General features: G+C 51.2%; 5 non-coding genes across 5 annotated transcripts; 3 read left to right on the plus strand and 2 right to left on the minus strand.

The window, feature by feature from the left end:
- Window positions 1-20987: 20987 nt before the first annotated feature.
- On the plus strand, window positions 20988-21059 carry TRNAE-UUC (transfer RNA glutamic acid (anticodon UUC)). Its single transcript has one exon. It is a non-coding gene; the product is annotated as a tRNA-Glu (tRNA).
- Window positions 21060-29242: 8183 nt separating this feature from the next.
- Window positions 29243-29315, minus strand: TRNAR-UCG (transfer RNA arginine (anticodon UCG)). The gene has a single exon. It is a non-coding gene; the product is annotated as a tRNA-Arg (tRNA).
- Window positions 29316-34002: 4687 nt separating this feature from the next.
- Window positions 34003-34074, plus strand: TRNAE-UUC (transfer RNA glutamic acid (anticodon UUC)). Its single transcript has one exon. It is a non-coding gene; the product is annotated as a tRNA-Glu (tRNA).
- A 14028-nt stretch (window positions 34075-48102) lies between these two features.
- Window positions 48103-48175, minus strand: TRNAR-UCG (transfer RNA arginine (anticodon UCG)). Its single transcript has one exon. It is a non-coding gene; the product is annotated as a tRNA-Arg (tRNA).
- Window positions 48176-48596: 421 nt separating this feature from the next.
- TRNAF-GAA (transfer RNA phenylalanine (anticodon GAA)) lies at window positions 48597-48669 on the plus strand. Its single transcript has one exon. It is a non-coding gene; the product is annotated as a tRNA-Phe (tRNA).
- Window positions 48670-71609: the final 22940 nt, after the last annotated feature.

Raw genomic sequence — 71609 nt, forward strand, 5'->3', positions numbered from 1 at the left:
TCCTTGCACCAGGGCTCAGTGTCAGTGCCACACCGCTGTGCTCTGCTTAGCACCACACACACGGACAGTGAGCACTCCTTGCACCTGGGCTCAGTGTCAGTGCCACACTGCTGTGCTCTGCTTAGCCCCACACACACCGACAGTGAGCACTCCTTGCAATGGGGCTCATTGTCAGTGCACACTGCTGCGCTGTGCTTAGCCCCACACACACCAACAGTGAGCACTCCTTGCACCGGGGCTCAGTGTCAGTGCCACACCGCTGCACTCTTGTTAGCTCCACAGACACTGACAGTGAGCACACCTTGCACCAGGGCTCAGTGTCAGTGCCACACTGCTGCGCTCTGCTTAGCCCCACACACCAACAGTGAGCACTCCTTGCACCGGGGCTCAGTGTCAGTGCACACCGCTGCGCTCTGCTTAGCCCCACACACACTGACAGTGAGGACTCCTCGCACCAGAGCTCAGTGTCAGTGCCACACCGCTGTGCTCTGGTTAGACCCACACACACCGACAGTGAGGACTCCTCGCACCGGGGCTCATTGTCAGTGCCACACTGCTGCACTCTGCTTAGCCCCACACATACTGACAGTGAACACTCCTCGCACCAGGGCTCAGTGTCAGTGCCACACCGCCGCGCTCTGCTTAGCCCCACACGCACTGACAGTGAGCACTCCTTGCATCGGGGCTCAGTCCCACACTGCTGCACTCTGCTTAGCCCCACACACACTAACAGTGAGCACTCCTTGCTCCGGGGCTCAGTGTCAGTGCCACACAGCTGCGCTCTTGGTAGCTCCACAGACACTGACAGTGAGCACACCTTTCACCAGGGCTCAGTGTCAGTGCACACTGCTGTGCTCTGCTTAGCCCCACACACATAGACAGTGAGCACTCCTTGCACCAGGGCTCAGTGTCAGTGCCACACTGCTGCGCTCTGCTTAGCCCCTCACACACTGACAGTGAGCACTCCTGGCACCGGGGCTCAGTGTCAGTGCTACACCGCTACACTCTGCTTATCCCCACACCCATAGACAGTGAGCACTCCTTGCTCCGGGGCTCAGTGTCAATGCCACACTGCTGCACTCTGCTTAGCCCCACACATACTGACAGTGAACACTCCTCGCACCAGGGCTCAGTGTCAGTGCCACACCGCCGTGCTCTGCTTAGCCCCACACGCACTGACAGTGAGCACTCCTTGCATCGAGGCTCAGTCCCACACTGCTGCACTCTGCTTAGCCCCACACACACTAACAGTGAGCACTCCTTGCTCCGGGGCTCAGTGTCAGTGCCACACCGCTGCGCTCTTGGTAGCTCCACAGACACTGACAGTGAGCTCACCTTGCACCAGGGCTCAGTGTCAGTGCCACACTGCTGTGCTCTGCTTAGCCCCACACACCAACAGTGAGCACTACTTGCACCGGGGCTCAGTGTCAGTGCACACCGCTGTGCTCTGCTTAGCCCCACACACATAGACAGTGAGCACTCCTTGCACCAGGGCTCAGTGTCAGTGCCACACTGCTGCGCTCTGCTTAGCCCCACACACACTGACAGTGAGCACTCCTGGCACCGGGGCTCAGTGTCAGTGCTACACCGCTACACTCTGCTTATCCCCACACCCATAGACAGTGAGCACTACTTGCTCCGGGGCTCAGTGTCAGTGCCACACTGCTGTGCTCTTGTTAGCCCCACACACTCTTACAGTGAGCACTCCTTGCTCCGGGGCTCAGTGTCAGTGCCACACCACTGCGCTCTTGTTAGCTCCACAGACACTGACAGTGAGCACACCTTGCACCAGGGCTCAGTGTCAGTGCCACACTGCTGCACTCTTGTTAGCCCCACACACACCGACAGTGAGCTCTCCTTGCACCAGGGCTCAGTGTCAGTGCCACACCGCTGCGCTCTGCTTAGCCCCACACACACTGACAGTGAGCACTCCTTGCACCGGGGCTCAGTGTCAGTGCCACACTGCTGTGCTCTTGTTAGCCCCACACACACTGACAGTGAGCACTCCTTGCACCAGGGCTCAGTGTCAGTGCCACACTGCTGCGCTCTTGTTAGCCCCACACACACTGACAGTGAGCACCCGTGGCACCAGGGCTCAGTGTCAGTGCCACATCGCTGCGCTCTGCTTAGCCCCACACATATTGACAGTGGGCACTCCTTGCACCAGGGCTCAGTGTCGGTGCCACACTGCTGCACTCTTGTTAGCCCCACCCACACTGACAGTGAGCACTCCTTGCTCCGGGGCTCAGTGTCAGTGCCACACCGCTGCGCTCTTGTTAGCTCCATAGACACTGCAGTGAGCACACCTTGCACCAGGGCTCAGTGTCAGTGCCACACTGCTGCTCTCTGCTTAGCCCCACACACCAACATTGAGCACTCCTGGCACCAGGGCTCAGTGTCAGTGCTACACCGCTGCACTCTGCTTATCCCCACACACACTGACAGTGAGCACTCCTTGCAGCAGGGCTCTGTGTCAGTGCCATACCGCTGCACTCTGCTTAGCCCCACACACACTGGCCGTGAGCACTCTTGGCACCGGGGCTCAGTGTCAGTGCTACATCGCTGCACTTTGCTTAGCCCCACACACACTGACAGTGAGCACTCGTGGCACCAGGGCTTAGTGTCAGTGCCACACCACTGCGCTCTGCTTAGCCCCACACATACTGACAGTGGGCACTCCTTACACTGGGGGTCAGTGTCAGTGCCACACTGCTGCGCTTTTGTTAGCCCCACACACACTGACAGTGGGCACTCCTCGCACCAGGGCTCAGTGTCAGTGCCACACTGCTGCGCTCTGCTTAGCCCCACACACACTGACAGTGGGCACTCCTTGCACCAGGGCTCAGTGTCAGTGCCACACCGCTGTGCTCTGCTTAGCCCCACACACATAGACAGTGAGCACTCCTTGCCCCAGGGCTCAGTGTCAGTGCCACACTGCTGCGCTCTGCTTAGCCCCACACACACTGACAGTGAGCACTCCTGGCACCGGGGCTCAGTGTCAGTGCTACACCGCTACACTCTGCTTATCCCCACACCCATAGACAGTGAGCACTCCTTGCTCCGGGGCTCAGTGTCAGTGCCACACTGCTGTGCTCTTGTTAGCCCCACACACTCTGACAGTGAGCACTCCTTGCTCCGGGGCTCAGTGTCAGTGCCACACCACTGCGCTCTTGTTAGCTCCACAGACACTGACAGTGAGCACACCTTGCACCAGGGCTCAGTGTCAGTGCCACACTGCTGCACTCTTGTTAGCCCCACACACACCGACAGTGAGCACTCCTTGCACCAGGGCTCAGTGTCAGTGCCACACCGCTGCACTCTGCTTAGCCCCACACACACTGACAGTGAGCACTCCTTGCACCGGGGCTCAGTGTCAGTGCCACACTGCTGTGCTCTTGTTAGCCCCACACACACTGACAGTGAGCACTCCTTGCACCAGGGCTCAGTGTCAGTGCCACACTGCTGCGCTCTTGTTAGCCCCACACACACTGACAGTGAGCACCCCTTGCACTGGGGCTCAGTGTCAGTGCCACCCCGCTGCACTCTGCTTAGCCACACACACACTGACAGTGAGCACCCGTGGCACCAGGGCTCAGTGTCAGTGCCACATCGCTGCGCTCTGCTTAGCCCCACACACACTGACAGTGGGCACTCCTTGCACCAGGGCTCAGTGTCGGTGCCACACTGCTGCACTCTTGTTAGCCCCACCCACACTGACAGTGAGCACTCCTTGCTCCGGGGCTCAGTGTCAGTGCGACACCGCTGCGCTCTTGTTAGCTCCATAGACACTGACAGTGAGCACACCTTGCACCAGGGCTCAGTGTCAGTGCCACACTGCTGCTCTCTGCTTAGCCCCACACACCAACATTGAGCACTCCTGGCACCAGGGCTCAGTGTCAGTGCTACACCGCTGCACTCTGCTTATCCCCACACACACTGGCCGTGAGCACTCTTGGCACCGGGGCTCAGTGTCAGTGCTACATCGCTGCACTTTGCTTAGCCCCACACACACTGACAGTGAGCACTCGTGGCACCAGGGCTCAGTGTCAGTGCCACACCGCTGCGCTCTGCTTAGCCCCACACACACTGACAGTGGGCACTCCTTACACCAGGGGTCAGTGTCAGTGCCACACTGCTGCGCTTTTGTTAGCCCCACACACACTGACAGTGGGCACTCCTCGCACCAGGGCTCAGTGTCAGTGCCACACCGCTGTGCTCTGCTTAGCACCACACACACGGACAGTCAGCACTCCTTGCACTGGGGCTCAGTGTCAGTGCCACACTGCTGTGCTCTGCTTAGCCCCACACACACGGACAGTGAGCACTCCTTGCACCTGGGCTCAGTGTCAGTGCCACACTGCTGTGCTCTGCTTAGCCCCACACACACCGACAGTGAGCACTCCTTGCAATGGGGCTCATTGTCAGTGCACACTGCTGCGCTGTGCTTAGCCCCACACACACCAACAGTGAGCACTCCTTGCACCGGGGCTCAGTGTCAGTGCCACACCGCTGCACTCTTGTTAGCTCCACAGACACTGACAGTGAGCACACCTTGCACCAGGGCTCAGTGTCAGTGCCACACTGCTGCGCTCTGCTTAGCCCCACACACCAACAGTGAGCACTCCTTGCACCGGGGCTCAGTGTCAGTGCACACCGCTGCGCTCTGCTTAGCCCCACACACACTGACAGTGAGGACTCCTCGCACCAGAGCTCAGTGTCAGTGCCACACCGCTGTGCTCTGCTTAGCCCCACACACATAGACAGTGAGCACTCCTTGCCCCAGGGCTCAGTGTCAGTGCCACACTGCTGCGCTCTGCTTAGCCCCACACACACTGACAGTGAGCACTCCTGGCACCGGGGCTCAGTGTCAGTGCTACACCGCTACACTCTGCTTATCCCCACACCCATAGACAGTGAGCACTCCTTGCTCCGGGGCTCAGTGTCAGTGCCACACTGCTGTGCTCTTGTTAGCCCCACACACTCTGACAGTGAGCACTCCTTGCTCCGGGGCTCAGTGTCAGTGCCACACCACTGCGCTCTTGTTAGCTCCACAGACACTGACAGTGAGCACACCTTGCACCAGGGCTCAGTGTCAGTGCCACACTGCTGCACTCTTGTTAGCCCCACACACACCGACAGTGAGCACTCCTTGCACCAGGGCTCAGTGTCAGTGCCACACCGCTGCACTCTGCTTAGCCCCACACACACTGACAGTGAGCACTCCTTGCACCGGGGCTCAGTGTCAGTGCCACACTGCTGTGCTCTTGTTAGCCCCACACACACTGACAGTGAGCACTCCTTGCACCAGGGCTCAGTGTCAGTGCCACACTGCTGCGCTCTTGTTAGCCCCACACACACTGACAGTGAGCACCCCTTGCACTGGGGCTCAGTGTCAGTGCCACCCCGCTGCACTCTGCTTAGCCACACACACACTGACAGTGAGCACCCGTGGCACCAGGGCTCAGTGTCAGTGCCACATCGCTGCGCTCTGCTTAGCCCCACACACACTGACAGTGGGCACTCCTTGCACCAGGGCTCAGTGTCGGTGCCACACTGCTGCACTCTTGTTAGCCCCACCCACACTGACAGTGAGCACTCCTTGCTCCGGGGCTCAGTGTCAGTGCGACACCGCTGCGCTCTTGTTAGCTCCATAGACACTGACAGTGAGCACACCTTGCACCAGGGCTCAGTGTCAGTGCCACACTGCTGCTCTCTGCTTAGCCCCACACACCAACATTGAGCACTCCTGGCACCAGGGCTCAGTGTCAGTGCTACACCGCTGCACTCTGCTTATCCCCACACACACTGGCCGTGAGCACTCTTGGCACCGGGGCTCAGTGTCAGTGCTACATCGCTGCACTTTGCTTAGCCCCACACACACTGACAGTGAGCACTCGTGGCACCAGGGCTCAGTGCCAGTGCCACACCGCTGCGCTCTGCTTAGCCCCACACACACTGACAGTGGGCACTCCTTACACCAGGGGTCAGTGTCAGTGCCACACTGCTGCGCTTTTGTTAGCCCCACACACACTGACAGTGGGCACTCCTCGCACCAGGGCTCAGTGTCAGTGCCACACCGCTGTGCTCTGCTTAGCACCACACACACGGACAGTCAGCACTCCTTGCACTGGGGCTCAGTGTCAGTGCCACACTGCTGTGCTCTGCTTAGCCCCACACACACGGACAGTGAGCACTCCTTGCACCTGGGCTCAGTGTCAGTGCCACACTGCTGTGCTCTGCTTAGCCCCACACACACCGACAGTGAGCACTCCTTGCAATGGGGCTCATTGTCAGTGCACACTGCTGCGCTGTGCTTAGCCCCACACACACCAACAGTGAGCACTCCTTGCACCGGGGCTCAGTGTCAGTGCCACACCGCTGCACTCTTGTTAGCTCCACAGACACTGACAGTGAGCACACCTTGCACCAGGGCTCAGTGTCAGTGCCACACTGCTGCGCTCTGCTTAGCCCCACACACCAACAGTGAGCACTCCTTGCACCGGGGCTCAGTGTCAGTGCACACCGCTGCGCTCTGCTTAGCCCCACACACACTGACAGTGAGGACTCCTCGCACCAGAGCTCAGTGTCAGTGCCACACCACTGTGCTCTGGTTAGCCCCACACACACCGACAGTGAGGACTCCTCGCACCGGGGCTCACTGTCAGTGCCACACTGCTGCACTCTGCTTAGCCCCACACATACTGACAGTGAACACTCCTCGCACCAGGGCTCAGTGTCAGTGCCACACCGCCGCGCTCTGCTTAGCCCCACACGCACTGACAGTGAGCACTCCTTGCATCGGGGCTCAGTCCCACACTGCTGCACTCTGCTTAGCCCCACACACACTAACAGTGAGCACTCCTTGCTCCGGGGCTCAGTGTCAGTGCCACACAGCTGCGCTCTTGGTAGCTCCACAGACACTGACAGTGAGCACACCTTTCACCAGGGCTCAGTGTCAGTGCACACTGCTGTGCTCTGCTTAGCCCCACACACATAGACAGTGAGCACTCCTTGCACCAGGGCTCAGTGTCAGTGCCACACTGCTGCGCTCTGCTTAGCCCCACACACACTGACAGTGAGCACTCCTGGCACCGGGGCTCAGTGTCAGTGCTACACCGCTACACTCTGCTTATCCCCACACCCATAGACAGTGAGCACTCCTTGCTCCGGGGCTCAGTGTCAATGCCACACTGCTGCACTCTGCTTAGCCCCACACATACTGACAGTGAACACTCCTCGCACCAGGGCTCAGTGTCAGTGCCACACCGCCGTGCTCTGCTTAGCCCCACACGCACTGACAGTGAGCACTCCTTGCATCGGGCTCAGTCCCACACTGCTGCACTCTGCTTAGCCCCACACACACTAACAGTGAGCACTCCTTGCTCCGGGGCTCAGTGTCAGTGCCACACCGCTGCGCTCTTGGTAGCTCCACAGACACTGACAGTGAGCTCACCTTGCACCAGGGCTCAGTGTCAGTGCCACACTGCTGTGCTCTGCTTAGCCCCACACACCAACAGTGAGCACTACTTGCACCGGGGCTCAGTGTCAGTGCACACCGCTGTGCTCTGCTTAGCCCCACACACATAGACAGTGAGCACTCCTTGCACCAGGGCTCAGTGTCAGTGCCACACTGCTGCGCTCTGCTTAGCCCCACACACACTGACAGTGAGCACTCCTGGCACCGGGGCTCAGTGTCAGTGCTACACCGCTACACTCTGCTTATCCCCACACCCATAGACAGTGAGCACTCCTTGCTCCGGGGCTCAGTGTCAGTGCCACACTGCTGTGCTCTTGTTAGCCCCACACACTCTTACAGTGAGCACTCCTTGCTCCGGGGCTCAGTGTCAGTGCCACACCACTGCGCTCTTGTTAGCTCCACAGACACTGACAGTGAGCACGCCTTGCACCAGGGCTCAGTGTCAGTGCCACACTGCTGCACTCTTGTTAGCCCCACACACACCGACAGTGAGCTCTCCTTGCACCAGGGCTCAGTGTCAGTGCCACACCGCTGCGCTCTGCTTAGCCCCACACACACTGACAGTGAGCACTCCTTGCACCGGGGCTCAGTGTCAGTGCCACACTGCTGTGCTCTTGTTAGCCCCACACACACTGACAGTGAGCACTCCTTGCACCAGGGCTCAGTGTCAGTGCCACACTGCTGCGCTCTTGTTAGCCCCACACACACTGACAGTGAGCACCCGTGGCACCAGGGCTCAGTGTCAGTGCCACATCGCTGCGCTCTGCTTAGCCCCACACATACTGACAGTGGGCACTCCTTGCACCAGGGCTCAGTGTCGGTGCCACACTGCTGCACTCTTGTTAGCCCCACCCACACTGACAGTGAGCACTCCTTGCTCCGGGGCTCAGTGTCAGTGCCACACCGCTGCGCTCTTGTTAGCTCCATAGACACTGCAGTGAGCACACCTTGCACCAGGGCTCAGTGTCAGTGCCACACTGCTGCTCTCTGCTTAGCCCCACACACCAACATTGAGCACTCCTGGCACCAGGGCTCAGTGTCAGTGCTACTCCGCTGCACTCTGCTTATCCCCACACACACTGACAGTGAGCACTCCTTGCAGCAGGGCTCTGTGTCAGTGCCACACCGCTGCACTCTGCTTAGCCCCACACACACTGGCCGTGAGCACTCTTGGCACCGGGGCTCAGTGTCAGTGCTACATCGCTGCACTTTGCTTAGCCCCACACACACTGACAGTGAGCACTCGTGGCACCAGGGCTCAGTGTCAGTGCCACACCGCTGCGCTCTGCTTAGCCCCACACACACTGACAGTGGGCACTCCTTTCACCGGGGGTCAGTGTCAGTGCCACACTGCTGCGCTTTTGTTAGCCCCACACACACTGACAGTGGGCACTCCTCGCACCAGGGCTCAGTGTCAGTGCCACACTGCTGCGCTCTGCTTAGCCCCACACACACTGACAGTGGGCACTCCTTGCACCAGGGCTCAGTGTCAGTGCCACACCGCTGTGCTCTGCTTAGCCCCACACACATAGACAGTGAGCACTCCTTGCACCAGGGCTCAGTGTCAGTGCCTCACTGCTGCGCTCTGCTTAGCCCCACACACACTGACAGTGAGCACTCCTGGCACCGGGGCTCAGTGTCAGTGCTACACCGCTACACTATGCTTATCCCCACACCCATAGACAGTGAGCACTCCTTGCTCCGGGGCTCAGTGTCAGTGCCACACTGCTGTGCTCTTGTTAGCCCCACACACTCTGACAGTGAGCACTCCTTGCTCCGGGGCTCAGTGTCAGTGCCACACCACTGCGCTCTTGTTAGCTCCACAGACACTGACAGTGAGCACACCTTTCACCAGGGCTCAGTGTCAGTGCCACACTGCTGCACTCTTGTTAGCCCCACACACACCGACAGTGAGCACTCCTTGCACCAGGGCTCAGTGTCAGTGCCACACCGCTGCGCTCTGCTTAGCCCCACACACACTGACAGTGAGCACTCCTTGCACCGGGGCTCAGTGTCAGTGCCACACTTCTGTGCTCTTGTTAGCCCCACACACACTGACAGTGAGCACTCCTTGCACCAGGGCTCAGTGTCAGTGCCACACTGCTGCGCTCTTGTTAGCCCCACACACACTGACAGTGAGCACCCCTTGCACTGGGGCTCAGTGTCAGTGCCACCCCGCTGCACTCTGCTTAGCCACACACACACTGACAGTGAGCACCCGTGGCACCAGGGCTCAGTGTCAGTGCCACATCGCTGCGCTCTGCTTAGCCCCACACACACTGACAGTGGGCACTCCTTGCACCAGGGCTCAGTGTCGGTGCCACACTGCTGCACTCTTGTTAGCCCCACCCACACTGACAGTGAGCACTCCTTGCTCCGGGGCTCAGTGTCAGTGCCACACCGCTGCGCTCTTGTTAGCTCCATAGACACTGACAGTGAGCACACCTTGCACCAGGGCTCAGTGTCAGTGCCACACTGCTGCTCTCTGCTTAGCCCCACACACCAACATTGAGCACTCCTGGCACCAGGGCTCAGTGTCAGTGCCACACCGCTGCACTCTGCTTATCCCCACACACACTGGCCGTGAGCACTCTTGGCACCGGGGCTCAGTGTCAGTGCTACATCGCTGCACTTTGCTTAGCCCCACACACACTGACAGTGAGCACTCGTGGCACCAGGGCTCAGTGTCAGTGCCACACCGCTGCGCTCTGCTTAGCCCCACACACACTGACAGTGGGCACTCCTTACACCAGGGGTCAGTGTCAGTGCCACACTGCTGCGCTTTTGTTAGCCCCACACACACTGATAGTGGGCACTCCTCGCACCAGGGCTCAGTGTCAGTGCCACACCGCTGTGCTCTGCTTAGCACCACACACACGGACAGTGAGCACTCCTTGCACTGGGGCTCAGTGTCAGTGCCACACTGCTGTGCTCTGCTTAGCCCCACACTACCGACAGTGAGCACTCCTTGCAATGGGGCTCAGTGTCAGTGCACACTGCTGCGTTGTGCTTAGCCCCACACGCACCGACAGTGAGCACTCCTTGCACCGGGGCTCAGTGTCAGTGCCACACCGCTGCACTCTTGTTAGCTCCACAGACACTGACAGTGAGCACACCTTGCACCCGGGCTCAGTGTCAGTGCCACACTGCTGCGCTCTGCTTAGCCCCACACACCAACAGTGAGCACTCCTTGCACCAGGGCTCAGTGTCAGTGCACACCGCTGCGCTCTGCTTAGCCCCACACACACTGACAGTGAGCACTCCTTGCACCGGGGCTCAGTGTCAGTGTACACCGCTGAGCTCTGCTTAGCCCCACACACAGACAGTGAGCACTCCTAGCACCAGGGCTCAGTGTCAGTGCTACACCGCTGCACTCTGCTTAGCCCCACACACACTGACAGTGAGCACTCCTCTCACCATGGCTCAGTGTCACTGCCAAACTGCTGCACTCTGCTTAGCCCCACACACACTGACAGTGAGCACTCCTTGCACCGGGGCTCAGTGTCAGTGCACACCGCTGCGCTCTGCTTAGCCCCACACGCCCTGACAGTGAGCACTCCTTGCACCGAGGCTCAGTGTCAGTGCCCACCGCTGCACTCTGCTTAGCCCCACACACACTGACAGTGAGCACTCCTCGCACCAGGGCTCAGTGTCAGTTCCACACCGCTGCGCTCTGCTTAGCCCCACACACACTGACAGTGAACACTCCTTGCACCGGGGCTCAGTGTCAGTGCACACCACTGCAACCTGCTTAGCCCCTGCAAATCCTTTACAAGGAAACATTAATTAACACTGTTTAATATTGTTTCCTTGTATAGGGCTGGGACCACGGAGGTAACGATTGTCCCCCTCAGAGCGCATGGGTGTTTGGCCGGCCGTCTTGGGCTGGCCAAACACACATGCACACAGGGCTCTGTTGCCGGGCTGGAGAGAGCCTGCACAGGCTCCCAGTCTATCTGGAAGCGCCGTGGCTTGGTGCTCCCAGCCAAGCCAGGATTGGTGCAGGGCAGGCTTGGAGTCTGTGCCTGCCAGCAGAGGAGAGGGATGCTGCACAGCTAGCGCAGCTTTATGGTAAGCTTCTTTTCTTCTCTTTTTTAAAACATTTTATTAATATTCCCCCCTCCTGTCTGTTCTCCCCCGCGCGCATGCCACCCCCCTGTAACATCGCGAGTCGCGACTGGTAGAGACAGGTCCCAGGGAGAAGGTAGGATGTTGTACAGGGACCAGGGATAAGTCGGATGCAGTGCTGACCCCAGGGAGAAGGTAGGATGCTGTGCAAAGTCCAGGGACTAGGGAGAAGGTAGGATGCTGTGCAGAGGTCAGGGACCAGGGAGAAGGTAGAATGGTGTGCAGGGCCCAGGGACTAGGGAGAAGGTAGGATGCAGCACAGAGCCCAGAAATAAGGGAGGAATGCCAGCATGCTGTGCAGAGCCCAGGGAGAAGGGGACACGTGGGACGCTGTGCAGAGCCCAGGAACTAGGGAGAAGGTAGGATGCTGTGCAGAGCCAGGGACAGGGGAGGGACGGCCAATATAGGTCACTGCACAGAGCGCAGGAGAAAAGGAGGGCAGGCCAGGACTCTGTACAGAGCCGAGGGACAAGTAAGAGGGGACGAGGATGCTGCGTGGAGCCCAGGGAGAAGGAAGAAGGGAGGGACACAATGGCCTTGGGGAGAAGAGAGAGACAGAAGGGAGGCTCGGTTAGAAGCACGTTGTAATGAGAGAGGGAAGTGCATTCGGTAGAATCATATAGCACATCTGTAGCTTATTAAATGGTGAGCAGTGTCGGTGATTTTACCACTTTTCTGGTTCCTTCTGTGTCTGAAGCCTCACGGTGGAGGCTTCAAAATTGTGCTTTTTACCTCCCGACACATAGGCAGCAAGAATCCTGTGTAAGAAATTCTACATCATTTTTATTCTTGACTTTTTTAAACGCCTCTAGAGTCATTACTATTTTTCTGCCATGCATGCAGATTCCTAGATTTACTCAAACTTTAAAACATCCCTTTCAAACACACCACGAGTAATACTTTAAATACTACACCAAGCTCAGTATATCAGTTCTGTCCTCCTGTATGGTCTAATGGTTAGGGTTTTTGGTTTTCACCCAGATGGCCTGGGTTCGACTCCCAGTGAGAAAAGTTTTTTTTTGTTTTTTTGTATTTAATATTCATACTTTTCTCTTCTTTTTTTCCAAAGCTTGCACTAACATCTACTTAGGTTCCCCTGCGATGCTGCATGTGCTCTCACTTGCAATAGATATTGCATACAACAAGGGGCTTGTAGTCCTCCCATTGCTTAACATTCATTGGCTTCATTGTCATTCATATTTGCTTTCAACTGCTGGAGCATGGACCAAGTACTGCCTGCTTCAGGTTGATTGATGTCCTACCACTGATCATGCTGTGATCAGTGCTATAAATGGAAGTATAGAATTGCAGGTACTCACTCTTCAGAGTACCTGTTTGCTCCTGAGAAGTGCTGGTAGTCACTCCTACAAAATGTACACATCTAATATATGGCCTATTTCAGTGATTCCCAACCTTTTGACTTCTGTGGACCCCCACTTTATTATTAACGGAACCCAGGGCCCCCCACTAAATCATTACTGGAATCCAGGGACCTTCATGCTGAGTCATTAGTTTTAGCTGGGGACCTAATCTGTTAATATTAATTTCTAAGCAGTCGCGGACCCCCTGAGGAGGGTACGCGGACCCCTATTGGTCTCCGGACTACATGTTGGGAACCAGTGGCCTATTTCACAAAGAAGAGTAAGCTGCACTCTTATACAGGTATCGTCCCGAAGAAGGCTCCTGTTTCATTTCCTGTCCGGCCTACAGTACTTGAAAAGTTACAGTTTCTGTGTTTTTTCACTTTTGATTATGGGAGGTTAGCACATGGGTTTTTAGGAGTTATTTGCGGACCTGTTAAACTAATGGTGCTGCTTGCAAAGCTCTTGGTTGGCAAACACTCTGGTTTAAGTCTGACTGCTGATCTGCTAAAGGTAAGTTCCCCTTTAGCAGCTGTAGCAACACGGTTTTATCCATCTTTTATACCCATCTTCTAGCTTTGTTCATCAACATGCTGCAGTTTTTAGTTTTAAAATAACATTGTGGAGGAAATTGGCCTTTTCTGTATCGTTACCCTAGATTTTTTTCTTTTTGCTGGAGCCTATATTTTTTTCAACTTTGTGCACTTTAGTCCTGCTAACCAGAAGTAAAGTGCCTGTGACCTCCTTTATACAGAGTTAAGTTGGCTTATTTCTAATTGGAACATTCAACTTATCTATAGGTCGCCAGTATATGGTGTAGAAAGTGAACCCTGGCCTGGAATTTAAAATTCCACTTGTGGACTTCAGCACCCATGGTGCCATCTCCTACAGTTGCAGTGAAAACATTTGATATATTCATAAGTCACCCCTGTGTAAATATTGTAGCCGACGTGGTAGGATGCAGGTCACTGATGTCATTTCGGGGTGAGTAGGGATGGCAGCTTCGACCCTAGGTTTGCCTCTTTCGACCTGTGGCTCTGTTTTTCTGACTGCAGGCCTCAGAGCTGGCAAAAGCAGTACCAAGCACAGAAGATAAACAGTTTTCTGAAAAAACACTGCCCACCTGCTGCAGACCCCACTGGGAGACTATTTTTAAGCTAGAAAAATATAAATACATAGGTGTAATATGCACTACTGATATAAAAAATAAAATTAAATAATGAAAAAAATGAAACACATAAAAAATACATTCAAAAAATTGTTGCCACGTTCCATTAGAGTGAAAACTTGAAAAAAATGTTTTTGGACAGAATCGTCACTTCTGTGTTCCACATCAGTTTGTGTCCAATATGTAGTCCCTACGAATTAGTACTGGTGGGCCTGACCACTGCATCACCTTGTGAATTAGCAATACTTTTCCCCTTGGAAATATATACCGGCTTCAGTGATGTCAGTTATTATGATGTCAGCAGGATTAAGGTCTTGTGCATTATTTCCTAGAATGCAGTGTCAAAGGTGATATGTCCCTTCCTGTGAAGTTGAGTTGTGAGGTCACTTCTGCTACCCCTAGCGTTTTAGCGAATCAACGTTCATGTGCATGGTATTTAAAAGTGGGAAATGTAGACAATTAATTTTACAGTGTACCTACAGTGTCAAACAAAAAACTTATTTTTTCCACGTGACAACCCTAACTGTGCTAAGTAGAAAACAATTAAAATACTGATAGGGTCTCAGGGAATGGACTAGCTAGATAAATTATTAATCAACTCTTTTTAATAGTTATTAAAAATGCAATTCAAAAGAAGTGGGAATATTAAGGAAAAGTATATTTTAGAAAGTTACCCTTTACCTGCCTGAACTGTCAGAAGACTAATTAGCTTAAGCTTCTGCCTGCTAACAGCCAGTGATTAGCCTTAAATAGGTGTGACGTGCCAGCACACAAGGAGGCAAACAGCAGGACCATATGTAGTGCTGCAGTGACGTCCTTTAATTCAGCTAAATGGAGCCTCGCAATAATAAGAGCCACAGGAATTATACAATTTTGCGGCCACGGCTGTTTTTGCATAATTATGGATTTGCCACATATGCCACTTAATCCGTCACCTCCTGCATTATCTGTAGATTTTTAAAGAATATATTTTCTAGCTCAAACGGCTCAAAGTTACTAAAACAAGGCAACACATTTTCACGCACAGTGGAAGGTCCTTCTCAAAGGTTAACCGGTTTTCTTTCAGTTGCTTAATTCTGCAATTGGTTGGAAACACTAGTAGTAATGAGGTGAAATCTTTGCCTAGACTGTAGCACTGTGTGTAAAAATCACAAAATAACAAAGTAATGCACAAAAAATGTGCTTCATTATGCTGCATATTTTGTCTTTTCTTGCTGCACAATGTAGTCAACCTTGTTGCACAATTTTGTGCTTCCCTGCCGCATAATTCCAGTAGCCCTGACTATAATTAGTGCAACACAAAGAGTGGTACCAAGGCCCAGAAGTTTAAGGGGCCCGCTGCAAAAACAATGATGGCCCTGATTTACGAAAAGTGGCACTGCACCTAGTGCACTCAGTGCAGCGCCACTTTTCCTGCGCCCCTTAGCGCCCCCCCAACACCATCATGCGTGCGCCGTATCTATAATACGGCGCACCATGGCGGTAGTTACGGGAACTAGTGTCAAAAATGTGGACGCTAGTTCAGAGCTTTGCAGGATTAGCATCAAAACGTTTGATGCTAATCCTGCAAAGCCCATTGAGGCGTATTGAAAACAATGGCATGCCTCCTTTTAACGCCTGCTTTGGGCAGGAGTTAAAGGTGCCAAAATACTTTGATTTCTTTGCAGCCGTTTTTTGCCCCCCATAGTGGGGTAACGCCCCCTTTGCACACATTATGCCTGGCGCAGCCATAATGTAGCGTAAAGGGTTACAAAGTGGAGCAATGCATGAATTGCGCCACTTTAAAAAATTTGGCGTGGCGATTTTGGCCTTGTTGGGCCACATTAGCATAAAAAAATGACACTAATGTGATGCAAGGAGGCGCTAGGGGCTCTTAAATCAGCCCCTATGTTTTTCATTTACTATCCAAACATGGCCTTGGGATCCCCTATTTCCTGGTTCCATTTGCATCCATTGAACTGTTACATCAGCCCCACAGTGAGAGAATTACTGTCACTGCAGTGCATCAGTGACATCACACTGTGTTCAACCTAAAACGTATAAAATAAAATAAAGTATATGCTAAGACTGGTAGGTTTGGTCAGGGTTTTCTTCCACTCCATGTTTGATATTCGTAGATAAATACCTCTTTCCATTTCTTATTTTGTTTTTCATCACAATTTCTTTCATATGTGTCTTTTCTAAAGGGCCAGGAGCAGAATGGGGGTGTTGATGCAGTGTCTGCCACTAAATACTGCTCAATCAATCAATCAGTCATTCCTAAAGCACGGCTAATAACCTGTAGGGTCTCTAGGCGCTGTTTGTGGGCGTGCTGCCCAATCAGAAGAGCCAGGACTTGAGGTCCTTCCTGAACTGCTTGCGTGATGCTGTTTGCCTGAGCTTCAGATGTAGCGTGTTCCATGTCCAGCCTCTTGCTGTGCTTTTCCAGATCTTGGGAATGGCCACGAGGGCGAGCTGGAAACGGAGTTGTCTGTTGGGTACGTAGAAGGCGAGGTGGTGGTTGAGGTATGCTGGTCCTATGTTGTGCAGTGCCTAGTAGGGGTGGATCAGGAGTTTGTATGTGATGCGCTTGTTGCCTGGGAGCCAGCGTAGGTCTCTGAGGTGGGAGGAGATGTGACTGTGTCGGGGGATGTCCAGGATGAGTCTGGCTGCTGCATTATTGTTTCTGCAGCGACTACAACAATATCACAGGAAGCAAAGCAGTGTAGTTGTTGGTGTCACTCGTTTCTTGATTATTTTATGCTTCAGATTAAAATTAACACCAGTGATCTGTGTAAATGCACTTACAATACAATGTGCGGACTCATGAAAAAGCACTTTCTCATCAGCTGATAAAACACCCAACTCACAGGGACTCAAACCTTCAATCGTCTTATCCGAAGTCAGACTCCTTATCCATTAAGCCATGAAGTACCTAGTGTAGTGCTGTTCACCCCGGCTCAGAGCATCCCTGGCTGCTGACAGCCCACACAGGCGCTGTACTGGAAAGAAAGGGGCTGCAGGCGCTATATATCTCATTGCCCTTACTTCCCTGCGCCTCCTAGAGGACTGAGATGTTACGTGTTGGAGAAACGTCCTTAGTACCTGAAGGTTTGTGTGCCTTCAAAATTTGGCTCCTCCTTGCGGTTTAACAAGATCACAAGTGCAGTTTGGAATCCTCCGCCCACCTGTGTTTACCTGATTTGTCTCTGTTCTTTCACTCTGAGCCTGTATTATTCTCATCCGTTTCTCTCTCAGTCTTTATTCCTCTTTCCAGTCTTGGTGGTTTATTTTCTCTTTGCCTCTGTTTGTATTCCTCTCTCCCTAACTCTCTGTGGAGTCTTTGTTGGGCTGTTTCCTTCCCACTAATGCATGTTACTGTGGGTCTGTGTGTGTTACCACTGCACAGAGCGGTAATCACCAGCCTCACCCCACAAACTGGGATTCATGCAAGAGTTGTTTGTAGCTTGTTCTTCTTTTCTTCATAGTTTGATCAATACTGACAAACACATGTCCAGACCGGTCAGTGAGGGCAGCTCTGGAAGAACCTGATCCCAGATTCTATATAGATGTCTCCCATATGGTCTAGCGGTCAGGATTCCTGTTTTTTACCCAAGCGGCCCGGGTTTGACTCCTGGTATGGGAAGCTCTATTTAATTTACTTTTCCATTTTTAAATGTGAAGGGTTTTCCGTGTGTGCTTATTCCCTCAGCATATTACCCAGAAACCCTGGTGTGTAAACAAACCTAACTGACCACCCCATCACCCCCTCCGTGCACTTGTAAGTTATAAAGTGATGGACACTTGTCCTCTGACCACATATTGATACCAGGGGATCCCTGAGGTTTGTCTTTTAGGGGCCAATCACCATCCAAGCACTGTGTAGCTCCTCCCACAACAATGGTGAAGCGTCACCTTTAGTTGGTTTGTAGTATTTACACACAGGGCACTGTTTTGTGTCCTGTCTGAAACAACATCCCTCTTGTTGGATCTGACACTGATTTCTGTTACAAGTGCAGTGAATCCTTCATTTTGCAGAAAGTGCACAGAGCACAGAATTGTATCATTCCAGGGGCCCTGCTTGGCGCATTGTCAGATACACACCGGAGCCAGGTCCTGAGTTTCTCCTGTTTTTGGAGACAATTGAGGGTCAGAAAGTGAAGAGACTGAGGGCAGAGATGGCCCTTCAGGGACTGATGCAGCGTCACTCACTGGTAATTAGCGCTCATTAAGATTTCTGAAACACAAAGGTGCAGAGTGAAGACTTTATTGCCCAATAATAAGAGCCGAGGTGGGGCATTAACTTGAGCAGCAGTTGGAGGAGGGTGGAAAGGAAAGCAGTGGGTTGGGTCCTCTGGCCGGGGTCATATATGGTTATCTGTTCAGTACAGCGCCTGCAGCCCCTCAGTGCAGCGCCTGCAGCCCCTCAGTGCAGCGCCTGCAGCCCCTCAGTGCAGCACTTACAGTCCCTCACTGCAGCGCCTTCAGCCCCTTAGTGCAGCACCTGCAGCTCCTCACTGCAGCGCCTCCACCCTTCAGTGTAGCGCCTGTAGCCCCTCAGTGCAGCGACTGCAGCTCCTCAGTGCAGCGCCTGCTGAGATCAGAAGCACTTGCTGCAGGTGATGCCGGTGAGGGCCTCAAGTTAATACAGCGCTGAAGCGAGAGACGCTCTGTGCAGTGCATTAGTGAGGGACAAAGTGCAGTGCTGGATGAGGGGTACAGTGAGTGCTTTAGTGCAGCCCTGCCAAGTGTCACGCATATCGCGTTTCCGGTCATTTTCCCGCATTACTACAATGCTTGAGATTGTCACACAAGTCTTGAAGTGGGGTGAAACCTTGTTCCAGTTTCACACTTTGCTAGGTAAGCTCCAAGTAGTGTTTATCTAAGGCCACAAGGTGGCGCTGGTGTACAACGGGAGGTACAGGATTGTGCGGCACACATGTGGCAGCCTTTGTAAAAGAGGGTTTGTGTGACTTTGTTTCAATCAGCGACCCCTCTGCAGCATCCTCTCCTTTAAAGGTAAAGGCACTGTGAGGTGTGCGCCCTGATTGTAGGTTTCATAACCATTTATTCTCTGGAGCTGCTAAAGAAGTCCAACCACGAAGGGACTCGAACTCTCAATCTTGGGATCAGAAGTCAGACGCTTTATCCATTAGGCCACGCGGTAATCAGTGATGAATGTCCATCCAGGGGTAATTCCTGTCACTCCCAAACTCAGAGTGGCCTCGGCTGCTGGTGGGATAGGTTGGGGGGCACGGAGGGGTCCACCAAGCTTCTATCCCAGCCCCTCATCACTCCTCTTAATCCCCCCTCAGTCTCATGCTCTGCTGCGGAAGGAATCACTTGTGTCTGTAAAGCGCCTCGAGCTGCACCTCACTCCTGTGGTATTAGGGGGCTGTCACATGACACAACCACAACAATGTGGGAGGAGTCACCTCATCTGGACACAGCAGCCCCTGGGGTCTCCCCCACCCCCTCTGCGTCTTCACTGTTTGTTGTCTCACTCTGGGTCTCTTTACCTCCAGTTTATTGTAGTATTTTTACCCCTCAGTCCCTCGCTGTCTGACTGTCTCACTGTGGGTATCTTTACCTCCAGTTTACTGGAGTATTTTTACCCCTCTCTTCTCAGTCACTCGCTGTCTGATTGTCTCACTGTTTGAAGTTATTTTTGCTCCTTGTTTCCTTCTTCATTAGTGTAGGTATCTGGTGCAGTCTCCCAGCTGTGGTGCATGCTCCCTGGTGCAGTCTCCCAGCTGTGGTGCATGGTCCCTGGTGCAGTCTCCCAGCTGTGGTGCATGCTCCCTGGTGCAGTCTCCCAGCTGTGGTGCATGGTCCCTGGTGCAGTCTCCCAGCTGTGGTGCATGCTCCCTGGTGCAGTCTCCCAGCTGTGGTGCATAGTCCCTGGTGCGGTCTCCCAGCTGTGGTGCATGGTCCCTGGTGCACTGGTGCGGTCTCCCAGCTGTGGTGCATGGTCCCTGGTGCAGTCTCCCAGCTGTGGTGCATGGTCCCTGGTGCAGTCTCTCAGCTGTGGTGCATGCTTCCTGGTGCACTGGAGCAGTATCCCAGCTGTGGTGCATGGTCCCTGGTGCACTGGTGCAGTCTCTCAGCTGTGGTGCATGGTCCCTGGTGCAGTCTCCCAGCTTTGGTGCATGCTCACTGGTGCAGTCTCCCAGCTGTGGTGCATGCTCCCTGGTGCAGTCTTCCAGCTGTGGTGCACTGCCCCTGGTGCAGTCTCCCAGCTGTGGTGCATGGTCCCTGGTGCAGTCTCCCAGCTGTGGTGTATGGTCTCTGGTGCACTGGTGCAGTCTCTCAGCTGTGGTGCACGCTCACTGGTGCAGTCTCCCAGCTGTGGTGCATGCTCACTGGTGCAGTCTCCCAGCTGTGGTGCATGGTCCCTGGTGATGTCTCCCAGCTGTGGTGCATGGTCCCTGGTGCACTGGTGCAGTCTCCCAGCTGTGGTGCATGCTCCCTGGCACACTCTCCCAGCTGTGGTGCATGCTTCCTGGTGCACTGGTGCAGTCTCCCAGCTGTGGTGCATGCTCACTGGTGCAGTCTCCCAGCTGTGGTGCATGCTCACTGGTGCAGTCTCCCAGCTGTGGTGCATGGTCCCTGGTGCAGTCTCCCAGCTGTGGTGCATGGTCCCTAGGTGCAGTCTCCCAGCTGTGGTGCATGCTCCCTGGTGCAGAAAGGTGGGAAGATCCGTGCGGGGAGGAATCCTGCCTTGGGTTCATGCTTTACTATGTGTTTGTGCACATATTGGGGTCATGGTTCTTTGGTGTTTTTGTCTCTCACACAGATACCATCTTCAGCAGCACTCACTACACACAGGTTGGTTCTCAGAGATATTGTGCAGCTCGCGCTCAGGAATACACGCTCCCATATGGTCTAGCGGTTAGGATTCCTGGTTTTCACCCAGGCGGCCCGGGTTCGACTCCCGGTATGGGAAGGTGTCTTTTTTTTCTCATGTATTTGGTTTTTCCTGTGTTTTTTGTTCTATACATTTGTGATAATTATTCATTTTTTGCGATCCTACTTTCTGTCACATCGTGAGGGATTAAAGCCGGACGATGTCCCCTAAGTGTCCATAACATTTTGCTGATACAAAGACGGTGATAAAATCCTCACTGAGATGAGTTTCATTTTAAAGGAACCTTCGCACGTGACCCCGCTGCTGCCACGAGGCTGTGATTTGGGGGGGCCGCCCCAGTTTGTCACAAAACCTATAACTTTCACTCTCTGTGCGAAACGGCTATGCTCAACGTTTTCTTTTCTTTATATTTCCAAAGGTTGATAAAATAAGTGTTTTAAAACCCCTTGCTTGATGTTTGTGGATAGGAGCGCGGTTTGTGCCTTTTACGCTGGTTTACACATACAGTCTCTCATCCTTGAGTGAGTAAATCGTCCATCACTATGTAGGGTGCGCATTTTATCCGGCTTTATTTCCCAGGATTTCTCAATTACATTACATCAGACAGAGTCAATGTCTGAACTGAGAAAATGTGTTTGTCAAAGAGAGAGACATCTTTGTGTAAAAATTTGTCTTTTGCAGCTTTAGATTCTGGGCCTAGTTATCATCGTGTCACGCGGAGCCGCCAGTCACCTTGCTGTGCTGCGTGATGGGGAAGGGCGCGAATGCGCCGTTCTTAATATTGGAGGCGCATTTCTGGCTTTTCCCAGCGCACAATGTGCTGCCGAGCGCCAGGTGCCTGCGCTGTAAGCAGGATTGTTTTTGTGCAGGAAGGGACACCGTACTGGGCAAAACAGTCATCTGAGGCATTTCCTCTTTCCGCGTGTGCTGCAGAAATACACGCCTCACCTGCGGCCTACGTGTCGCTTAATGAAAAAAGTGCTTTTTTCAGCAGTTGATAAAACACCCAATCACAAAAGGACTCAAACCCTCAACTTTCCGATCCACAGTCAGACTCCTTGTCCAGTAGGTCAGGTGGGCACCATTTGGCAGGTGCTGCAGTGCTGTTCACCCCGGCTCAGAGCATCCCTGGCCACTGCTGACAGCCCACGCAAGCGCTGTACTAGAAAGAAAAGGGCTGCAGGCGCTATATGCCCTCATTGCCTCCCCACACAATCCCTTACTTTCCCACGCCTCCTAGAGGACTGAGAGGTTAAGGTTTGGAAAAATGTCCTTAGTACCTGAAGGTTTGTGACCTTTCAAAATTGGGCTCCTCGTTGCATTTGAACAAATCACACGTGCAGTTTGGCGTCCTCCACATACCTCTGTTTACCTGTGTTGTCTCTATTCTTTCATACTGAGCCTGTATTACTCTCATCCTTTTCTCTGTCGGTCTTTATTCTTCTTTTCAGTCTCAGTGGTTTATTTTCTTTTTGCCTCTTGTATTTCTTTCTCCCTAACTCTCTGTTGTATCTTTTTTGGGATGTTTCCTTCCCACTAATGCATGTTACTGATGCTTCTGTGTGTTTTACCACTGCACAGACATGGCTAGCCCCCCATTTTTTGCCTGGTATGTAATTCTTTCCTACTGACCCTGTATTATTCTCATTCTTTTCTCTGTCAGTCTTTATTCTTCTTTTCAGTCTCGGTGGTTTATATTCTCTTTGTCCCTTTTTGTATTTCTCTCTCCCTAACTCTCTGTTGTATCTTTTTTGGGCTGTTTCCTTCCCACTCATGCATGTTACTGATGCTTCTGTGTGTTTTACCACTGCACAGACATGGCTAGACCCCATTTTTTGCCTGGTATGTGATGTAGCCAAAAGGTTGTTAGTGCCCAGAGCCCCTGCTAACCAGGTTCCCTGGGTCAGATCTCTTTCCCTGAGCTGTTGTGAGGCATTGGCACAACTGGCAACACCTTTAGCTGCCACTATAAGTCCCTAATAAATGCTACTTAGGTACCCAGGGCATGTGGTACTAAGGGTAGGCCCCTGAGGGCAGCAGCAGTCGTTGAGCCACCCTCTAGGGCCAGGCATCCAGATCTACCCATCTCTATCATTGTAGGCTGAGTGCTTTGACGCAAACCTAAAACAAAAACTCGACATGGCACACTGCCTGTGTGCCCTGTCCAATATACACTGCATACGCTATAGGTAAGACACCCCTTTGGCAGGCCTTCCAGCCCTAAGGCAGGGTGCACTATGATGTATGTGAGGGCATAGCTGCATGAGCGATATGCCCCCACTGTGTCCTTTCCAAACCTGGGACACAGTGAGTGAACGGAGCAGCCATTTTAAATGCATGTGCTGGACACTGGTCAATATGAGTTTCACAGCTACATGATGGTCACTCTGAACCCTGGGTTGTTTGATATCAAACAATGCAGAATGATAAATCCAAACTGGTGCCAGTATTGGATTTATTACCCAGATGTACCAAGTGGTAACCTTAGAGGTGCCCCCTGTAAAAGCTAACTACCCTGGCATGGTTGCTGGCCGGTCCTATCCAGCCTGCCACCTCCAGACTCAAATCTTCATCCCTGGGGTGAGAGATCCTTCTCTCTGGGATTCAGAACAGAGCCCTTCCTGGGTGGAGATGCTAAAACCCTCTCCCTCAGGAATGTACACTGCTGGCGAGCTACAAAGGACTTACCACCTTTGAAACTTGACCTCCAGGCCTGCTGCAAGCAGCAGATGGCTGCCCCTTTTGCAAACTCCCACTTTTGGCAGCAGCAATGGTGGAAAATCAAACAAAGGACAGGAGGAGCGGCCCTACCTAGCATCCAATCACCCCTAAGGTGTTGCATGGGAGGTGGACTCTCTATTTCATTTTCCTCCATCTTGCATGGAAGGAAAATAGCCAATCAGGTGTATGGAAGTGACCTCTGCCCACAGGAAGTGGTCACTTAGTGGGTGTAGCCACCCAAAGGTAGGTGACCCACTGGTCACTGCCGGGTTCTCCCTAACACGCCCACTAAATACAGTATTTAGTGAGCATCCCTAGACCAAGAAATCATACTCTAAGGACTCAAGAAGACCAGCAACAAAGAAGACTCAAGGCATGAGAACTGAAGACCTGCTGCACAAAGAAAAGGCACCAAACCCTGCCTGCTGCACCCAGGACTTGACAATCACTGCTGAGTGGTTGCGTGGACACAGAACGGACTCTAAAAACACCCAGAGGACCTCCACTCTTCAAAACTCACCAACGATCTCCCTTCAGAGTTAAGGCATCACTCTGCAACCTCAAGAAACCACCAAGCCAGTGAGGTTCACTTCACTGACTAGCTACTGACCGTGGAACCAGATGCCACAGCCAGACCAAACTTCACACCATGGACGGCGAAGACACACCCTGCCACTGTGCTAAGTATGGTGGTACTGCGCACTCCAGCGGACAAGCCATACCATTACCCGGGGTAATGGTCATTTCACATCGGACACCTAGAAAGACAGTCCACTCTGGACTGTAAAAGGACCAGGAGGAAGCCCCAGTCGATGGACTTCGGAAACCACCAGGACCTCCCACCAGAGTGTCCCTGCTGACCTGTAAGCGGCCCTCAAACTAAACTGCCTCCTGCTTTTGAGGGCATCTTTGCTCACAGCTCCAGGCTCACTGATTCGCTCTGCACCTGGCCTCTCTGTGCCCTGCATCAAAGTTCTAGCTGTGCTCTAAGGGTCCCCCACCCCTTGCAACCTCAACACTCCAAGGGGACCCCCAGGAGTCAACTTTAAACTTACCTGTGCAGGTCTTTTCCAAGTGGTACCCAGCAGTGCCCAGCACCAGCTCCAGAGACCTTTTCCTGCTGCTCCTACCGGAACCACGAGTCGCCTGAACTTCTCCAGCTGGCACAGTGTGCCCACTGATGGCCTCGACCAACCTGCAAAAGAAGAACTCTGTAAACCTACTGTCTGATTTTATATGCATTTTAAAGGTTATCCTCCTTTGATTCCTATGGTGCGGAATTCATCACAAAAAAACTATTTTTTATTAAAACTTAAAAAATGCATTACTTAAAAAGTACTTACCCGATTGTGGTGATCTTGGTCATAAAAATTGTATGTAATTCTGAAAGTATTTCTTTTAATTGGTCTTGAGTTATTCTTTTGAGTGTGTCTTGCGTTATTGATACTGTGAGTACAACAAATGCTTTGCACTTCTCCAAGATTAGCGTAACTGCTCGACAAAGCTACCTTAAAAATGAGAGCATTAGGTGGTCTAGTTTTTAGCTCTGTGAACCAATGTGTGGTTTCCTGGATCCTCTGCACAGGGTGCCTAGCTTTGCACACTACATAGAGGGCCGGCCTCCTACAGGCGCAATCACCATCCAAGCACTGTGTAGCTCCCTCAACAACAATGGTGAACAGTGAGAGCCACTGCATGCAGTGCTTTAGTGACGTGCACAGTGCAGTGCTTTAGTGAGGGACATAGCGTAGTGATTTAGTGAGAGACACAGTGCAGTGCTTTAGTGAGAGACGTGTGCAGTGCTTTAGTGAGGGACATTGTGCAGTGCTTTAGTGAGAGACATGTGCAGCACTTTAGTGAGGGACTGTGCAGTGCTTTAGTGAGGTACATTGTGCAGTGCTTTAGTGAGGGACTGTGCAGTGCTTTAGTGAGGTACATTGTGCAGTGCTTTAGTGAGGGACCGTGTGCAGCCCTTTATTAAGGATACAGTGCAGTGCTTTAGGGTGGGACGCTGTGCAGTGCTTTATTGCGGGACACAGTATAGTGCTTTACAGAGGGACATGTGGAGTGCTTTAGTGAGGGAGACTGCAGTGCTTTACTGGGGGATGCTGTGCAGTGCTTTAGTGAGTGACACCATGCAGTGCTTTGGTGAGTGACACTGCTGTACTGTAGTGAGCGACACAGTGCAGTGCTTTATTGAGCTGCACTGTGCAGCACCTTAGTGAGGGACCGTGAGCAGCACTTTATTGAGGGATACAGTGCAGTGCTTTATTGAGCTGCACTGTGCAGTGCTTTAAAACAAAGTCACAATGTGGAATTTTGCAGCAAGTTTGTGCATTGGAACCTGTGGCAGGATTTCTAAGGGAAGTTTTGTGCTCATTTCTTGGAATCACCAAGTCCTCAGCAGCATCTTGACTACTATAAAACAAAGAGGTTGAAATGTGCGTCATGACTGTAGGTTTCATAAAGATTTATTCTCTGATGTGCTGTTCACTCGTCCCAACTCTGACATGTTTCTGGAGGCCAGAACACAGCTTGGATTAAAGACAGTGAATTGTGCTCATTTTTACAGAAACTGCCTCAGAGCAGCTCTCTCGCCCAGCCTCGGTAAACCAATGTAACAAGCGCCTCGACAGTCTGACGAGGCACTTCATCCGGGTACAGACTCCCTTATCAAGGTTCTGTTTTTTATTTTTAAACGCAATAGTGTCTGTTTTGACGCCCAACTTCCTGTGAATATGCATCACCGAGAGGTTCTAGTCACATTACTGCTCCAATATAGATTTGTATCTAATTTTATGGAGGAAGATGGAGGACCTTCCTGGGTGGGGTAGCATGAATTGTATGTGCCACACGCCACCAATGGGTGCTCAGTTGGGAGAGCGTTAGACTGAAGATCTAAAGGTCCCTGGTTCGATCCCGGCAAAGGTTTTGTGGTTTTCTGTCTTTCCAGCTCATCTAGTGCGGGGCAGAAAATAAAATGGATGAAGATATATAGAACTGGGGTGCACTCAGGCGGAAGTGACTGACCCCCACCCCCCAAGCAGAATTAAGCCACAGAAAGAAAGGAGGGTGCGCTGAGCCCACTACATGTAAGACTTTCTCGTACCCCAGGGTTTAAAGGCTTGGATGTCAAATGGGACATAGTAAATTAAGCGCTGACAAAGCCAATAGGCTTGGCTTCGTTATAATGCTCTTCAAACACCGTGTACTTTTTCTGTTTTGCCGCATAATCTTTGCTGCCTTTATTGAGTGATGGCTGCCGTGTGATTTGTCTCTTCAGTACACGCCGGTGCCACAGTCTTTTTTGCCTCTTTCCCGGACAGTTTAAGGATTTTGGGGGGCCCTGGGCCAAACGTATTCTGGGGGCCCCTTTCGGAACAGCGTTGAATTCTTGGCCCAGTTTCATCTCTTCATGCTCTCCTTGGCCAGGTCGCAGACAGGCCCATTCCTCCAACTTCAATGTGTGTTTAAATCTAATATTCAGGGACAGTGACGTGTTTTCAATATTGTAACACAGCAGCTGCTCACTACTGTTGCTGCAAAGCATCTCTGGACACCCTCCCGTTTCTGTATGAGAGGTCCTGTTTGGTCTCAAAGAAACTTTTTTATGGATGTTGCAGGAAGTATAAACACATTTCTCAGCAAAATATTTGCAATTGACTCTCACACATCACCCACATTAAAACTAAATTAAAGGGAAACAGTATTTAAAGCAATGTGATTAAGAATTCTTCAAGGTCATCAGGGTAAGCCTCTCTGCAGAAGAGCTGGCTGTATCAGGGGGGCCCTGGAAGGCTGGGGCCCTGGACCAGCGCCCACTTTGCCCGCCCTGTCTCTGCCTTGGCCAGGAGTTCCCTCACTACCACTCTCCAGCAGCGCCCCTCATCTCTCCTTATCTCTCCCCCACACACATTTCATTTTTGTAAAGCGCTACTCATAGTTCACTCACACTCAGTCGTGTGATCTGCATGTGCACGTTCTTTGCAACAGGCACGTTAACCCGCTGCGCTACTCTATGATGAGTCAAAACTGACACAAGACAAAATTCTCTTTCTCACCAACATGAACATTAACCATCAAAGTTATCTTGGCGTTTTTATTGTTGCCTGAAAATTGTCCATGGTCGAGGAAGTTCTCATACTTTTAATCACAGCGCCCCTGCCTTTCCCCAGAATCAGCACCAGGTGCAGCTGCACCGGTCGCACCGCCCTAAGCCGGTCCTGCTTCCACACCTCATCCTCCAGGGGCCCTGGAGTCAGTCCAGCCTTGATTGAAGGAGCCGCCCACATACATGATGCGTACAAGTAACCTCTCCAGTGACCCCTCGTGGCACATGGGATACAGCACACGGAGAGAAGCTCAGGACAGCTCGAGGTGAAGCGCCTTCCGCAGAGTTTACTTTTCATTACCTCGGTTTTTGTTCATTTTCCGTCTTGTACTTTACAAAAGTATCTTTAAAACGTCCATTCCCTGCCCGCTGCGTTACCCGGACAGAGCATACATGCAGCACTCCTGGTTTAGGCAGGAGTCTCCGTGCTTTATAGCGCCTCGCTCTAGTAACCTCAAGCACTATCACATGAGACAACAAAATGGCACATTTCTGTCTGTGACCTCCTCGGGTCCCTTAAATTGTGGACTCGGCCTTTATGGGAACATTAGTGAAAGCGCCTGCTTGCGAGACCCGGTTATAAACATATATGTCAACACCTGTGACACCGAGGAACTCATGTGAAGGCAGAATACAGGTGACGTCAAGAGGAGGCTGACATTGTACGAGGGAGTAAAACCTTTTAAAGTACATCATGAGTCTCACAGATAGACAGTTTTACCACTGTCCCAACTTCACTATTCACTCACACAGGCACTACACACTCATACACGCACTCCACACTCACACAGGCACTATTCACTCACACAGGCACGCCACACTCACACAGGCACTCCTCACTCACACAGGCGCTATTCCCTCACACAGGCACTATTCTCTCACACAGGCACTCTTCACTCACACACGACCTATTCACTCATACAGGCACTCTTCATTCACAGGCACTATTCTCTCACACAGGCACTCTTCACTCACACACGACCTATTCACTCACACAGGCACTCTTCATTCACAGGCACTATTCACTCACACAGGCACTCTTCACTCACACATGCACTATTCACTCACACAGGCACTATTCCCTCACACAGGTATTATTCACTCACAGGCACTATCCACTCACACATGCACTATTCACTCACACAGGCACACCTCCCAGCCTGCACAGGGCAGCAGAGGTCAGTGTTGTGATCAGTGTTGTGAACGTGTCGCCATTGATGCCGCGTCGGTCACTAAACTCCGCCGCCAGCATCAGCATCACAGGGAGCAAAGCGGAGCAGGTGGGGTCCCTCGTATCTTCAGTATTTTATGCTTCAGATTAAAATTATCACCAGTGATCTGTGTAAATGCTCTTACAGTAGAATGTGCGGCCTGTTTGTGCTTTTCATAAAAAGGCCATTTTCCGCAGGTGTAAACCTACACTCACAACCGACCACGAAGGGACTCGAACCCTCAATCTTCTGATCCGAAGTCAGACGCCTTATCCATTAGGCCACGCGGTCACGATAAGGACGATGCTGTGAGCTCTTCACACCGGCTCAGAGCATCCCCGGCTCTGGATCACTCAGGCGCTATACTAGAAAGCAAGGGTGCACAGGCGCTATATGTCCTCACTGCCGCTCCATAACACCGCTCACCGTCCCGCGCCTCCTAGAGCATTGAGAGATCAAGTTGTGGAAACAAAAGTCTTTAATATGTGAAGGTTTGCGTCCTTTCAAAGTTGGGCTCCTCGTCGCGTGTGAACAAGATCACAAGTGCGGGTTGAAGCCTCCGCCACCTCTGTTTACCCGCTTTGTCTCTATTCTTTCACCCTGAGCCTGTATTATTCTCATCCTTTTCTCTGTCAGTCTTTATTCCTCTTTCCAGTCTCGGTGGTTTATTTTCTCTTTGCCTCTGTTTGTATTCCTCTCTCCCTAACTCTCTGTGGAGTCTTTGTTGGGCCGTTTCCTTCCCACTAATGCATGTTACTGTGGGTCTCTGTGTTACCGCTGCCCAGAGCGGTAATCACCAGCCTCACCCCACAAACCGGGATTCATGCAAGAGTGGAGTAATTTATTTCTTGTTCTTCTCTTTTTCTAGAGACTCGTTGTGCTCTCAACACTGGAACAAACAATGACTGACCATGTGGTCACCGTCCACTCTCAAATGTACTAAACCCAGGGAGTGACCAGCTGTCTCCATGTGTTCTAGTGGTTAAGATTCCTGCTTTTCATCCAGCGGTTCCAGGTCAGTTCCCACAACCTCTCTGTTCTCAAACCCAAAGGGTTACAGAGATCCCACTTCATCTTATTTCCACTCCGTTCACCCCGTGTGTGCTTATTACCTTCAGCATATTACCCAGAAACCACCGCGCGTAAACAAACCCAACTGACCCCCCTGCACTTGTAAGTTATAAAGTGACGGACACTTGTCCTCTGACCACATATTGATACCAGGGGGTCCCTGAGGTTTGTCTTTTATGGTCCAATCACCATCCAAACACTGTGTAGCTCCGCCCACAACAATGGTGAAACGTCACCTTTAGTTGGTTTGTGGTATTTACACACAGGGCAGTGTTTTGTGTCCTGTCTGAAACAACATCCCTCTTGTTGGATCTGACACTGATTTCTGTGGCAAGTGCAGTGAATCCCTCATTTTGCAGACAGAGCACAGAGCACAGAATTGTATCATTCCAGGGCCCTGCTTGGTGCGTTGTCAGATACACACCAGAGCCAGGTCCTGAGTTTCTCCTGTTTTTGGAGACAATTGAGGGTCAGAAAGTGAAGAGACTGAGGGCAGAGATGGCCCTTCAGGGACTGATGCAGCGTCACTCACTGGTAATTAGCGCTCATTAAGATTTCTGAAACACAAAGGCGCAGAGTGAAGACTTTATTGCCCCAATAATAAGAGCCGAGGTGGGGCATTCACTTGAGCAGCAGTTGGAGGAGGGTGGAAAGAAAAGCAGTGGGTTGGGTCCTCTGCCCGGGGTCATATATAGTTATCTGTTCAGTGCAGCGCCTGCAGCCCCTCGGTGCAGCGCCTGCAGCCCCTCAGTGCACCACCCTGCAGCCCCTCAGAGCAGCGTCTGCAGCCCCTCAGTGCAGCGCATGCAGCCCCTCAGTGCAGCACTTACAGCCCCTCAATGCAGTGCCTGCAGCCCCTCAGTGCAGCGCCTAGAACACCTCAGTGCAGCGCCTGCAGCCCCTCAGTGCAGCGCCTGTAGCCCCTCAGTGCAGTGCCCTGTAACCCCTCAGTGCAGCGCCTGCAGCCCCTCAGTGCAGTGCCTGCAGCCCCTCAGAGCAGCGCCTGGAACCCCCGTTGTACAGCGCCTGCAGCCCCTCAGTGCAGCACCTGCACCCCTCAATGCAGTGCCTGCAACCCCTGGGTGCAGCGGCTGCAGCCCCTCAGTGCAGAGCCTGCAGCCCCTCAGTGCAGCGTTTACAGCCCCTCAGTGCAGCGCTTACAGCCCCTCAGTGAAGCACCTGCAGCCTCTCAGTGCAGCGCCTGCACCCCTCAGTGCAGCGCCCTGTAGCCCCTCCATGCAGTGCCTGCACCCCTCAGTGCAGTACCTGCAACCCCTTGGTGCAGCGGCTGCAGCCCCTCAGTGTAGCGCCCTGTAGCACCTCAGTGCGGCACCTGCAGCCTCTCAGTGCAGCGCCATCACCCCTCAGTGCAGCGCCATCACCCTCAGTGCAGCACATGCAGCCTCAGTGCAGCACCTGCAGCCACTCAGTGCAGCACCTGCAGCCCCTCAGAGCAGCAGCTGCAGCCCCTCAGTGCAGCGGCTGCAGCCACTCAGTGTAGCGTCTGCAGCCCCTCAGTACAGCGCCTGCAGCCCTCAATGCACCGTCTGCAGCCCCTCAGTGCAGTGCCTGCAGCATCTCAGTGCAGCGTCTGCAGCATCTCAGTGCAGCGTCTGCAGCCCCTCACTGCAGCAGCTGCAGACACTCAGTGCAGTGCCTGCAGCCTCACAGTGCAGTGCCTGCACCCGTCAGTGCAGCACCTGCTGGGAACAGGTGCACCACGAGCTGCAGGTGATGCCTGTGGGGGCCTCCAGGTGTCCTCTGTGCAGAGCTGCAGTGTCTTCCCTACAGCGCTGCAGTGACAGTCACTGCATGTAGTGCTTTAGTGAGGGACACATTGCTTTGCTTCAGTGAGGGACACAGTGCAGTGCTTCAGTGGGGGACACTGTGCAGTGCTTCAGTGAGGGACACAGTGCAGTGCTTTAGTGAGGGACACAGTGCAGTGCTTCAGTGGGGGACAGTGTGCAGTGCTTCAGTGAGGGAAGCTGAACAGAGTTTTAGTGAGGGACGCCCTGCAGTACTTTAGTGAGGGGCACAGCCAGAGCTTCAGTGGGGGGGGGGGGGGGCACATTGCAGGATGTTGGAGCAAATTCGTGGCAGCCTTTGTAAAAATGGTTTTGTGCGCATTTCTTTCAATCACCCTCCCTCGGTTGTGAGCTGGACACATTGGGGGGCAGGGAGGGGTCCCCCAAGCTTCTCTCCCAGCCCCTCGTCGCTCCTCTTTATTCCCCTCATTCTCATGCTCTGCTGCGGAGGGAATCACTTGTGTCTGTAAAGCGCCTCGAGCTGCACCTCACTCCTTTGGTATTAGGGGGCTGTCACATGACACAACCACAGCAATGTGGGAGGAGTCACCTCATCTGGACACAGCAGCCCCTGGGGTCTCCCCCACCCCCTCTGCGTCTTCACTGTTTGTTGTCTCACTCTGGGTCTCTTTACCTCCAGTTTACTGGAGTATTTTTACTCCTCTCAGTCCCTCGCTGTCTGACTGTCTCACTGTGGGTCTCTTTACCTTCAGTTTATTGTAGTATTTTTACCCCTCATTCCCTCGCTGGCTGACTGTCTCACTGTGAGTCTCTTTACCTCCAGTTTATTGTAGTATTTTTACCCCTCATTCCCTCGCTGTCTGACTGTCTCACTGTGGGTCTCTTTACCTCCAGTTTATTGTAGTATTTTTACCCCTCTCAGTCCCTCGCTGTCTGAGTGTCTCACTGTGAGTCTCTTTACCTCCAGTTTACTGGAGTATTTTTACCCCTCTCCTCTCAGTCACTCGCTGTCTCATTGTCTCACTGTTTGAAGTTCTTTCCTGCTCCGTGTTTCCTTCTTCATTAGTGTAGGTATCTGGTGCAGTCTCCCAGCTGTGGTGCATGGTCCCTGGTGCAGTTTCTCAGCTGTAGTGCGTGCTCCCTGGTGCAGTTTCTCAGATGTGGTGCATGGTCCCTGGTGAAGTCTCCCAGCTGTTGTGCATGCTCCTTGGTGCAGTCTCCCAGCTGTGGTGCATGGTCCCTCGTGCACTGGTGTAGTCTCCCAGCTGTGGTTAATGATCCCTGGTGCACTGGTGCGGTCTCCCAGCTGTGGTGCATGGTCCCTGGTGCACTGGTGCGGTCTCCCAGCTGTGGTGCATAGTCCTTGGTGCGGTCTCCCAGCTGTGGTGCATGGTCCCTGGTGCAGTCTCCCAGCTGTGGTGCATGGTCCCTGTTGCAATGGTGCAGTCTCCCAGCTGTGGTGCATGGTCCCTGGTGCGGTCTCCCTGCTGTGGTGCATGGTCCCTGGTGCACTGGTGCGGTCTCCCAGCTGTGGTGCATAGTCCCTGGTGCGGTCTCCCAGGTGTGGTGCATGGTCCCTGGTGCACTGGTGCGGTCTCCCAGCTGTGGTGCATGGTCCCTGGTGCGGTCTCCCAGCTGTGGTGCATGGTCCCTGGTGCAGTCTCCCAGCTGTGGTGCATGGTCCCTGTTGCAATGGTGCAGTCTCCCAGCTGTGGTGCATGGTGCCTGGTGATGTCTCCCAGCTGTGGGCATGGTCCCTGGTGCACTGGTGCAGTCTCCCAGCTGTGGTGCATGGTCCCTGGTGCGGTCTCCCAGCTGTGGTGCATGGTCCCTGGTGATGTCTCCCAGCTGTGGTGCATGGTCCCTGGTGCACTGGTGCAGTCTCCCAGCTGTGGTGCATGGTCCTTGGTGCAGTTTCCCAGCTGTGGTACATGGTCCCTAGTGCAGAAAGGTGGGAAGATCAGGGCAGGGAGGAATCCTGACTTGGGTTTATTCTTTATTATGTGTTTGAACACATATTGGGGTCATGTTTCTTTGTTGTTTATTTTCCCCACACATATACCATCTTCTGCAGCAGTTGTACAGTCGCCACAGGAAGGTCAGTTCTCAGATATGCTGAGTCTAGCATCATACTCACGCGCTCCCATATGGTCTAGCGGTTAGGATTCCTGGTTTTCACCCAGGCGGCCCGGGTTCGACTCCCGGTATGGGAAGGTGTCTTTTTTTTCTCATGTATTTGGTTTTTCCTGTGTTTTTTGTTCTATACATTTGTGATAATTATTCATTTATTGCGATCCTACTTTCTGTCACACCGTGAGGGATTAAAGACCGGACGATGTCACCTAAACGTCCATAACATTTTGCTGATACAAAAACGGTGATAAAATCCTCACTGAGATGAGTTTCATTTTAAAGGAACCTTCGCACGTGACCCCGCTGCTGCCACGAGGCTGTGATTTGGGGGGGCCGCCCCAGTTTGTCACAAAACCTGTAACTTTCACTCTCTGTGCGAAACGGCGATGCTCAACGTTTTCTTTTCTTTATATTTCCAAAGGTTGATAAAATAAGTGTTTTAAAACCCCTTGCTTGATGTTTGTGGATAGGAGCGCGGTTTGTGCCTTTTACGGCTGTTTACACATACAGTCTCTCATCCTTGAGTGAGTAAATCGTCCATCACTATGTAGGGTGCGCATTTTATCCGGCTTTATTTCCCGGGATTTCTCAATTACATTACATTAGATGGACTCAATGTCTGAGCTGAGAAAATGTGTTTGTCAAAAAAAGAGACATGTTTACGTAAAAAATTTGTCTTTTGCAGCTTTAGATTCTGGGCCTAGTTATCATCGCGTCACGTGGAGCCGCCAGTCACCTTGCTGTGCTGCGTGATGGGGAAGGGCGGGAATGCGCCGTTCTTAATATTGGAGGCGCATTTCTGGCTTTTCCCAGCGCACAATGTGCTGCCGAGCGCCAGGTGCCCGCGCTGTAAGCAGGATTGTTTTTGTGCAGGAAGGGACACCGTACTGGGCAAAAAAATCCTCTGAGGCATTTCCTCTTTCCGAGTGTGCTGCAGAAATACACGCCTCACCTGCGGCCTACGTGTCGCTTAATGAAAAAAGCGCTTTTTCAGCAGTTGATAAAACACCCAACCACAAAAGGACTTGGACCCTCAACTTTCTGATCCACAGTCAGACTCTTTGTCCAGTAGGTCAGGTGGGCACCATTTGGCTGGTGCTGCAGTGCTGTTCACCCCGGCTCAGAGCATCCCTGGCCACTGCTCACAGCCCACGCAAGCGCTGTACTAGAAAGAAAGGGGCTGTAGGCGCTATATGTCCTCATTGCCTCCCCACACAATCCCTTACTTTCCCACGCCTCCTTGAGGACTGAGAGGTTAAGGTTTGGAAAAATGTCCTTAGTACCTGACGGTTTTATGTCCTTTCAAACTTGGGCGCCTCGTTGCGTTTGAACAAAATCACAAGTGCAGTTTGGCGTCCTCTGCACATTTCTGTTTACCCGTTTGGTCTCTCTGTTTCATCCTGAGCCTGTATTATTCTCAGCTTTTTCTCTGTCAGTCTTTATTCTTCTTTTCAGTCTCAGTAGTTTATTTTCTCTTTGCCTCTTTTTGTATTTCTCTCTCCCTAACTCTCTGTTGTATCTTTTTTGGGCTGTTTCCTTCCCACTAATGCATGGTACTGTAGGTCTGTGTGTTTTACCACTGCACAGACATGGCTAGCCCCCCATTTTTTGCCTGGTATGTAATGTAGCCAAAAGGTTGTTAGTGCCCAGGGCCCCTGCTAACCAGGTTCCCTAGGTCAGATCTCTTTCCCTAAGCTGTTGTGATGCATTGGCACAACTGGCAACACCTTTAGCTGCCACTATAAGTCCCTAATAAATGCTACTTAGGTACCCAGGGCATGTGGTACTAAGGGTAGGTCCCTGAGGGCAGCAGCAGTCGTTGAGCCACCCTCTAGGGCCAGGCATCCAGATCTACCCATCTCTATCATTGTAGGCTGAGTGCTTTGAGGCAAACCTAAAACAAAAACTCGACATGGCACACTGCCTGTGTGCCCTGTCCAACATACACTGCATACGCTATAGGTAAGACACCCCTTTGGCAGTCCTTCCAGCCCTAAGGCAGGGTGCACTATGATGTATGTGAGGGCATAGCTGCATGAGCGATATGCCCCCACTGTGTCCTTTCCAAACCTGGGACACAGTGAGTGAACAGAGCAGCCATTTTAAATGCATGTGCTGGACACTGGTCAATATGAGTTTCGCAGCTACATGATGGTCACTCTGAACCCTGGGTTGTTTGGTCTCAAACAACTCAGAATGATAAATCCAAACTGGTACCAGTATTGGATTGATTAACCACATGTACCCAGGAGTGACCTTAGAGGTGCTCCCTGTAAAAGCTAACTACCCTGGCATGGTTGCTAGCCGGTCTTATCAAGCCTGCCACCTCCAGATTCAAATCTGCATCCCTGGGGTGAGAGATCCTTCTCTCTGGGATTCAGAACAGAGCCCTTCCTGGGTGGAGATGCTAAAACCCTCTCCCTCAGGAATGTACACTGCTGGCGAGCTTCAAAGGACTTACCACCTTTGAAACTTGACCTCCAGGCCTGCTGCAAGCAGCAGATGTCTGCCCCTTTTGCAAACTCCCACTTTTGGCAGCAGCAATGGTGGAAAATCAAACAAAGGACAGGAGGAGCGGCCCTACCTAGCATCCAATCACCCCTAAGGTGTTGCATGGGAGGTGGACTCTCTATTTCATTTTCCTCCATCTTGGATGGAAGGAAAATAGCCAATCAGGTGTATGGAAGTGACCTCTGCCCACAGGAAGTGGTCACTTAGTGGGTGTAGCCACCCAAAGGTAGGTGACCCACTGGTCACTACCGGGTTCTCCCTAACACGCCCACTAAATACAGTATTTAGTGAGCATCCTTAGACCAAGAAATCATACTCTAAGGACTCAAGAAGACCAGCAACAAAGAAGACTCAAGGCGTGACAACTGAAGACCTGCTGCACAAAGAAAAGGCACCAAACCCTGCCTGCTGCACCCAGGACTCGACAATCACTGCTGAGTGGTTGCGTGGACACAGAACGGACTCTAAAAACATCCAGAGGACCTCCACTCTTCAAAACTCACCAACGATCTCCCTCCAGAGTGAAGGCATCACTCTGCAACCTCAAGAAACCACCAAGCCAGTGAGGTCCACTTCACTGACTAGCTGCTGACCGTGGAACCAGATGCCACAGCCAGACCAAACTTCATACCATGGACCTGGGACTGCCAGAAGGGAGCTATGAGAACTAGAGTTGCCTTTTGATGCCTTACCTGTGCAAGTAGCCTGTTGATCATGAGAAAGGGGGGCAAGTCGTAATTTAGGGAAACAGACCAGTCCTGAGAGAAAGTATCTGAGGCTGGCGCCAATGGATCCGGGTGCCAACTGTAAAATTGAGGGAGCTGGGAGTTGAGACGGAAGACGAAAAGATCTATTGACAGTGACAGGACCATTTGTCCTGGATGGAATGAAAGATTACGGGATGGAGTTTCCAGTCCCTTGAATCCCGGAAATGCCGAGAGTGGCAATCCGCTATGGCATTGAGGTTGCCCAGAAGTTACTCTGCACGAACCGAAAGTTGGTTTGAAAGGCAATATTCTCAGAAGGCTTTGGCCAGTTTCGCAAGAGGTTTGGATTTCGCACCCCCTAAATGGTTTATATATATTACTGCCGAAATGTTGTCCATTCTGAGAAGGATAGCTCAGCAAACTCTGTTCTTTGGAAGGCTTCTGATTGCAAAGGAGCCTGCAGGCATCTCTAAACAATGTATATGCAAATTGGACTCCTCTAAAGACCATGTACCTCCAGTCAATATTGGACCACAGCAGGCTCTCCAACCCGAGAGGCTTGCATCTGATTCTAACACAAGATCTGGGGCTGATGCAAAAATTGTTCTGCCGTTCCCGGCATCTAAATGGAGGAGCCACCATTGAAGTTCCACGTGGTAATCCTGATCTAACCAAACGGAGTCTGAGTATGCGAGGCCCTTTCTTAAATGCCACATTTTTAACCTCTGGAGAGCCCAATAATGGAAAGGGCCTGGGAAGATGGCTTGGAAAGAAGAAGAGAGAAGACTTACTATGCCAACGAGTGACCTGAGGGAAAGGGAAGGATTTCGCAGAACCTGAAGAATTTCAGATTTTATGGATTTTAGTTTTGCAGAAGGGAGGTGAAGAGTGGCAGAAACCGAATTTATTAGGAAACTGAGGAATTCTATGTGTTGAGTTGGAGAAAGCAAAAATTTTTCTTTGTTGAGAACGAAACATATATCCTTTAAAAGGGAGCAGGTAAGGGAAATGTGGGATTGAAGAGATTGAATACTCTGGTTCATTAAGAGTATATAGTCCAGGTAAATAATGAGTCTTACACCCTGAGATCTCAGAAGAGCTACTACCGGCTTCAATAACCATGTAAAACATCAAGGAGCAGAAGAGAGACCGAATGGAAGGGCTGTGAAATGGAAGAATTGATCTAGCCATTGAAACTGAAGACATTTTCTGTAACCTGGATGAATAGGAACAGAGAGATAGGGGTCTTGCAAATCCAAACGAACCATCCAGTCGTTTTGAAGAAGGGTATCTCTGAGGTGAAGAATCTTTTCCATTTTGAAACCGCGATACACTACAAATTGATTGAATAACCTGAGATTGATTACTGGGCGCATCTTTTTTTTCTTCTTTTGAACTAAAAAGATGGAGCTGGTAAAACCTGATGAGTCAGGAAGACAAGGAGCGATCGCTTGTTATTGGAGAAGGGACTGCACTTCTGAAGCAATTAGATCGAACATTTCTTTTGAGAACTTTGGTGAATGAGGAGGGGAGGACTGAAAAGGTTCTGAGTAGAGTTTGATAACATAACCTTGATCTGTGTTTAAAACCTGAGGGTCTGCTGTGATTGACAACCATTTTGGGAGAAAAGAGTGAAGATAGCCCCCTCTGGGCATAAGAAGGCCAGAATGAACACTCACCTGATTTATCAGAGTACCTGGAACCTCTGGGGCTTCCGCCACGGGCACCTCTGCCTCTTTGCAGGTAGAAGTGAGGCTTGTATTCTTGGTAGGAGCTATTGTAGGAGCCTCTGGAACCTTGGTTGTTGTAACCACGGCCGGCAAAGTGGTTCCTTCCTCTGCCAGTCCTGACAAAAACCAGTTGGGAAACTGTTTTCTTCGGGGATTGCTGAGCCTTGTCCAGTGACGCAAAAGTAGAGACGTATTTACTCAGTTCTTTGACAAATCGGCAAACAGCAAACCTTCCGCTTTGATACCAGGATCCACTGTAGCAAGGTTAAACAATTTGGGATCCAGTTTGAGGAGTAATCCCTTCCTGCGTTCATGGGTGATGGCAGAGTTAGCATTACCCAGCAGACAAAAGTCACGTTGGACCGAGAGGGACAATTCTTCAGGGTCTATGGTAAAGTTATCCAGCCTAGCCGATTCTGCCAGATCAAATATACGAGTCCGTGGACCAACCACATCCAAATGTTTGTCCTGACATGAGGACCAAGCTTTGTCTACACCCTTGCGAGGGTCCTTGCCAAATTTAGAAAAGAACGTAACAAGTGCTCGGTCGGTGGAGGGAGTGATTGTAATTTTTTGAGGGAGAGAAGGATGTGTGCATTCAGATCTTAATTTTGATCTAGTTTGTTTGTCCAAGGTAAAATGTAATCTGGAGGATACATATTCACCAACATGATCCGCAGGAAGCCACTCTGTAGAATTGGGATGATGAATATGAGTGGGATTGAACATAGGGACCCCATCCAAGTCCATTACCACATTAGGTTTGGGATCATCCTGTTGTGCAATTTTTAATTTCTTTGCTGGATTAGGTGATAGAAGTCCTCCATTATCATTATCAGATAAATCATCATCTGAGTCCACGTTAGCCAAATCATAGCTGTATCTGGGATGGAGGAGGCCAAAATAAGTGAAGAAATATGTTTGGCTTTTGGGGTGCATTTGGCTGAAATCTTCTGTTTTTCATGAGTATTACCCTCCTTAGAAGGAGGCCTGTGAGGAGCCACGTCCTGTGCCTTGCGTGAGGAAACCTCACCAACCAATAGTGCCAAATTATGTTTTTTAGGTTCTGAATTCGCTAAAGGGCACTTTCTGCCTTGCCCAGCAGAATGAGCCAACATTGTCTTAGACCTAATGTTAACAATAGAAGTTTCTAAATTTTTTGTAATTTTGCTAATTGAGGCAGACACTGCCTGTTGTACAGAGGCTTGAATAGAACTATTCAATTCCTCTTTAATGTTGGATTCCTCCTCTGGAGCCTCCTGAATTAAAGGAGAGGTATCAATTTCCATTTCGAATGAAATGAGGTTGAAAGTAACTAACAATTCAGACAAAAAAGGGTTAAAAAACTCAAGGGAGTGCTCTTGAATGAAAAAGCTGAGGAGGAAAGGGGAGGTAACGAGGGTGTGATAAACGAGTCCTCACTGTCAGAAGGAAGCAGGAGACTCGATGAGGAGCCAACAAGGAAAACGGAGTGAAACGAAGGCAAAAAACCTGGCCTAACTATGTCCCATGGAGCGCACTAAGTAGCGTGTAATCAACCCTCAGAAGCGGTAGGAAATGGCGGACACTATCTGAGGAACGGTTTCTAACCATCAAGAAGCGCGAGGGGAAGCGCGCTGAAGGCAGTGCGGCAACATGCCGTCTAAACAGAGCCTCAAACGAACAAAAGTGCAGCGCAAAGCCTGCAAACTATAATAAAAGTGTAATTAAAACCATATAACATAGAATACCAACTATTATAAATAAATAGGCGGAGAACTACTTAACTTGACTGCAAGCAGCAAGAAAAGAGGGCTGTTCGCAGTCAAGTGAGGTCATAATATGTGTATACTTTACTGATTGGTTGTATTTGATGAACTACGTTTCTCTTTCTATTGGCTTATTTCTTTTGCTGTATGGGATTTGTAGTTTTATTGTTGACTGCTGCTGCTGAATTAAAGCAAGAAAAGATAAGCATAATAGGAGCCTCCGGTCTTGACACAAAATTTAGGGTGAGAAAGTGAAGAGACTGAGGGCAGAGATGGCCCTTCATGGGCTGATGCAGCATCACACACTGGTAATTAGCGCACATTAAGATTTCTGAAACACGGAGGGGCGTGGCCAAGGCGTCAAGATGGCGGTCGCACTTTCATAGTGCTCTGGACCCCTCTGTCATCTGCCTCCTGCAAGGAACACTATCCGTTCCCATCGGCATCGTCGTTGCTCCCCCGAGGCTCTGCTGCCCCACCTGGGGACAAATAGAGAGCTTCCCGACCCACCTGGCCCGAACACGAGTGGGTTTCTGCCGAGGCCGCCGGCGACTAAGATGGCGGTCAGAGGATGAGGCCGAGGAGCGGACTGGCCGGGGCTGGGACGCGGCGGTAGCTCGGACTCGCCCGCGCACCCTACCGCAGCGCTTCACAGCGGCGAAGCAGTGCGCCTCACTGTCAAAGGCGGGCTGCGATTGAGAGCAGCCAGAGGAAAGCAGAGACCTGCGGCCTCATCGCCCCTCCCCCCCGGAGCAGAGAAGACGGGGGAGAGAGTAGAGAGAGAATTCCTCCAGTCCGTGGCCCAGACGTGGGCGATCAACAGTCCGGAGCTGCCAAAGCCCTGGTCCCGGGCTATAAATAAGTGCCTCGCCGCGGGATCGCCGGGGCGCTGCTAAGACGCACACGCGCCCATTGTCTACCGAGACAAAGAAGGAGTCATGCCGCCACTGGAGACTGAATTGATGGCCAACACTGAATAGAGGTGAGCCGTGGGCTGGGGCGGCCACCCAGGAGCCGAGACACGGAACCAGCACCGCTGGATGGGAGGGAAGCATCCTTGTGATCTCCTCCTCTCCCCCTTTCATTGGGGTGGGGCCCGGCCTTGGAAGACAACGCGCTGCTGAACCGCAGGGACTAGCCTTCTTCTTTCCCCCCCTTCGATCTGCTCTTCCCCCCCGCCCCCTGCCCGAGTGTGTGACTGGGACCTGAGGTCACCCCAGGGGGTGAGTAGGAGCACCGGCGGAGGCGGGGGCGATTCCTGGAATGAGCCCATCACCGGAGGGGGGACAACCTGGCTAATGGAGGGCTGTGACTTTTCTGAGACCTCGAAGCTGTTCGATTGATACGCGGTGTATGGAAAGGCGTGGCGGAACTTGAACTGGACCCCAAAAGAAATCACTCCTGGTCCTGAACTAATGTGCGATGGCCTCATAGGGCAGCGCTGGTGACCCACCCGCTGAACCTCTTGTGGGGCTGGAACTGTGACCAGACGCCATGGGCAAGGATAAGTCAGCGCAGCAAACAATGCCACAAACGCGCATAGACCAGTTCACCACGGGTGCAACCAGGTCCCGGACGGAAGACCAGGCCCGAGTGGAGGTGGCGAACCACGGCCGACATCCGGTGAACTGACGGCGATACTTCAGGCGATCCAGGCTTCCCAGGTGGCCGTTGAATCCAAGGTAGGAGAAGTTAGGGTGGACGTGGCCCTGGTCCAGCAAGTTCTTCGCAACGCCACGGCCCGAATTACAGAAGCCGAATCCAGAATTTCCACAGTGGAAGATGATGTGACCGCTCTCAAGGCCCAAGTCTCAGCGTTGACTACTCGCATGTCAGAACTGCATTCGAGAGCCGAAGACGCGGAGAACAGGTCTAGACGTAACAACCTTTGTATGGTGGGTCTCCCAGAGGCCACAGCAGAGTCATCCCTGGCCACATATTTGGAGGACTGGTTCCACTCCTGGATGCCGGCGGACCGCCTCACGCCATGGTTCGTGATTGAGCGAGCCCACAGGGCACTGCGGTCAAGACCCCCGCCAGACTCCCCGCCCAGGCCAGTAATAATTTGTCTCTTTAATTTTAAAAACAGAGAAGCAGTGCTGCAGGAAGCGCGCTCCAGAGGGGACCTTCTCTGCAATGGAGCAAAGGTCCTCCTTTTCCCTGATTACACGTATGAAGTACAACAGCAGTGTTGCTCATTCACCGAGGTGAAACAGAAACTGAGAATAACGGGCATCCAGTACCGACTCCTATTTCCGGCAAGACTCCGTGTGGTCTACAGTAATAAGACCTACTTCTTTGAACAACCGGCCGCGGCGTGGACGTGGCTGACAGAGGAGATCCCACTGGGCACACACAGGCAGGCCCAAAGCACTGCCAAATCACCAAAGGGGGCAACAACCCGACCGACGCCAGCGTACACGCTCACGGCGACGCAGGGTGCGACGCGGATCCCGCTCAGAATCCCCTTTGGAGACCCGCCAGGTGGAGCCGCGGAGCCCACGACCACTAGAGAACTCTGAAGATGATCCGGGGAGCCAAGACCCGCAGAGTGTGACACAGTCCCAGCTGGGGTCCCTGGAGGACACAGACTTATCCCGCAGCCAGGTACTGTGATCCCACAAACGAGAATCATTTCTGAAAAAGAAACAGACTGTCGGGAGGATGAACACTATGCCAACTCTAGCTACTTCCCGTTTACTGTGTATCTATACTTGATCCGACACCATGGAGGGGCCCACCACCACTACCACTGCCCTATCAGTTAACGGTCCACCTCACCAGTTCTAGAAGTGAGGTACTATATTTGGGCGACAGATGCTTCTGGGGGAAGTATGGGGAGGGGTGGGAGTTGGGGGGCAAGGGAGTTTAGGCCTGGTTTCCAAGGCCAATGTTATGGTTTTTATGCTAGCGCTATGGTTATGCTTGTTAGTTAGTACACAGAGCAGGGGACACGGAGACACAGTTGACACAATGGGGACACGCGGAGGCAGGGACAAGAGACAGGCTTTTCGAAGTTTCTAGGCCTAATAATGAAGAGCTGTGATATCCATTATGAGAATTTTCAAAATCACCCACCCCCATGAATCAGACACAGGTTATTTCGTGGAACGTCAATGGTCTCCTTGACAAGATCAAACGTACCGCAGAGAGATAACTGCCCCTTCTTGGCCCGCCGGGGTTTTGATAGGGTATATCACGCAGGGTTCACGCGCGGATCACGGGGGCTAGCCATACTACTACACCGTACATTCCCCATGACAAACATCCAGATATGGAGGGACAGACAGGGACGCTATGTGGCCATCACCGGCAAAGTTGAAGGGGCCACAATCAACATGATCAGTTTTTATGCTCCTCCCTCCTTGATCAGTAAAACTCTCCAGGCCCTCACCAAACTACTTTCAGACTTACTCCCTGGGCTTACTATGCTAGGAGGCGACTTCAACGCAACCTCAGACCCGACCTTAGATGTAGCCGGCCCACTCTCCGCGTATAGACACACATCAGCAGCGGGAATCCCTGGATGGCTCTCTGCGACAGGTCTCTGTGATGCCTGGCGGATATGGCACCCTAGACGGCGACAATTCACTCACACTTCAGCGGCCCATGGCTCACAATCCAGAATAGACCTGGTGCTACTCCCAAGTACGGACTGCACCGCCCTTTACATATTGAAATACTAGCTAGAGGAGTTTCTGACCACACACCGCTCGGTCTCGGTCCCGTCCTATGTGGCGGCTAAATGCGTGGTACCTCCAAGATAAAAGCTACACTGAGCAGCTGCAACAGGCCCAAAGAGAATACTTTCATTTGAATGAAGGGTCAGTGACCTCCACTGGCGTTCTATGGGCGGCGGGCAAGGCGGTGTTGCGAGGCACGGCTAAAAACCTGATACGCAACCAGGAATGCACCAAAACCCAGCATATTGCACAATTATAGCTCTGGGCGATGTGTCTGGAAAACGAGAGTGCAACAAACCCAAGCGAGGGCGTGACAAGACAACTCCTCCTAATCTGGAAGAAATCCGAGATCAATCTCTGGAGGCTGCGAAACCCCTGTGGAGGGCCAGCACAGCAAAAATCTATGAGTGCGGGGACAAAACCGGGAAAATGCTGTATTGGCTGGTGTCCCGCCATCATGCCTCCAGGATTGTCCCCAAAATTTACGACGGGGATGAGAGCCTCGTTGTGAGACACCCCGAAATAGAGAATGCCTTTGCCAGATACTACGGTGCATTGTACCAGGCGTCTGCATGGGTTGACCTAGGTCAGGCCCGCCAATTATTGGATGAGGTCCCCCTTCCGCAGTTACCCGTGGCGGAGGTGCAGATCTTAGAAGAACCTATTAGCACAGAGGAAATTGGGGTAGCCATCTCTGCACTAGGTACGGGGAAGACGCTGGGTCCCGAGAGGTTCCCCTCGGAGTATTACAAAGCATTTAAAGAAGAATCCACACTTGATGCGCCTCTTTGCAGAAGTGGAGACGGATGGATCCTTCCCCCAAGAGTTAGACACCGCCACGATTGTAGTGCTCCCAAAAACCCAACCCCCCTTGCTACACTGTGCAGATTATAGACCAATATCACTGATCAATACCGAAATTTAAATCTTCACCTCCATCCTCACCGTGCATCTCAAGAGGGTTCTGCCCCAACTAATCCACCCAGACCAATGTGGGTTTATGGCAACCCGCAGTACACAACACTTTATCCGTCGACTACACGTGGCTCTGGCGGAGCGACGCCGATTGCCCCGAGACCTTGCCTTTTTACTTATTGACTTCGAAAAGGCCTTTGAGTCGGTTGACTGGGGGTTCCTTTTTTTGGTGCTCCGACGCGCGGGTCTAGGACCGATTTTCCGCCGTCTGGTCCAGGCATTATACACCAAACCTACGGCCTGCGTACAGGTCAACGGGGTCTTATCCTCTACTTTTGAGGTTCACAGGGGCACGCGGCAGGGATGCCCCTAATCTCCCCTTCTATTCACTGTGGCCATTGAGCCTTTGGCTCAGATGATCAGGACAGACCCAGTATATCGTGGTCCCATGCCACAATTTAATCCACTTGAGGCCAAACTGCTTATGGGGAACCTGGAAGGACAAGGTATCTCTCAAATCTATAAAATGCTAATTAACAACGCCCCCGGTAACTTAAGCTCAATTAGAACCAGATGGGTTGGGGCCCTGGAGGAGGCGGAGTGGAGGGAGGCCTTGATGGCACCTAAGATACTGGCGGTGTCGGCTAGACTTCGCGTAGTGCAATTCTATTATTTGTACGGAGCGTATCTGACACCATCTAGACTGCACAGGGCGGGGCTCCGCCCCTCTGCCAAGTGCCCACGATGCTCGAGCGAGCCTGCAAATTATTTTCACATGGTCTGGACCTGCCAAGTGATACAGACGTATTGGGACAAAGTGGTCCAGGAACTGGGAGGGGCCCTGGGACAAGAGGTACAGAAATCCGCAAAGTTAATTCTGCTAGGGGTGATGGAGGAGATGGGAGGAACACGTGCAAGGCGCGCCCTGGCTGCCACAGCCATGCTGGTCACCAAAAGAGACATTGCTGCTGCCAGGAACTCCCCTAAGGGCCCGTCACTCCGGAAATGGAAAAGAGGTGTTGATTGGTGTGCAAACTAAGAAAAATTGGTTTATGAATCCAGGGACTGCCCTCGGAAATTTGAGAAAATATGGGGACGATGGATGGACTTACTGCCATAGAACAAAGGAAAAGCATGGAAATGAATGCTGTAACAAGACCCGAACTGTTGTCTGCTTTATGGTCCGCAATGTTGTCAATTGTTAATATTGATCTTGGGTTGAAGATGGAACTCTATATGTGGTATATGTCTTCTGCTCTGACCTTTTCTTCCCTTTCCCTTTAAAACAATAAAAATTGTTTATAAAAAAAAAAAAGATTTCTGAAACACAAGCAGAGTGAAGACTTTATTGCCCCAATAATAAGAGCCGAGGTGGGGCATTAACTTTAGCAGCAGTCAAAGGAGTGTGGAAAGAAAAGCAGTGGGTTGGGTCCTCTGCCCGGGGTCATATATAGTTATCTGCTCAGTGCAGCGCCTGCAGCCCCTCAGTGCAGCGCATGCAGCCCCTCAGTGCAGCACCTGCAACCCCTCAGTGCAGCGCCTGCAGCCCCTCAGTGCAGCACCCTGTAGCCACTCAGTGCAGTGCTGTGCCTCGAACCCCTCTTTGCAGCGCCTGCAGACCCTCAGTGCAGCGACTACAGCCCCCCAGTGCAGCACTTGCAGCCCTTCAGTGCAGCGCCTGAAGCCCCTCAGTGCAGCACCTTGTAGCCCTTAGTGCAGTGCTGTGCCTGGAACCCCTCATTGCAGTGCCTGTAGCCTCTTAGTGCAGCGACTACAGCCCCTCAGTGCAGCGCCTGGAGCTCCTCAGTACAGCGGCTGCAGCCCACTCAATACAGCGCCTGCAGCCCCTCAGTGCAGCGCCTGGAACCTCTCAGTGCAGCAGTTCCAACCCCTCATTGCAGCGCCTGCAGCCCATCAGTGCAGCGCCTGCAGCCCCTCTCTCCAGCGCCTGCTGGGAACAGGAGCAGCACGTGCTGCAGGTGATGCCTGTGGGGGCCTCCAGTTGTCCTTTGTGGAGCGCCGCTCTGTCTTCCTTACAGCACTGCAGTGAGAGCCACTGCATGCAGTGCTTTAGTGATGTGCACAGTGCAGTGCTTTAGTGAGGGGCATAGTGCAGTGCTTTAGTGAGGGATACAGTGCAGTGCTTTAGTGAGGGGCACAGTGCAGTGCTTTAGTGAGGGGCATAGTGCAGTGCTTTAGTGAGGGATACAGTGCAGTGCTTTAGTGAGGGACTGTGCAGTGCTTTAGTGAGGGACACTGTGCAGTGCTTTAGTGAGAGACCCTGTGCAGTACTTAGTGAGGGACATTGTGCAGCGCTTTAGTGAGGGACTGTGCAGTGCTTTAGTGAGGTACATTGTGCAGTGCTTTAGTGAGGGACATTGTGCAGTGCTTTAGTGAGGGACATTGTCCAGTGCTTTAGTGAGGGACCGTGTGCAGCCCTTTATTAGGGATACAGTGCAGTGCTTTAGTGTTGGACGCTGTGCAGTGCTATAGCGAGGACACAGTGCTGTGCTTTAGTGCAGGACGCAGTGCTTTAGTGAGAGATGTCGTGCAGTGCTTTAGTGACGACACAGTGCAGTGCTTTATTGAGCTACACTGTGCAGTGATTTAAAAACAAACTCACAATGTAGAATTTTGCAGCAAGTTTATGCATTGAAACGTATGACAGGCTTTTTAAGGTAAGTTTTGTGCTCATTTCTTAGAATCACCAAGTCCCCAGCAGCATCTTGACTACTATAAAAACAAAGCGGTCGAAACGTGCGCCGTGACTGTCGGTTTCATAAAGATTTATTCTCTGGAGCTGCTAAAGGACCTCGACCACGAAGGGACTCGAACCCTCAATCTTCTGATCCGAAGTCAGACGCCTTATCCATTAGGCCACGCGGTCACCACATGGGTGATGCTGATGTGCTGTGCACCCCGGCCCCACTGAGACATGCCCTCGAAGGACGGGGCACAGCTTGCATTAAAGGCAGTGAATTGTGCCCATTTTTACAGAAACTGTCTCAGGACAGCTCTCTCGCCCAGCCTAGGTAAGGCAATGTAACAAGCGCCTCGACAATCTGACGAGGCACTACACCTGGGTACCGACTCCCTTATTAAGGTTCTGTTTTTTTATTTTTATTTTCAACACATTAGTGTCTGTTTTGACGTCCAACTTCCTGTGAATATGCATCACCGAGAAGTTCTAGTCACATTACTGCTCCAATATAGATTTGTATCTAATTTTATGGAGGGGGACGAGGGACCTGCCTGGATGTGGTGGCGGATATAGTATGTTCCACACGTTATCAACAGTTCCTCAGTCAGCCGAAATAGCTCAGTTGGGAGAGCGTTAGACTGAAGATCTAAAGGTCCCTGGTTCGATCCCGGGTTTCGGCAAAGGTTTTGTGTTTTTTTCTTTCTTTCCAGTTCATCTAGTACTGGGCAGAAAATACAATAGATAAAAATATATAGAACTGGGGTGCACGAAGGCGGAAGTGACTGACCCCCACCCCCTAAAAAGAATTAAGCCACAGAAAGGAGGATGCGCTGAGCACACTTTCTGAGTAAGGCTTTCTCGTACCCAGGGTTTAAAGGCTTGGATGTCAAATGGGACATAGTAAATTAAGCGCTGGAAAAGCCAATAGGCTTGGCTTCGTTATAATGCTCCTCAAACACCATGTAATTTTTCTGTTTTGCCGCATAATCTTTGCTGCCTTTATTGAGTGACGGCTGCCGTGTGATTTGTCTCTTCAATACACGCCGGTGCCACAGTCCGCCCCTCCCCTCTCCCCCCAGCGCACAGGCACATTCCTCCAACTTCAATGTGTGTTTAAATCGAATATTCAGAGACAATGACGTGTGTTTTCAATATTGTAACACAGCAGCTGCTCACTACTGTTGCCGCAAATCATCTCTGGACACCCTCCCGTTTCTGTATGAGAGGTCTGTTTTAATCTCACATAAACTTTTTTTTATGGCTGTTTCAGGAAGTATAAACACATTTCTGTGCAAAATGTTTGTAATTGACTCTCACACATCACCCACATTAAAACTAAATTAAAAGGAAACAGTATTTAAAGCAATGTGATTAAGAATTCTTCAAGGTCATCAGGGTAAGCCTCTCTGCAGATGAGCTGGCTGTATCAGGGGGGCCCTGGAAGGCTGGGGCCCTGGACCAGCGCCCACTTTGCCCACACCCTCTCTGCCTTGGCCAGGAGTTCCCTCACTGCCACTCTCCAGCAGCCCCCTCATCTCTCCTTATCCCTCTCTCACATACATTTCATTTTTGTAAAGCGCTACTCATAGTTCACTCACACTCAGGCGTGTGATCTGCATGTGCACGTTCTTTGCAACAGGCACATTAACCCGCTGCGCTACTCTATGATGAGTCAAAACTGCCACAAGACAAAATTCTCATTTCTCACCAACATGAACATTAATCATCAAAGTTGTCTTGGCGTTTTTATTGTTGCCTGAAAATTTCCCATGGTCGAGGAAGTTCTCATACTTTTAATCACAGCGCCCCTGCCTTTCACCAGAATCAACACCAGGTGCAGCTGCACCGGTCGCACCGCCCTAAACCGGCCCTGCTTCCGTACTGCATCCTCCACGGGCCCTGGAGTCAGTCCAGCCTTGTTTGAAGGAGCCGCCCACATACATGATGCGTACATGTAACCTCTCCAGTGACCCCCCGTGGCACATGGAATACTGCACACGGAGAGAAGCTCAGGACAGCTCGAGGTGAAGCACCTTCCGCAGAGTTTATTTTTTATTACCTCGGTTTTGTTCATCTTCAGTGCTGAGAAAAAAAATACATGAAATTTGGTGTCCCACACAAGCTCGGTGCAGTTACAAGGACAGGCACTTCAGTTGCAGACAATCCCACAGAAATCTGAACATGGGCAAACCTACTAACAACATGCAGTGAGCAGAACTCTTAAACTTCCCAGATCCAGGCATGGAGTTAAGACAGTCAATGCTTTCTCTTTGCATTCTGGGACTTGTTGTCCTGAATGCATAATTGGATACACAAAACTGCAACTCCCAGAACTCAAAGTGCAAAGCCTGGACTGCCTTATCTACTCATGCCTGCTCCTGGGAAATGTGAGACATAACCTCTGGGATTCACAGCGCCTTCTTGAGCTCTTTCACAACAGTTCAAAGTGCTTAATGCAGAATATGCAGGTAGTATTCACTCTCCTCTGCTATCTTCATACAAATGTGTATTGTATTCACCACTTTTCAAAATAGCCCCTGTATGAAATAGGGTTATTGGTTGTGAAGGGTGTGATTTGAGGGATGTGGGTCCTTCACAAGTAATAGGTCCACAATTGTCTCCTTACTGGGGACCAAGTACACACTGTAGGACTTGATTCTTGTGGGTGGTGACGTAGAGCAGTCCAAGTCCAGCTCAGGAGGGGGCCGGGGGGGCACTAGCAATCCCAATGCCTTGGCACATATGGCATGGCATACATTCATACACTCATGCTATTAAATAATACATATTAATTTACACATATATATATCACTTACATGTAAGTACCTTTGGTGACACATTTATATCACATTTCACCCCTAGTGGGTCTTGGATCCCATCATCACAATCTCCCCCATCAGTACCAGACCCAACACCACAATATAAGGGTGTTTCATTTTACATGAGTCAGGCCTACTGGATTTGTCCACATGAATATGTAGAAGGCATGCCACGTGGGTCATCTTATTCATAATAATAATACTAATCACATGTTAGAATTCACCATTTAAACCAATGGAAACCATAACCATACACCAGTGCAACCATAATAAATGTAAGCAGTGCATTTTGCATCAATAAAATAAAGCATTTGTATTCAAAATAGCTACCAACAAACCCAGAATCTTTCGTTTACACTCTTTATGTTGCTAAATACAGCAATAGAACCCACCGAAAAGGGTTGTTGCATTTCCCAAGCTGAGGAGTTTACTGCAGCAGTTCAGAGTGCTTTGAATGTAATGAAGCCCTCTCCTGGGTTTCATGAATTCATTCACCGAGGAGACTTTGGGTTAGTTGCTAAATGAGTACATGGGGGGCTGCTGTGCTTCCAACAATCCTCGTCAACACTTAAAGCTTGCATTAGTGGTGCCCATGCCCCTTCTTGGGGCAGCACGAGAAAGGAAATATGCTGGTTGAAGCCCTTGCATGGCATTATGGGATGCATCCCTCAGCAGTTTGTGAATAAACAATGAGCTGGTCCATTTGACTCCTGTGGTCTCGTGCTGTGGATTTTGTTGGTTTCCTTTCCTTTTGTTATTTTGGTAATCCTGGGTGCCTGTGCCCACTGGAAACCCAGAATTAGTTAAGGAGGATGGAGGTGGAGTGGGGGGCCCACTCCCATCTGTCTCACAGGCTCCTCTCTCGTGCGCACACCTTGGGTGCTGTGTGCAGGAGCCGGCCTCTCTGTTGCTGCTCCCATCGAGGGAGCAGCTTGTCTCCATCTTTTGCAGGTGGGAACGGCACTGTCTGGCGGGACCTCCCCCGTTCCACCCAGTCACTGGCACCAGGGGTCAGAGGTAGTGCCTACCCTGAGCCTCTTTTAGTCTTTGTTCTGGTTCCTGGCGAAGAGATCCCAGGATCCTCAGTAAGGGGTCCAGCACCACTGGACCTGAGAAGGTCCATCGAGTTCTGGGTATCAGCTGGAGATCAATTGAGTCCTAGGAGACAAAGGCGGTCATTCCAACCTTGGCGGTCCGAGACCGCCAGGGTTGGGGACCGCGGGAGCACCGCCAACAGGCTGGCGGTGCTCCCATGGGCATTCTGACTGCGGCGGTACAGCCGCGGTCAGAGACGGATTTTCCGCTGCCCTGGGGAATCCTCCATGGCGGCGCAGCTTGCTGTGCCGCCATGGGGATTCCGACCCCCATACCGCCATCCTGTTCCTGGTGGTTTCGGCCGCCAGGAACAGGATGGCGGTATGGGGTGTCGTGGGGCCCCTGGGGGCCCCTGCAGTGCCCATGCATGGGCACTGCAGGGGCCCCCTAACAGGGCCCCACAAAGATTTTCAGTGTCTGCCATGCAGACACTGAAAATTGCGACGGGTGCAACTGCACCCGTCGCACCCCTTCCATTCGGAGCCGGCATCCTCATGGAAGGGTGTTTCCCGCTGGACTGGCGGGCGCCCTTCTGGCGGTCGCCCGCCAGCCCAGCGGGAAACCCAGAATAACTGCGGCGGTCTTCTGACCGCGCAGCGGTATTCTGGCGGCTCCCGCCGGCCCTGCGGTTACCGCGGCCGGCGGAAGTCAGAATGACCCCCTAAGTCCTTAGTCAATGTTGCAGGTCATCCAGGAGGAGAGGGTGGCTCCTCTTTCTAATGTCATTCTTCTGCTAGTGTGTCCGCCCAGGTTTAGGGACTTTTTCCCTCTAGGGTACTGTGGAAGCCACATTTATGCCTTTGTGTGTGTGGGGGGGGACATGTTGCCCTTTCTTAACCAATATGGGGAAAGTTCCCAGGGATACCCTACCAACCTTTGTTACATTTCCTGTGTGCCCTAATGTGAACAATCCCACAGTGCCCCTCTCTGCCAAACTCCAACACGGCTGAACCTTTCTTTCCCTATGAGTGTTCCTTAGACCACCCCACAATTGTGGCCAGTGAAATGAGCAGCTCCTGCCTTTTGGTCACTCTAAACCAGATTGGGGAGCAGCGCCTCTCCCACTAGGCTTGGTGCCTGACTGGCTACAGCGACAAAGGAAGGGGCGATCCCTGATATTACCTACATCTGCCTATGACAGGGGAGACCTCTTTGAAGTTAATCAGGTCCTTGAGCACAGCACACAGGCCATCCTGTCAAGGGAAGGACATCACCACCCCACACTCAAACCTTTTGCCTCAACTCCTGGGAGCAGTTCTCGTTGCACCTAGAATAATTCAGACTGCTCACACCAAATCTCAGATCGAAAAAAGAAGGGAGGATTGCACATAGGAGAGATCAAACTGCACATTGAATGAGTCAGATGGCACATGCAGTGCTTGAAATGGAAAAATAGAAACCGGATAGTTTCTGAGAAGTGCCGGTACTCTCTAATTAAAAGTATTAAGTTTTCCCGAGAAGTGCAGGTACTCTCCCTCTCCAAATAGAAAAGTGCTGGTGCTCAGTACCGGACGGTACCAGCCCATTTAAAGCACTGGACACATGTAAATCAGGAGTAGGTATGTTATGTTTTGGTATGTGGGGGGGCAGGAATGAGACAAGGAACACTGTAAAAAACCTTCACATCACATGTGTGTGCACTGGGAAAAAATATGTGTGACAGGATAAATGATTGTGTACTTACTGGGGATATTTCTGTTTGGGAGATTGGACATGGTAGAAATATTTGATTAGAAAAACATTCTCAGTGAAATAAAAAGCTTTGAGTACACATTGCTGAAATAAATTGTGGGGCTGTGAACCGAAATTAAAAAGTACGCAAGGTACTGCTGAGATTTGAACTCCAGACCTCCTGCTTATGAGGCAGGCACTTTAACAAACCAAGCCACAGTGTACCACGGGAGAACTCAGTGCCATGTTTGTCATGTAATATCCTCACGGTTGTGGCAGACCCCGTGTGTGACAATCACTGTCATATAAAACTCAACTCAAAACAACACACTTTCCTTTTGTCAGAGGAACTGAGGAACCGAATCTGGTAAAAATCACTGGAAGCTTCCGGAATGCAAGACGTCACCCGATTTCAGTCTCACTCATAATTACCAAACAAGCATTTGCAACGCCAGTATGTTTGGATTTAATACCCCCATGCAAGCAGACACCTTCCCCCGCACTCAGTCATACCACTCACCCAACTTCACTCTTCCCTCACACAGATATTTTTCATTCACCCAACTACACTATTCTCACACAGGCACTATTAACTCACTTAGGCACTATTCACTCACACAGGCACTATTTGCTCACCCAACTACATTATTCACTCACACAGGCACTCTTCACTCACACAGGCACTTTTTACTCACCCAACTACACTATTCACTCACTCAGGCACTCTTCACTCACTCAGGCACTATTCGCTCACACAGGCACTATTCACTCACCCAACTACACTATTCACTCACACAGGCACTATTCACTCACCCAACTACACTATTCACTCACACAGGCACTATTCACACACCCAACTACACTATTCACTCACACAGGCACTCTTCACTCACAGAGGCACTATCCACTCACTCAGGCTCTATTTACTCACACAGACACCCCCTCAACTTGCACAGTGCAGCAGAGTTTAGTGCTGTGAATGAGTCGATGGTACTGGCGTCGGTGGACCGGGGCTGTGGTAAAGACGGGACGGTGCTTCGTGTACCTCACAAGCGGTGTCCACAGCCCACGGTGCAGGCAGCGACTCTGGTGTCAGCGTGAGCATCGTCATCGGGGATGCCCAGACTGAAGTGAGAGCAGACAAAGCCGGAGTGCGGGGCCCATAGGTCGCAGTGCGAGCAGCGGCTCAGTGAAGTCGTCCGATGACAGTGTTAGTGAGACCAGGGTCACTGTGTGAAGTGGGGCAGTGCGGCTCTGTGCGACATTAGCAGGTCACTGTGTAGGCCAGCTGCATCGTTGACAGTGTTGCAGTGGTTTTTCTCCTTGAACAGCACAAAGCACACAGTTCCCTGTGTTGTAGGAAAAGGAAACTGAAGTCTTTGATATCCCTGAGTCTTCCAACAGGAGCCATGCTCTACTACAAGCCCTCATAGAATTTTCTCAAGCAGGACACACACCAAAATTCACCCTTTGCACTCTTATGAGGCAGAAGCAGAAACTGCAGGCCAGTCCAGCAAATCAACACAGCAAAGGGACAGTACTCCTCCTCTAGCTCTTCAGCTCTTCTCCTTGGCAGAGGTTCCTCTTGATTCCAGAAAGATTCTAAAAGTCTGGGGTTTTGGGTCTATTACTTGTACCCCTTTCTGCCTTTGAAGTTGGCAAACTTCAGAGCAAAGTCTCACATGTTTGCAAGATCCTTCCTTGTCCAGGCCAGGCCCCAGACACACACCAGGGAGTTGGAGACTGCATTGTGTGAGGGCAGGCACAGTCCTTTCAGGTGTGAGTGACCACTCTCCCCCCCCTCTCACCACAGCTGGCTCATCAGGATATGCAGGCTACACCCCAGCTCTCTTTGTGCCACTGTCTAGAGGAGAGGTGTAAACAGCCCAACTGTCAAACTGACCCAGACGGGGAATCCACAAACAGGCAGAGTCACAGAATGGGTTAACCAAGAAAATGCATACTTTCTAAAAGTGGCATTTTCAAACTCACAATCCAAAAACCAACTTTACTAAAAGATGTATTTTTAAATTGTGAGTTCAGAGACCCTTAACTCCATATTTCTATCTGCTCTCAAAGGGAAACTGCACTTTAAAGTTATTTAAAGGCAGCCCCCATGTTAACCTATGAGAGAGATAGGCATTGCAACAGTGAAACCGGAGTTTGGTAGTATTTCATTGTTAGGACATGTACAACACACCAGTACATGTCCTAGCTTTTAAATACACTGCGCTCTGCCCATGGGACTACCTAGGGCCTATCTTGGGGGTGCCTTACATGTACCAAAAGGGAAGGTTTGGGCCTGGCAGTGGGTACACTTTACAGGTCGAATTGGCAGTTTCAAACTGCACACACAAATACTGCAGTGGCAGGTCTGAGCCATGTTTACAGGGCTACTAATGTGGGTGGCACAACCAGTGCTGCAAGTCCACTAGTAGCTTTGATTTACAGGCGCTGGCCACCTCTAGTGCACTTTACTAAAGACTTACCAGTAAATCAGATATGCCAATCAGGAATAAACCAATCAACAATACAATTTAAACAGACAGCATATGCACTTTAGCACTGATTAGCAGTGGTAAAGTGCCCAGAGTCCTAAAGCTGACAAAAACTAGTCAGAATAATTAGCAGGAAGGAGGCAAAAAGATTAGGGATGACCCTGCAAAAAGTGCCAGGTGCAACAGACACCGTATACACTAGGCCATGCAGTCACCCGAATCTTGACTTGTCTATTGGTTTCTTCTGTCCAGTGTTGCCAGACTGGTCTATTTCCTGCACAAATGGGTGAATTTTTCCCATTTATTTAAGAAAAAACTCAATTGGTGGGTGCCTATTGTATTGTTTGGACGTATATTAGCCTGTTTTGTGCATTTTTTAAATCTGGAGCGGCATCTTACCACTGCAGTTGATTTTACTTCAGCTGTCTAACACTTTCTTGTTAAAGTGGCATTTACATTTATTATGGCAGCTTTACTCTGAGACTGTGCACACACATCACCTGATTCAGGGTAGGCAGGGTAGGCAGGCGCAGGCAGCGTTGACAGCCAGCGAGGAGGACTCAGCACACTGATCTGACAACACACTGAGTGCTTGCAGGCAGGTAGGACCTCAGCTGGTGTTTGGGTCACAGGGTCGTCAATCTAGAAGCGTGCAAAAGCACTACCAATGACGGCCCGACATAATAAATATAGTGCCCACTCCCCTCCCCGGTCCGCGCCTTAAAGCCTCCACTCCAGAGACGTGGGACACCCTCACCTCCTCGTGGTACTGGCAGACAGTGTGCCATTGCCCTGCAGTGCCAGTGAGTGACTAGTCACGAGAAGTGAGTGCTGTGGCAGGCAGTGCCCAACAGCCACAGCCAGCCCAGCGGCCAAGCCCGGCCTGACTCTCATACACTGAGCCCAACTCCTGAGCCCCTCTCTTGAGCCGTCTCCTGAGCCCAGCAGCAACTCAGCATCACTGTGCCGGGAGCTGGGGTTCGAATGGCTTCTCTTGAGATTGGGGTGGGGCTGGTAGTATGGAGAAGTGAAACCCTGGGTCTCTGTCACTGCTCGGTGAGTGTGTGCAGGAAGATTCACTCTGGGTCGTGATTATAAAAACAAAACAGCGGCCCTGTGTAATGTAAGTGATGCACATATAAAGTGCCCCACTATCTTCAGGTACGGTTCGCGCTATATAAAAATTGCAGAAAAATGCACAGAGGTAGAAACAAAGCCTTAACATAAGGAAAGACAAATAGAAACACATTTACTGTCTGATTTGTACAGAGTGAAGCCAGAGATTCTGGACAAATCATGGCTTACGTACTTAAACTGTGTGACCTTAGGCAAATATTTTATTTCACCAAAACTACTTTTTGTTCATAATCAGGAATGAAAGCACTTTCAGATGCGTGCCTTCAGAATACCAGCTGTATATAAACCTGTTGTTTTTGACTTACTAGATTACAATGTTGCTCTATAATAATTGAGGCCACAAACAGGATTCACATGACAACTGCCCTGCCTCCTGGGTCACTAATGGCACTGTCACCAGGGCCAGGAATGGTTCTAGGTTCATGTTTAAATACTATCACTTTCAGTGCATACTGCTATAATAAAATACTTTAATGTTAAAGCATCTACATGTTAAAGAAATGCACTTTTTAAATTTAGAACAGCTTATCATATTCTGTCATGATTGAGGCATCACTTACCTGGCTTTTAATTTCAGGACTCGGTCATGCACGGAATCTTCGAGCGAGGGCCCATCCTTGGCTTGGATCTCCCTGATAGCTGTCGAATTGCCCACGTCTAGTGCACAGTGCAGATGCTGAGAGCTGAAGTATTTTAAGGCACTCTCAGATGTGCTAGTGAGGTCATTAGATCATATGGAAGCCCCTTGAAATGCTTGGGATCAGGATATCTGCAAAATAAAAAAGATTCACTTGCTTTGTGCACAGATTGTGTGCACGCATTGTAAGGCAAGCAAGGCATTAAAGGGAAATGTCACTTTTTAAAGTGTATCAGAGATTATCATGGATGAAGTACATGGATTTACAAATTGCTTCAGGAGCAATTATTAAAGGAGTAATTTTTAAATGCATACTGTAACATAACAGTTATTTGCATAACAAACATTTGCACCTTTGGCCATCCTGGCTGTTAAATAAGATATTTGATGCTTGTAATCTATGTTGTTCCACTCAAGACTCCCTTTTACGCACACTACGTTATGCCACCTCCAACTCTGACCTGCTTTGAGGCACCATGTTTGCATTTTGCGGAAAACACTATGGTGATGGCACAGCACGTAGAAGGAAAGTAGGACAGTATCTTACAAAGGAGCAGGGCATAGAAAATGCACAGAGAAAGTTGTATATTATTTATTTTTAATAAGTGTATCCGTGTGTTAGGCACATGAAACCTAGAAGAGCGATGCTTGATGGAATAAGTCTGGACCATTATTTGGGGTGCTTGTGGTCAACTCTCTACATGTTATAGCAAAGTGTTGTACTCTTACTAAAAGGAATGTGTATCACGCAACAAAAGGGTGTAGACTTAGCTTTAATAAAATGTTATTAGTATTAATGGTTTAACAACTCTGAGTCCAAAAACCCTCCCACCTGTCTTATTTTGGTTGTATTGCCCAGGTGCATTCCGGGCTTGATTTCGGGGTGTGCATTGGAACTAAAGATGCCTCGAGAGGGCTGGAAGGTGGGGCAGCGGATGGGCTGCATCAGCAAAGGAGAAACGTGCAAGGATGTCTTTCCCTCTTAGGTCCTGTTGACCCTCGTACTCCAGGGCAGAGGTGGTAGGTCACTAATGCACGAGCGGGGCAGTGCCTCAGTAGGTGCAGAGGAGGCAGCGCGAGGCGACTGGCAGACTGCCCTGCTGCCCTCTTACTGCCAAGTCTTGGAAGTAGCAGAGCATCGAGCAGGCTATAGATATGGCTAGATATGCTAGATGGTCAGGTGAGATTCTATACAGGCCAACATTTTAGACAAGGAAAGTTGGAGGTTTTAAAAACAATATTGGGATCATGTATTTTCCCACTGACTTCTATTGAAGCAGAGACATTTTCAGGCAGGAGCCCTTTATGGCTTTAAAGATCGTCAGTCTTCTGCCTGAATGGGGTCCGCTGACGTGTATGTGGTTCACCCGTATCTAGAATGCGCGGTGTGCATCTGAAAGGCAGTAAGAAAAGCAGGTTGTGCTTTGGGGTCAATAGGTAGGGCTCTCTAATCTCACAGATAAACGCTGCAGGTAATCTAGAAAATGCTAGTCTTACATTTGGCACTGACATCATATTGGGATTAACAGTGTTGTGTGCCCCAGTGCAAAAGAAAACACAGGACACAGTGTTCTGGTGCGCTTTGAAAACCTGCTGCATGTACCTCGCGGCACTACTTTTATTTAGCGCATGCTCCATGTCACGGCCAAAGGGAGGGGGGTCTGCCTTCACAGTCCAGGCAGAAACCCCTCTCAAATCGAGCATTCCCGTTCCGACACAACATTCCTCCTCTACCCCAAAAAGAAAAAAAAGAAAAAAAAGAAAAAAAAACCAAATACAGAGGACAGAAAACTGAACCATAGGTAACCATTGTCTTTCAGCATGGTGCTATCTTATATCACTAGAAAGTCTTTCAGCTGCTAGACGGGACCGGCTTAGGTCTCAGGCGGTACCTCTCAGTTCCTGCACGGGCAGAGCATCTGTCAGTGTCCCTGCATTGCCGTTGGGTCACGAGGGTGCGAGCTGACTATCTCATTCCTGGCCTTCCGTCATACCATGGAGATTGGTGTAGGAAAGTAGCCTCTTTCTAGCCTTGTTACCCCCACTTTTGGCCTGTTTGTGAGTGTATGTCAGGGTGTTTTTACTGTCTCACTGAGATCCTGATAGCCAGGGCCCAGAGCTCATAGTGGAAACCCTATGTTCTCAGTGTGTTTGATATGTGTCACTAGGCTCCTGCTAGCCAGGACCCCAGTGCTTATACATTTGTGGCCTGTATGTGTTCCCTGTGTGGTGCCTAACTGTATCACTGAGGCCCTGCTAACCAGAACCTCAGTGTTTATGCTCTCTCTGCTTTTAAAATTGTCACTGCAGGCTATTGACTCATTTTACCAATTTTTTTTTTTTTTTTTTATAACCAAATTTGATTGTTTTCAAATAATTATGGCAACAACAGTTTAGCACAGGTACAACCGAACAATTCAATTGTGGTACATTTATTATGTACATGTTTTTTTTTTCCTTTCGGGGGAAGGCATAGATAGTTCCTTGATCACGTTCGGTGAGGAGGAGGAGGGGGGTTCGATCTAGTCTATGACAGTGTTTCGAGCCATGGGCCCCATATTTGTTCGTATTTCCGGGGACATCCTCTCGATTCATATATTTGTTTCTCTTGGATTGCGCCCCAGTCTACTCCCTTTCTTCATTTCTGCAGGGATGGGCCGGTAGGCGAAGTCCACGCCGCGGCTATGTCTCTTTTGGCTATCAGCAGAGCCGTTCCGTTGAACGCTCGATTGGTTCGTGATCTTAATCTCTCCTCCATGATTCCTAGTAACACCATGGAGGCGGAGAGTTGGAGTTTCGTTCCTATTGTCTTGTTTAGTTCATTTAGCACTTTTTCCCAGTAGATCTGCACTGTCGGACAAGACCAGACCATATGGAAGAAGTCTGCGTGTTCCATGTCGCAGCGGGGGCAGCGGCTGTTCGGCCATATTCCCGTGCGTGAAAGTCTTTTGGGCGCCATGTATGCTTTGTGTAGGTAGTAAAATTGTATGGTACGTAGTTTTGCTGATATGGCTAGGGTTTTTGGGGCTTCTAAAGCTTCTGCCCATTCCCAGTCCTCTAAAGCCCCGGTCTAGGTCTCCCACCCCGTCCTCATCGAGCTCGCGTCTCCTGGTGTATTGTTAATCAACATTCTATATAGTTGTGATATCCCTTTCCCTCCCATGTTTCCCATTAAAGTTTTGGCTTCAAGGGGGTTAAATTCCGGTAGTGGGTTTTTGGGGAGCTGCGTTCCTATGGCATGTCTGAGTTGAAGGTATTTAAAAAATTGTGTTCGGGATAGTTGGAACTCTGTCTATAGTTCCTGAAAGGATTTAAGTGTTTCTCCCTTCCATATGTCTCCCACCAGTGAAATCCCTAGTTTATCCCATTCTGTAAATCCCTCCAGTGTGGCGGTGGCGTTCATCCATTTCCCTCTCCATAGCGGGGTCTGTAGGGTGATTACTGCATTCCATTGGGTGTGTCTCAGTGCAGTCCGCCATGCCAGGAGGGTGGCTCTGGTTGTCTCACCCATACATTGGGGAAGAGGTGTACCGTACAACGCATCCAAGATGCGCGGGAAGCTTAGGGTGTTTAATTCCATTTGGTATGCCGGATCTGACCACCCTCCGTTGAACCAGTCATGTATTGTTAAGATTTGTGTCGCCAAATAGTATAGGTATGGGTCAGACATCCCCAGGCCTCCCTCATGTGTTCCCTTCTTGCAGTGTTTTGTGGCTACCCGGTGTCTGTTCCCGCCCCAAAGGAATTGTAGTGTCGCTGTTTCTAGAGTTCGAAACCATGAACGTGGGATGGGGAGGGGAAAGTTTTGAAAGGCATATGTTAGTCTGGGTAGAATCATCATTTTATATAAGGCTGTCCGTCCCATTATGTTTAATGGTAGTGTCTGCCATTTTTGTAGGTCTGTCTTGACTCGTGTAAACAGCGAGTCTACGTTCTTTGCCCAGGTTAGTTCCGGTAGTAGGGTTACCCAGACACCCAGGTATTTAAAGCTCAGTCTGCGGAGGGGAATTGTGTCCTGCCAGTCAAAGCAGTCTCGAGTATGTGCCAGAGGGACCAAAGCCGGTTTGACTGGGTTCATCTTCAGGCCTGAGGCTGTTGCAAAGCTCTTAAGGAGTTGGAGACTGCGTGGGCCAGATGTGCTTGGGGTACCCATATAAAGTAATACATCGTCTGCGTATAAAGCTATTTTGTCTTCTGGGGCTTGTTTCCATTTCCAGCCACAATATTCCGGGTCTGTTCGGAACATCTGGGCCAGGGGTTCTATAGTTAGGGCAAAGAGAAGGGGGGATAGCGGACATCCTTGTCTTGTTCCCCTTCTGACTTCAAAGAGTGATGATAGGGTTCCATTGATTTGTACTCGGGCCGAGGGGTCCGCATATAACGCTCGGGTTAGTTGACAGAATCTTGGTCCCAATCCCGCCCTCTGTAACACCATGAATAGGAAATTCCAGTCTACGGAGTCAAAAGCCTTCTCGAAGTCAATAAAGAGCAGCGCTAAGTCTCGGGGTAGTTTATGTCTTTCATCGAGGGCCACATGGAGGCGGCGAATACAGTGATGGGTGCTGCGGGCTGTCATAAACCCACATTGGTCCCGGTGGATCAGTTGCGGTAGTACTCTTTTGAGACGTGTTGCGAGTATGTTGGCTAGGATCTTGACCTCACAGTTGATCAATGAGATCGGTCTATAGTCTGCACAGTGTGGTGATGGAGGGTTAGATTTGGGAATCACCACTATGGTGGCCTCATCCAGCCCTCTCGGGAAACGCCCCTGTTGTTCTACTTCTGCGAAAAGGGCCATTAGATGTGGCAACAGCTCCTTTTTGTATTTCTTGTAATATTCTGCTGGGAAGCCATCAGGGCCTGGGGTTTTTCCAGCTCTCAGTCCCGGGATGGCATTGCTTATCTCTTCTTCTTGCAAAGGTTCATCTAAGATCTGCGTTTCTGTAGGGGGCAGACTGGGCAGGGGGATTGTGTCTAGTAGTCTACGGCCATGGACTGGGTCGATGGAGTCTGAGGCCTTATACAATGTTTTGTAATATCGGGCAAAGGCCTCTGCTATATCTTGGCGTTTCTTGACTTTGCCCTTTTCTCCATCCCATATTTTGGAAATAATGGCTGAGGCTCTGTGATGGGAGATCAGCCAGTGTAGTAATTTCCCTGTTTTGTCCCCCCATCCATATATTCTGGCTGTGCTTGCTCGCCAGAGAGCTTTTGCTGCTTCTAGGGACAGATCTCTGATTTCCTCTCGTATCAGGGACAACTGTCTTGCGCCCCTTCCGTTGGGGTTCTCTTCTTGCGTTAGTTCTAGCTCTGCTACTTGTTTCTCTAATGACTCAATCTTTTGAGTTTTTTGATGTTCTATCTTTCTTATCAGGCCTCTGGCTGACCCTCTCAGGACAGCCTTGCCTGCCGGCCATAAAATGCCAGGTGAGGACACCGATCCCTCGTTCAGGCCAAAATATTCATTTTGTGCCTCTTGTAGCTGTTCTACGAATTCTTCGTCTTGTAGGTACCAAGCATTTAATCTCCACATGGGTCGGTTTGCCCGTCGGGCCTGACCCAGAGCTATGCGTATTGGTGCGTGGTCAGATATGCCCCTTGCCAGTATGTCAATATGTGATGTGGCACCGCAGTCTGCACTGGGTAGTAGTATCAAGTCTATTCGGGATTGCGAGCCGTGCGCTGCTGAGGTGTGAGTGTATTGTCTGTGTCTTGGGTGTCTCAATCGCCAGATGTCACTGAGTCCCATTGCTGTCATCCAGTTCATAAAGCCCGTCGCCATTTCCCATCTGTGAGCGGTTATTGGGCCTTCCACATCTAATTTAGGGTTTGGGACTGCGTTAAAGTCGCCTCCCAAAACAGTCAGTCCTGAGGGTAGGTCTAGGAGGATTTGTGTTAGTTCCTTAATAGTTCCTCGTTGTAAGGTTGGGGGAATATATGTACTAATTATGTTGATTCTCATTCCCTCTATTGTCCCAGTAATAGCCACAAATCGGCCTTGTTTGTCCTTCCAGGTCTGTATCACCTTCAGGGGGAAGGAACGGTGTAAAAGGATCGCTACTCCTCTCGAACCCCTCATGAACCCGGCGTGATATACTCTATCAAATCCCCATCTCGATAGGAAGGGGCAGTGCTCTCCGGCTAGGTGTGTTTCTTGCAAGAGAAGTATCTCGGGTTTGTGTCTATGTGCGAAAGTGAACACTGCTGTGCGTTTAATCTTATCTAGCAGCCCGTTTACATTCCACGAGATGGCCTGTGTTGGGTGCATCAGGGTTTGATTGTGAGATTGTCTTGGCTCTGCCTTGCGGGTGTGGTTGTTTTAGATACAGGGTGCCTCCCTCCCCGGTCTCCCCACGTGTCTTCGAGAGCTGTTTTACCTTTTCCCCATTTGTTTGTTGGTTGTCCTGTGTTTCTGCCATATTTAAAATTAACAAGTTTGTCAACGTGACAATGAACAGTATCTTACCCTTTGCTACTACGTGTAGCGTTTGAATCCCCCCAACTCCCTCCCCACCCCATACTTCCCCCCAGAAGCATCTGTCGCCCTGACCCCTTACCATCGCGCCTTGAACCCAGCGAGATGGTTTTTCAAACTAAACTAAACCAACTAGCTGGTTGAGCAGTGGTGGACCCCTCCATAGTGTCGGATCAGTGCATTGAAGGCGTTTGCTGGTGTTATTTGTCGGCAGTATTAGTATTTTGATTTGCTCGCCTTTCTCCCTCTCCTCTCTCTCCCCTTCTAGAGACCCCTCTCAGGACCCTTGTTATATAGTCGGGCTGCAGGATAGATCTGTGGTTCCCGGCGAGTCGGTCCCGGCCCGGGGCGGGCTCCGCTGTTTCGAGTCTCTTCCATCTTCTTTTCCATTAGCTGTCTGTGGTGATCTGTGGCCTCTCGGGCTAGTAGGCGTGGGAGCCGCCGTCGTCGACGGGGAGTGCGAGCGGGAACTCCGTCCCCCTCTGCGTCTTCTCGACCTCGTGCGGTGTCCCTTAGTGATTGTATGTTTTGGCCGATGGTTGAGTTTGTTTCCGTTCAGTGCCCAATCAGTTTGTTCTCCAGTCTTTCTGAGTGGCAACTCTTCTGTTAGCCATGTCCATGCTGCGGTTGGCTGTTCGAAGAAGTGTGTTCTGTTGCCATAGACTACCCTCAGCTTCGCAGGGAATAGTAGTCGGTATTGGATGTTCATTGTTCTTAGTTTTTGCTTGATTTCTAGAAAGGAGCGTCTCTTTTGTTGTACATCTCGTGTGTAGTCAGGGAAGAGGAGGATTTTATCTCCATTGCAGAGGATATCTCCACTGGTGCGTGCTTCCTGTAGGATCATGTCTCTGTCTTTAAAATTGAAGAGGCGGAGAATTATCGGTCTTGGCGGGGATCCTGGTGGAGGTCTCATCTGAAGGGCTCTGTGTGTCCGCTCAATAGCGAACCACGGGGTAAGACGGTCCTTCGGAATCCAGGAGCGAAACCATTCCTCCAGATATTCGGTAAGAGACGCCGTGGCTGTGTCTTCTGGGAGCCCAACCAGTCTGAGGTTGTTCCGCCTTGATCTGTTTTCAGCGTCTTCTGCCCTTCGGTGCAGCTCTGCCGTTCGAGATATGAGTGCAGACACTTGTGTTTTAAGGGTCTTTACCTCGTCCTCCACCGTGGATATTCTGGTCTCTGCCTCTGTGATGCGGGCTGTGGCATTGCGTAGGTCTTGGCGCACTAGAGTCACTTCTTCCCTGACCTCCCCGACTCTGGCCTCCACTGCGGCCTGGGACGTGTGGATGGCCTGAAGGATTGTTTCTAGGTCTCTGGAGGTTGGTGCTTGACTGTCTCTTTCGCCCGGGGTATGGGCCTCTGTTCGGGGCCCCGTTGCGTTTGTGGCATATTGTTCTATCTTCGTCTGGGCTGTCGACTGTCTTGATGTTTTATCTTTGCCCATGGTTTTGTTACGTTGCCAGGATCAGAACCCGCCCTTGTTTAAGTTCTTGTTGCCTCTGTATATCTAGTTATGGCTGTTTTTACTTTGATCTCCCTGGTTTCGCACGTAGTGGGAGGTTGATCGATTTTTTATGACTGGTGGTTGGCTCTGTGTCCTTTCTTCCTCGTGGCCTCAGATTGTAGTGCATGAGCTGTAGATACAAGAGCCCGAGGGGCAACCCCGGTGTTGTGCGTTTTCTTCCCCTCTTCTTTCCGGGGGGAGAGGAGGATGAGGGCCCGATGATGGCAGAAGCAGTAAGGGGGCGAAGGATTGTTTATTCAGAAGAGAGGGGGCTTTCCGTCAGAGTGTCAGTGCTCCTCCCCGGGTTTCAGTCACAATGGCGACCCCCCGGCCCAGTACCTCTGTATGTGGTCGTCTCGGTGATGGAACTCTTCCCTCCGATCCACCGCCTCGATCTGGGCCGATCCCCACGTCCCGGCCCTGGGCTTTGGCTTTCCGGCCGGGGAGGGGGGATGCAGGAGAGAAGACGGGGGATACGCCCCCCTCCCCAGGATCTGCTGCAGCGGGTTCCGCTTTTTCCCGGGGCTTTCGTGCCTCCGGCGCTCTCGCCTTTTCTTCGTGGCCGGACGCTGGTCGCAAACCCCCAGGTCCGCTCGGGCCCTCTTGCGTTTGCGGCCCGGCCGCTCTCTCCCCCGCCGCGCGCGCCGACTCTGGGCCTCGTCCTCTGCGTTGGGGAGATGGGGGGGACGCAGGAGAGCAGGTAGGAGGCAGCGGGTCAGAGGCAGCCTCGGCCCCTCTCCCCGGGTCTGTCCCGGTGGGTCTCGCCCCCGTCCGAGGCCTCCGATGTTCCCGGCCACTCCTCGCGGCCGCGACTCCGTGAGTCAGCCTGAGCCTCTGGATCGGGCTCGGGCCTCGCTTTTTTTTTTCCCCCGTCTCGGGGCAGGAGGTCTCGGTGTCCCCTCGACGGGAGGGAGACGTCCAGGGGAGGAGGATTCCGGGCGGATTCAAGGCGGATGACAGAGGGGTCCGGAGCACTATGAAAGTGCGTCCGCCATCTTGACGCCTTGGCCATGCCCCACCATTTTACCAATTCTTTTTGGCACAATGGAACACCCTTATAATTCCCTAGTCTATGATACCTAGGTACCCAGGGTATTGGGGTTCCAGGAGATCCCTATGGGCTGCAGCATCTCTTATGTCACCCATAGGGAGCTCAGACAATTCTTACACAGGACTGCCACTGCAGCCTGAGTGAAATAACGTCCACGTTATTTCACAGCCATTTTACACTGCACTTAAGTAACTTATAAGTCACCTATATGTCTAACCCTCACTTAGTGAAGGTTAGGTGCAAAGTTACTTAGTGTGAGGGCACTCTGGCACTAGCCAAGGTGCCCCCCACATTGCTCAGGGCAAATTCCCCGGACTTTGTGAGTGCGGGGACACCTTTACACGTGTGAACTACATATAGGTCAATACCTACATGTAGCGTCACAATGGTAACTCCGAACATGGCCATGTAACATGTCTAGGATCATGGAATTGTCCGCTCAATACCATTCTGGTACTGGGGGGACAATTCCATGCATCCCCGGGGCTCCAGCATAGAGCCTGGGTACTGCCAAACTAACTCTCTGGGGTTTTCTCTGCAGCTACCGCTGCTGCCAATCCTCTGACAGGTTTCTGCCCCCCTGGGGCCTGGTCAGCCCAGTCCCAGGAAGGCAGAACAAAGGATTTCCTCTGAGAGAGGGTGTTACACCCTATCCCTTTGGAAATAGGTGCTAAGGGCCTGAGAGGAGTAGCTTCTCCTGGCCTCTGGAAATGCTTTGAAGGGCACAGATGGTGCCCTCCTTGCATAAGCCAGTCTACACTGGTTCAGGGATCCCCCCAGCCCTGCTCTGGCGTGAAACTGGACAAAGGAAAGGGGAGTGACCACTCCCCTGACCAGCATCTCCCAAGGGGAGGTGCCCAGAGCTCCTCCAGTGTGTCCCAAACCTCTGCCATCTTGGATGCAGAGGTGTGAGGGCACAGTGGAGACCTCTGAGTGGCCAGTGCCAGCAGGTGACGTCAGAGGCCCCTCCTGGTAGGTGCTTACCTCTCTCTGTAGCCAATCCTCCTCTGAGGGCTATTTAGGGTCTCTCCTGTGGGTTTCTCATCAGATAACGAATGCAAGAGCTCACCAGAGTTCCTCTGCACTTCCCTCTTCGACTTCTGCCAAGGATCGACCGCTGACTGCTCCAGGACGCCTGCAAAACTGCAACAAAGTAGTAAGAAGACTACCAGCAACATTGTAGCGCCTCATCCTGCCGGCTTTCTCGACTGTTTCCTGGTGGTGCATGCTCTGAGGGCTGTCTGCCTTCACCCTGCACTGGAAGCCAAGAAGAAATCTCCTGTGGGTCGACGGAATCTTCCCCCTGCCAACGCAGGCACCAAACTTCTGCATCACCAGTCCTCTGGGTCCCCTCTAATCTTGACGAGCCTGGTCCCTGGAACACAGGAGCTGGATACAAGTGTCGCCGACAGTTCAGTGACCCTTCTGTCCAAATTTGGTGGAGGTAAGTCCTTGCCTCCCCACGCCAGACAGTAATCCTGTGTACTGCGTGAACTGCAGCTGCTAGCACTTCTGTGCACTTTTGCAAGACTTCCCTTGTGCACAGCCTAGCCCAGGTCCCCAGCACTCCATCCTGCATTGCCCAACTCGCTGAGTTGGACTTCGACTTCGTGGGACTGCCTTTTGTTGTGCTGAGATGACCGCCATGCTCAGATCTTCTGAATGCCTGTCCAGGTACTTCTGCGGGTGCTGCCTGCTTCTACGTGGGCTCTCTGTGTTGCTGAGTGCCCCCTCTGTCTCCTCCTCCAAGGGGTGATCTTCTGGTCCTTCCTGGGTGCTGGCAGCACCCAAAACCTTGAACTGCAACTCTTGCAGCTAGCAAGGCTTGTTTGGGGTCTTTCTGCGTGGAAATAACTCTGCATCCTCCAGCACGCCGTGGGACATCTTCTGACCAAAGGAGAAGTTCCTGGCTCCTTCCGTTGTTGCAGAATCTTTGCTTCTTCCACCCCAAGGCAGCCCTTTTGCACCTTCATCCAGGGTTTAGTGGGCTCATGCCCCCACTGGACACTTGTGTGACTCTTGGACTTGGTCCCCTTCCTTTACAGGTCCTCAGGTCCAGGAATCCGTCTTCAGTGCAGTGCAGTCAGTTGTTGTCTTTGCAGAATCCCCTATCTCAACTTTACTGTCTTTCTGGGGTAGGCAGGTAACTTTACTCCTACTTTTCAGGGTCTTGGTGTGGGGTATCTTGGACACCCCTAGTGTTTTCTTACACTCACAGTGACCCTCTACACACTACACTAGGCCTGGGGTCCATTCGTGGTTCGCATTCCACTTTTGGAGTATATGGTTTGTGTTGCCCATAGGCCTATTGTCCCCTTTTGCATTATATTGTGTTCTACAGTGTTTGCACTACTTTTCTAACTGTTTACTGATTTTGGTTTGTGTGTATATTTTGTGTATTTTACTTACCTCCTAAGGGAGTATATCCTCTGAGATAATTTTGGCATATTGTCACTAAAATAAAGTACCTTTATTATTAGTAACTCTGAGTATTGTGTTTCTTATGATATAGTGCTATATAAGTGGTATAGTGGGAGCTTTGCATGTCTCCTAGTTCAGCCTAAGCTGCTCTGCTATAGCTACCTCTATCAGCCTAAGCTGGTAGAACACTACTAATCTACTAATAAGGGATAACTGGACCTGGCACAAGGTGTACGTACCACAAGGTACCCACTATAAGCCAGGCCAGCCTCCTACAATCAGGTACTGTGTCGTCTGAGCGGTCATCTCGGAAGGTTGTGACCCTTGATTCCAGAATGTCAGCGTAGTCATTCCCCGTTTCTGCACTCTCCTCCTCAGGGAGCGGTGTGGAGCTGTCTTCTTCCGTCCCACAGTCTTCCGATCTATACCGTTTGAAGAACGAGATATTCCTAGTCACCTGCTCATGATCTTTGACTGCAGTGACCATAGTGCCTCTAATCCTCAGCACAGTCCATGGCATCGGTTCAAAAGGGAGTCTAAACTTCCCCCCAGGGCGTCTGTTTTTTATCAACACTTGGTCGCCTACTTGAATGGGTGACTGTCTCATCTTCCTCTTTCTAGACATGTGGTCATTGGCAGATCCCCGCTGACGATGTCTCTCACTTGCTTGCTCCTGCAGTGGCATCGGAACATCCCTCTACGGGAGGGTGTCCACCACTTGTCGGTTCATACACAACACACAAGGCTATTTTGGTGGTCGTGTGAGGGGTGAGTCTGTATTCTCTCAGAAATGCATACAGGGCAAGTCTATGTTGTGTGTCTTTGCCACCGCGATTCTCAAAACTTTATTTAAGGATCTCATGAAACGCTCAGCATCACCATTGGCTTGAGGCCAGCAGGGTGTGATCTTCCGATGGGCAATCTCACGTATGGCCAGGTGCTCCTGAAATTCCTGGCTGGAAAACGGGGGATCATTGTCCGTTCTGAGTTCTTGTTTTATGAAATGAGTGGCCATTATCTTCTCTACCCGCGGGATGAGTGGTCCAGCTGTGGTTGTGTCTAGTATTTCCACCTCAGGATATTTGGAGAGGTCATCTATGACGACCAGCATGTGTCTGCCATCCAGTAGGGCATCCAAGTCAGAACTGGCCCGACACCAGAATTTGGAAGGGATTGGCTCTGTGAATATGGGCACTGGGGGTTCTGGTGGACCTACCACCTGGCACAGATGACAGTGTCGCACTACCTCCTCCACTTGCTGATCCAGCCCGGGGAACCAGACCTTGCAGCGGAGCCGGGCCTTCGTCTTGACCACCCCTTGGTAAGCTGCATGCGCCAGATTCACCACGCGTGACTGCAGAGACGGAGGAACCACCAGTCGCAGGCCCCAAAGCAAACACCCTTCTGATGACATGATGTGGAGTGGTCAGAGTGTGTCTCGCCTCTTCTGTTCGTCTTGACAGATTGTGTACCATCTCATGCCACCTATCTGTGCGGACCACCTTCATTGTTAGTTGGATGCATTCATCTCCCTGTGCGTCCTCCATGAACTCCTGCATTGACACCAGTAACGGTTGTGATCGGTCTGTCACCAACCATGCAAGGTCTTCCACGGCCTCGGCTTCCACTTCCTCCTGAGCTGATGAGGATCGGGCGTGCCGTGACAGGTAGACTGCCGGGTTCTGGGATCCCGGTCAATACACCACGTGGAACTGATAATCTTGCAATTGCAGGACCCACTTCTTGATCTGGGGAGGCGAAGTAGATATGGATCTGCTGAAAAGTAGTACCAGGGGTTTGTGGTCCATTACCACCGTTAACGGCTGACCATAGAGGTAGAGGTGAAAATGGCGGCAGCCCCAGTGGACCGCTATGGCCTCCTTTTCGATGTGGGAGTACCGTTGTTCCATCGCTGTCAGAGCTCTACTGGCATAGGCCACGGGTACCCAGTCCCCTTGCTCACTGTGTTGAGATCGGATGGCCCCTAGTCCCATTGGACTTGCATCCACCGCTAGCTCTGATTCCTTTGCGGGATCAAAGTACCTCAAGGTTGTCTGGTCAGACAGAGCATTCCTGGTAGCGCAGAAAGCCTTCTCTTGTACAGGTCCTGTGAGAAGGTAGCCTCTTTCTAGCCTTGTTACCCCCACTTTTGGCCTGTTTGTGAGTGTATGTCAGGGTGTTTGTCACTGTTTTCACTCTCTCACTGGGATCCTGATAGCCAGGCATCAGTGCTCATAGTGAAAACACCATGTTTTCAGTATGGTTGGTATGTGTCACTGGGATCCTGCTGGTCAGGACCCCAGTGCTCATAG

Source organism: Pleurodeles waltl, chromosome 4_2 (genome assembly GCF_031143425.1).
Source record: "Pleurodeles waltl isolate 20211129_DDA chromosome 4_2, aPleWal1.hap1.20221129, whole genome shotgun sequence".
Lineage (NCBI taxonomy): Eukaryota > Metazoa > Chordata > Amphibia > Caudata > Salamandridae > Pleurodeles > Pleurodeles waltl.